Source organism: Homalodisca vitripennis, chromosome 8 (genome assembly GCF_021130785.1).
Source record: "Homalodisca vitripennis isolate AUS2020 chromosome 8, UT_GWSS_2.1, whole genome shotgun sequence".
NCBI lineage: Eukaryota > Metazoa > Arthropoda > Insecta > Hemiptera > Cicadellidae > Homalodisca > Homalodisca vitripennis.
Window position 1 is genome coordinate 72,572,174 of NC_060214.1, and position 60,948 is coordinate 72,633,121.

Genomic DNA, 60,948 nt, shown 5'->3' on the forward strand with positions numbered 1-60,948 from the left:
TCAATATTACAGTGCTAAATGAATTTAAATGAAAAATTATTTAACATAACGGATGTTTTCAATATTTTTTTTATAATATAATCATTTATATATATATATATATATATATATATATATATATATATATATATATATATATATATTTAATAACTCTTTAAAATAAAACAAAAAGGTTTTCCCGTATTAAAATTTGAGTAAATTTTATTTTATAAAACTGAATGTATTTTGATCCATATATATAATATGTAGGCGATATCATGCAGAAAGGGGCATAGCACTATGGAATGTGGCCTAGAGTTAGCGTAAAATTGGTGATGGTAGCGAGAAAATCACAAAACCAAAACGCAAAAAACACGACAAACAATCGTATGGTAAGGAAAGTTATTATGTGACTTAGTAACACGTGCAGCCAAACTATGGGAACAAAATAAGCTATAACTTAATTATACATGCAGTCCTCACTAAAGCCGACACGTAGTGTGCTTCAATAATAACTTCTATACCTGAAAACTGGGACTATTGTGATATCGTAGATTTGGAGCTCTCAACTATTTTAGTTCCATTACACACAAAACTAGTTCAGCCTATGAATGTATAAACATTTTACCTCTGAATTTATTTAATCGTAAAGTAATCATATATTGTACTAACAATAGTTATTACTTTATTATATGTATTTGTGGAAACTGGACCTATTTAATTTATTGTACCGTTGTACAGTGTTAGTAATACAGACCTTTAAGCTCTGAATTAACATAAAGCATAACAATAGCAAACGGCCAAAATCATGTTTTATCTATATTTTGAATTTATTAACTTTCAATAAAGATTTCCCAAATAATACTAAATGTACGAAACATCAACTACTTAATTTATACCATCAAAATTACCATCAAGTGTCGGAATTGCCTAGGTTTCTTAGTCATTATTTAATAAAGGTGTACACCTATGCTATAAAAATGAAAACCACTAAATGTATCATTTAAAATAGTATAGGGGAAAATTGTAAACTGTCTGCTGTGATAGGGACACACACAGGCCTGGTCCTATCAGGTAGACGTAGTTTCAACGACGCTCCTCAGTTTAATTAATTTTTAATAGTTTTACAACAACTATATGATAACAGTGTTTTGACTCCGAATTCGTGTATTTGACGTACATTTATGTGAACTTAAAGTGATTAGAACTGCTTATCTTATCTGTAAGTAATTGCTACATGTACAGCTAACCAGCAGACTAACAAGGTTAGACTTGTACCTACAGAGCCATACAGTCCACGTTTGACGTAACTGGAAGCGTCGTAATCTATCAATCACCTACAATCTAATCTTTCATCGGCTCGTGTGGCAATATCGGTAGCGACAGAGTCTGATTCGTATGAGGACCCTGGTTCGGTTCGCAGCACCGGAGAAATATTTTTTGCGCCTGAAAACTTTTTAATGATTTTAACTCTTTCATTTTATATTGTTATTGTTATAAGATTTTATTGTTACTGTTGTTACAATTGAAGTTTTTTATTGCATTTTATCTATTTATTTATTTATCTAACTATTTATTTATTTATTTAATCTAATATGACATTTACCGTTGAAAAAAATCAAGTCTGGAAAACCCTGCATCGTTTTCAACAACGTAAAATATAGACAGCAAAGGATTCTGAGAAATGGTGAAGTGTCTTGGCGCTGCTTGGGGAGGAATTGCGGGGCATCGATAAAAACTGATGCCGATATGACAAGAATAAATGTGTGTAACCAGAAACATAGTGGCGAACACCCAGTCACCATGCGTTCGTTCTTGTCGCCACTGACCAAGCCTCGTCCTGCGACCACCTTATCACCCTCCACCCCAACTGCATCAGCTGCAACATCTGTACCCTCCACACCTCCGGCACCCGTCTCACCGCCTGCGCCTGTCTGCTCTACGCCCGACCCTGGCCACACACTGACCGCCACTACACCTGACCTGATATTAGATTTAATAAATTCAATTATTTAATTTTAAGTTTGTACATAAAAATGGCCACTAATTGGGTTATTGAGTGTTTTTCATGGAACTCCTAGGATAAGTTAGGCGTGGCTTGTGTTGTAATTATTTGTTATGTATGTAAATTTAAAAGGGATAAATTTTCAAGTGAAATGTTATTTTGTAACACTGTTATTAGATAAGTCTTAAGTTTTCACTTCAGCGTCGGTTTCAGACCATGGCAATGATATCATAACTTGTGATTTTTACAGTTAAACCACTGTGAATGCTTAGGATGGCAATGCCTGTCAACAAATATAAAACTCTTCGATTCTGTTTAAAATGTTTACTTTTATTTTAGATAAATTTAACATTCTAATATTAGGATTAATTTGAATAAAAAAGCCATAAATTTAAAAACTGCACATTGATATTTACATCATTAGTCGCTATCCATACTTGTTTTACTATGCGAACGTAAACAGTGGGAAAATACATAAGTGTAAACAGTTTTAGTTATTTTGCTATCAAAGTAATGGTCACCGTTATAGTGATTACGTGCTTTAAATATCATTTGAGAAAATATAGTTTGAAGAAAATAACTAATATGCAAACATAACACGATAAATGTACACCGACAACATTCTGCACACTTATTTATGGTACTATTGTTTATGATATGTCAGAATTGTCAGTTTATAGTGATATAATTTTAACTCAGGGAAATGATCTCTTAGGTAGAGTCTTTAATAAAGTTATTTTGCGTGGAATAATTATGAAAGAAATAACTCTTGGCCCGGTTAAGGTTTGTAAGTTTAGTTGAAATTGTTATTATTTTATTTATTACAATTCGTTTCAAGTTTGAGACATAAATATTTTGATAAAATAGTGTTTATTATTGTTAGAAATATTTATATTTTGTAATATTAGGACAACATGGGTATAGTTTTACTGTATAAATTGAATGTTAGACAAATAGAAAAGAAGTGAATAATAAGAACAAAATATAGAGGTTAGAGAAGTTTTGAAGATAAAAGGTTATGAATACGAATAAAATTGCATAGGCAATATACAACAATACACCTGTATATAGGTGTTAGCTAGTGGGAAAGTTTAACTATATAAGAAAATATTAAATTTTAACAACATGAACATATGTTATGTCCACAGATTATATATTTCTCAATATACTTGTGGATGGTTATAATACAAAAATAATTATTTCACCAGCCAGACTATCACGTTATTGTACTCAGTTTTATACGAATTTATTTTTCTGCCATTTCCTGTGAACCATTTTTGTTATCTTTAACTGATCGTGATGCATGATTTTTATACGTTTTTTGTTGTAAACTGATTCAGTTGTAGACTTTCTTGTCAGTCATTGGAATTAAAATATCAGACTTTTTTCTTATTAACTCTATACGTATAGTTTTTTAGCATGCAATATTAGTTTCTTAAGTCGTTACAAACCGGACGCTACGCTGGTGAGTCGAGTTCTTCGCTGCGGATGGTCTCCAGCTATTGTAGTTCCTCGATCTACCGTCGCTCTAAATCCCGTTTTAAAAGAATTAAGCTATAAATAAAATACATTTAAAAGTGATACATTTTCTTTTTTATAAATCGTTGATAAGCAATAGTGCATAACTAATTATTAATAATTTGCCGTATTTAATTCTATATTACGCTCTAAAGTTGGTGGTTCTCGGGTGGCTCGCTGCGTGTAATGCTCGCCATATATACACCAACGCGACCAACCCCGGGAAGGACCGATGCATCTAAGTATCACAAATCATGACGATTGACAGAAAACATGTCAGTATACCCTATACTTCAGGTGCAATGTTTCTTCTTCTTTTTGCATTGTTAACACTCAATATAGACTATTACAATATTTTTCCAAATTTTACTCCGTTATAGTAGATCTTAGAATTTTTTATTCTAATAAAAAGAACCTCAGTAATTTTCCAACATCACTAACGTTATGACTTTGATGGCGTTTTGTGGCTTACCGCTGGACATATGGCAAAAAGTATTTTTTCCTTTTTTGTACAAAATATAATTATCCTATTTAAATTTACTGTCATATTGGAGCTACGGGATTTAGTTCACCCTCTATAGTTCTTTTAATATCATTTTACACGGAATCAACGGATCCGTTATTTTTAATTTGATTTTTTTGTTCGGAAGTGGAAAGATCTAAATTTCTGAATGTTTCCTTCGGCTACATAGGCTAGGCTACACGTTTACCGAATCTCAAGGTACTAGCAGTTCTCAATTACACATGCGGCTGCATAATCTTTAGGCCAATAAATTATCTTTGCTTAGTACACTACAATTAGAATTTCCATTTATTTCCGTTTTTATATTTCAATTAAAATATTTTTAAGACTAACGTACAAATTTTCTTTAACAAATAACCAACTTAAAAGAAGTGACATGCACCGTTATTGATTTTAATGCTGTCTATATCGAAATAATGCTTCATGAAAAGTTTGTACTATATACGTCAGTTTATTCTACTGATATCTTGTGGACAGACAGAAAATCAAGCCTTGAGTAACATAATTCACTAACGCTTATCCAATAAAATTTATTTTTTACCACTGAAAATGATGACACGTTTGCAATACCTATCTTTATTAATCCGAGGCAATTTAAAAAAATGTGTGGTAATTTTCTAGTGTTAATCAAATTAAAATCCATCTAATTTCTAAAGAATCTTTATCTATGTTGAACAACTTAAAAAGATTTAGAACTTTTATTTTTCTGCTATTTAGTTACCCGTAACCCCTACATAACCACAATATTCACTAACGTGCAGGCAAATCCCATGGAGTGACGTGTACCACCACCTAATTCGATGTTCCTCAAATAGAAATAGAGCCTCATAAACAATTTAAGCCTTTTGCTCCGTTCATTTTAAAAATATTCACGTAAAAAGTTTGACAGTTTATTATAAATCAATACAATTAATAATCACTTATATTTTGTCTTCGTTTACTGTACTTGATATTTTTGTTTAATTCATCAGTCGTCATACATATTACATATTATTAAAAGGACTATTATTTATCCATAAAACAGTGTAAATATTCTTCGTTGATATTTTAGTTTATTGGAATATATATATATATATATATATATATATATAAACTATATATATATATATATATATATATATATATATATATATATAAACTGACAGGAATATTATTATGTAGGAAAGGAGAAATACAATGGTGTTATTTGTTTGTAAAACCATGACGGTCTCTCCTAATCGTGTGGTGCATCGCTCGAATTGCATTACCCGGTACGGTAAGTTAGGACTCAAGTCGGTGAGCCGTGTGTACTTGGGCGCTTGCAGCCGGTTGAGCGTAGTCTTTAGATCCATAGTTACAGACAGTCAATCTATCTAGTCGTCCAACCATATCTTTGTGTCTATACATTATGAGCGATGTGAATTATTAGTGATGAGTGATTAGGTGACTGATGATCGTGAATGTCATGTACTTTAGCAACGAGAATTTTGACACGCGGTTTACACAGTTTGTCTGCAACGCCTGCAGTGTGTGTGTGTGGGGGGGTACACACAACCCGATGTCAAAGTTGGGGGTACACACAACCCGATGTCAAAGTTGGGGGTACACACAACCCGATGTCAAAGTTGGGGATAAACACAACCAGATGTCGACAGTCCCATACGGAGTTTACGCTTGGCGCACATTGCCGAGCCCGTGCCTAGACTCCACAGTCGCTCGGACAGATTAGCGTCCGGAGCAATGACGCGGTCGAACGCTTATCCTGTAACACTTTGTCCGCTTCCCATCGGTCCTCGGTGTTCTTGTGTTTGCTTTACCATATATCATGCTGGCGCGCAGCGTCGTCAAGCTGATTCACACCGCAATCATTACGTTTCAGTCTCTGTTGAAGCCGAGTTCCGGGTCCCAGGAAATTGTAACCGGGGGCGTGCAGTTCAAACGGTAGATTGTTTATGATATCGTTCAACAGACCGGACCCGTTTATGACATGTTCAGGCAACTCCGACAGACACCTCAAGACGTACTTGACACCGTTTGGTTTCGTCACCAATTCTTCCATGCGATCGTTGATGAACTGCACCACGGACATTTTCTCGTTTGTGAAAATTATTGTTGGCGGCCGCTTCCTGCGCTATGTACATCAGCCTGTCGATCAAATTTTTTAAACTACCAATGTACTTGTACTCGATCGGTAAGTTGGTGTAACGTTTCAGTCCCGAGCCGCTGGCTCCAAATGTCGTGGCGCGCATCTGCTCGAGTCTGTGTTCGTCCCAGATCGGTTTTTATTAAAAACTTCCACTTTGCACCGATGCTTTGACTTGGGTCGTTATGTCGTGACGTCGTTCCTCTGGTACAGCGCGACCGACACGATCAATATATCTTTGTAGTTGTCTCGATCCTCGCTGGTGTATTCGTCATCACTTACATTTCCCGGGTCGGTCAGTAGTTTTCCATAAACCAACTGTACCTCTGTATCGTTTATTTTCTTTTGTAATCAGTATATCATTCATTTTTACTGTAATAGTCGAATGACCAATTTTAAATTGACGATCACTCATGTCGTACCATATACCAATCACTTGGTCCTTAACTTGTGCCAGGTACTCGTGAGCCAGCGGTCCGAGATCTTGGTCTCTCTCTTCCACGTACTCTTGTATCGACTGGTGTATCAGGTTTTCATCATCTTCCAGTTCGGGTGGTAGTGGCGGTGTGTCAGATGCAGTTATGACATCACGACTCGGTGTGCTCATGGCCGATGGTACGAAATCTTTATGCAATCGTTTTTGAAATGTGGCAGTTTTGAGTTGTTTCAATCGTTTCTCTTTCTGTTCTGCGCTCTGTGTATCTTTTGTTTCTTTAATTGCACGCGTAATTGGTTCGTACTGTTTTTCTTTAGCTCGTGTATCCAACTGTTCTTTTCGTTCGCACACCGGCAAACTCTGCACGTAACCGATTATCCAAAGGCTTAAACTTTTTGGCCTCATTGACGGACGGTAAACACACCTCGTTCGCTGGAGGAATTTTCGGTACATCTTTCAGTTCTACATTTCCGACAATATAGTTGAGTCTGTCTTCCCTATTGCGTTGTTCCAAGACATCATGTTCGCCTTTCAAGAACGCCTCGCGAAATTTATCATCTTGTCGGGCAAAGCGTTTGGCCTCTTTTGCAGTTGGAAATTTAGCAACTGGTTCGGGTGGTATATTCGGCTCAGACTTAATTTTCTTGATCAAACACGTTTTCAATGTCAGCTTGTCTTTTGGTTCCCACCATGTTTAACTATAACAGTAGGTGTTAACATGCACGTGGTGTATATCGTATTACACGCGGTACTGTGAACGGTGATATGTCGCTTAAAAAAAATATTTGCGTATATCATCGTCAGTGGTAGAACGGTGATACATCGTTTAAAAAAATATTGGCGTATATCAGCGTTAATGAAAATCGGTGATATATCGTTTTAAAAAATAATTGCGTATATCATCGTTATTGGGGAAACGTTGATATGTCGTTTTAAAAAATAATTGCGTATATTAGCGTCGGTGGCAGAACGGTGATATGTCGTTCGATAAATTATTTGCGTATATCATAGTTATTGGGGAAACGGTTAAATAGCGTGTATCACGTCGTTAAGCATGAACTTGTATTTGCCGTTATGCGCTTTCCTCGTCATGTCTATTGAAATAAATCCATGCGGTTGAGAACAACACTTTCTGCATAAAGTTTCAAATTCACGATACGTCATATCCGATCCAAAAAGTCGTCGTATATTCGTTTGGTGTAATGTTTGTTTTGCTTAAACATGCACAGCATGTTCACATTATTACGAATCACTTGCATGTCAACTTTCCCATAACTCTGACTCAAGTACACGGACGATATCTGTTTGTGTCGGCTGCGAATAAAGTAATCTTTAATTTTTTCTTGCTGCTCCATCAGACAGTCGTCAAAACACGACAAATGCGTTCCGGTCACATTCTTCCACCGATACGAGATCCTCACAACTGCTAAAGAAGTAAGCGATTTTCGTACAAAGTTTTTTCTCGAAACACGTAAACGTCTGCAACATGTCTATGTAAGCCGTCTGGTGTATAGACCGACTGAACACGTACAGCTTTTTGAACTTGACTCCTTTCTTGTTGTACACCATATTCAACAACAGATTGGTTTTGACACATCCCGATGTGCCGACAATCAGACAGCGAAGTGGCTGCGGCATGAGATCTGCGCTATTGGCTAGCGGTTCTTTGCAATATACTTTAATGTCCATTCTTTGCAGTCTACTAAATTAATACAATACCGATTCATACCGTATATAGATTACAACACAGTTTTCTGTAATTCCTTCTCGTAAAAGGACCCTTCTATTTCTTCACCTTCAGCGTCAGTGATTCTGTACGTAACCGGTCTAGTGTCAATGACTTTGGAAACTGTAAAAATCTCTCGCGTCCAATTCCTTTTGTACTTGTTGGCAAACGCTTCTTTTTTCACAGTGATGTGCACACGGTCACCCACTTTCAGTTTAGGTTTTCTAATAGGTATCTTTGATTTCAATGTATTGAACTTTTGTAACAGCTGTTGCTCATTTGTTTCGTCGACGTCTGACGGTGTCATGCCTATTGATCTGTGCATGTCCGCCTCATTGTACTGCGCGACTAACGGTTGCAGGATGTCAAGCCACTTCAACGAGTTTCTCGCCTCAAACTCTATTTTCATTTTATTGCTGAGTGTCCGATTGAATCGTTCCACGATGGCGCTCTTTACCTCGTTTCTCCGTGTGGTACATTTTTATACTGTACTGTTTCAGCAGTTGCTTAAAGTCTTTGTTTTCAAATTCGCGGCCCTTTGTCCGTGTGCAACAAGTTGGGTGATTTGTGATCTGCATCCGCGGCTCTTTTCAGTATCGTCTCGAAAGCCCTAGTCACTTCCGCGCCACTCTTTGTCTTTAACGGTTCCTACCAAGCGTACTTGCTAAACGTGTCTATGACGTTCAACATGTACTTGAAGCCTCGGTTTGACTTTAGAGTAAGCCGTCATTATTACCAAGTCGGCAGCCCACAAGTCGTCGATGCCCAAAGTTACTATACACCGTCTCGGAAACTTTTTGATTACCGGTTTGTGCAGTTCCCTCGCCTCTACTAAAGGTGCAGGTTCCGAGATTTTTATGATTATGCTCTTTTAGAGCCACACGTTCCACACACCGACTTTGACCGCCATCTGTTATTGGAAGTTTTTAATGTTTGTTGTTGTTTGAGCGATGCCGTTTTCTTCTTACACTTGTCACATAGGTTACGCTTATCCATGTTGACCTACATTAGTGAAAACCTGACAAAAAAGCGTATATGAAATATGTCCTATGTGATGATACATAATACATATATGATATCAGAAATAGTAGCATATGCGATTTCTTACAGAAAGAGTGTTGCAGAACTACAGAATGAGTGAATTACACAAACACAAAATAAAACTGACCGAGGGTCAGAAGCGCAAGATGCGCATCGCTTGCAATAAAACGCAGATCGGCAGTGATCGGTATTGCGAAAGGTCAATTGTTGAGCAGTGGTGGTGGTGGTACAATCATGTTGACGGAACAGAACAGAGCCAAACTTAGTACGTTATGCTATACTCTAGAAGTTACCAGTGGCTTTGCAAGCAATATCTTATTGAATAATGTTTTTTACAGGTATTTCCTTTATAATAGTATAATTAAACACAGCTGAAAATTATTTACAGTCTTCCACTTTAATGTGTGGAAGAAACATTTCTAGTTGGGATTAATGATTTTATACACATATCATAGTATAATTTAGTTTGTTTTCTACCGAAACAAATAACTAAATAACGTGGACTTGGTATAAGAAACCTGCTTTGGTCAAAACATTCTACTTTCTGCCCTTGTAATCTTCCCCAATTTTTGCACCGGCAAGTAAAATTTATACATATATAGGTCTGAAAGCGTCTATTTTTGATCAGTTTAATCTATAAAGACAATAATAAGTTTGTTTAAAAAAGTTCACTCAAATACAAACCAAAACTTACCGTCATTGTAATTAGCTTCTAATCTCAGGTGTTTTTCAATCATAGTAGCGTAAACGCTGTTGCTTAAAAAAAATTTACATGTACAATAATTTAATTAAAAAATCTTAGGTCACAATGCGACTATTTCCTGGCCATTATAATTGAATTCAATTTTCAAGCTATTTCAGGTAACGATACTTTTTTACGGCAATACACACGTGCAACGATGTTAATCCTTAAAATATCAATTGGAGTTTTAAAATAAACTATATTTTCCTTGCGGTTTCAACCATATTAAAACCACCAACTAGGAATGGTTTATATCCTAGAAAGGGGTTTTATTACTTAATGCAGGTTATGATGTGAATGTGTCTCATATATCATCTTTCTCGGCATTGGGAAGTTTCAAAAACATAAAAATTATACATTATTAATAATATACAATGTATATTATTGTGGTTAAATCATTTTGAATGTTTTAATTTTTCTAGAACATCGAGCTGAAGAATTAGTCATGAGTGAGAGAGCGAGGTAGTTGCCTTATATGGTATATATATATAGATATTTAATACTTTCTATAATAAACGTAAATCAATCAATCACTACTGATCATACTGATCTAAAGTTTAAATCTAAAAACAATTGTTGCTGCTTATTTTACGGACTTCAACTGAAGGTGTCAACAGCTGTTTAGTGTAAGTAAAATTTTAATTACAAAACATTAATAATCCTTTTTAAGTTTTCACAAAAATTTTCTTCACCTTTTCAGATTTATCTCTAGATTCAAACCTTCCTCGTCTTTCAAAGGATATTTTACAAAAAGATTTGCCAAATTGGTCTAACTGTTTTTCAAGATTGCGCTTAACAGCGCATATTGTGTTTTACAGCCACAAAATATAAATCCAAACTGTGGGAAAATAACAACATTCTCTCAAATTTCAAAAATTATATAAACTTTAGGATATGAAAAACTAAAGAAAATTTGCTGTGTTGCAAGTAGAATTGTATAGTTCTAAAAGTATTTTTTAGTTCAATAAGTGTATGTCAAACTATAAATTCTTTTTATAATACATACAAGCACTTTTATTCGCTGAAAACTATCCGAAGATAACTTCAACTAAATGCATTGGAGATTCACAAATAATCTTTATTTATTTTATTGGTATTCATAAAAAAATACATTTTACCAACATCTTGGATTATAATCTGTTTATTTTCAAGTGAGGAGATTATTGATCTAAAATGTATCCCTAGATGAAAATATACATTTCGATGACCATTATGCATCTCAGGAGTACTCGGGTTTCCATTTAATCAGTAGATGTCTATGACGCACCTGTTGTACTGTTGGGAATTGCGTGCATAACCGCGGATATGTTTTTAGCTGGATAGTTATATCTCTTGGATTTGAGTTAATGTATTTATCACTTTTATAAAAACCGATAATAATGCTCAATATTCTAGTAAAATAATAAATCCTATCATTTCATTTAATTATAACAAAGTATTTAGAGTATATTTTAAACTTTTTAGACTATAAGCGTTAGTATTGATATAAATTAATTTATATTTATTAGTTTACACAATTTCGTGTAACTATACATGACAGAATAGTTAGACAAGTTCATGTGTTTTACAAATTTATAACTAAGAGTGTCTAGAAATGCATTATGTTCTATTCAAAGTTCTATTCATATATGTAGGGTAACAATAATGCTCCGAGGCAAATATTTTGGTTCGTTACGAATTTTCTGTAAATCGATCAGAGTTGTAATTATATTCCTTTAGAGTTTAGGGTAGTACATAAAATGGCTGTTTTATCTACCGGAATAAATGTTAATGTGATATATAAATCTATAAATGGCGTACTTTCATACTTAATACACGATGAACTTGGCTTATATGATCCATTAGCAGATTACAGAATATAACTCAGTTTTAATTTGTAATTTGTATAAGCTTTGTGACAATATACGGGCTTATAATCCAAAAATTTTAAAATTTAATAAAACCATGGAAAAACCGCTTTCACGGAAAGAGTACTGGAACACGAAGCGAAATTTAAAAATGAATTATTTTAAATAAAGGTATGTAAATTCGTATGGAGAGTTTATGTTTGTTAATGAAGTTAAAGCTAATGAATAATTAAAATGCGTATTCTAATGTCACATACATGGTGATGGTGCTTAACAGAAAGACTGTACCAGACTCCTCGCTCTATTTACAGTTGTCAATGTCTGACGCAATCCTCTACATAGAGCTTGCAGTGAATACGTTATGATATTCTGTTAACAAGCTGTTGCACAAACTGTTACAGCACTGAACATTGCAGCCTCATTGAAGTGGTCTTGTAAAACCTTTATCCTACCGACGTAAACAGAGTTGTGTACTACAATAAATTACCGTAGTTTCCATTTTGAGTGATTCAGTACAAAAAAAATCGTTTTAGTATTGTTGATAATAAAATATTATTGAAAGATTAGATTCGTTTTATGTCATGATACGTAGACAATTTTGAATAATCTTATTCATGAAATCTCAGTAGATAAATTTTATTATACTGATAGATAAAAAAGAGTAATTTCTTATAGCACAATGGCTAATTAGCAAGTAAGAACTGTGACATGGTATTTTCGAAACGTTTAAAATTTTCTTGTTTCAAAAACAATATTTATGTTTAATTAATTATGTGTTTACCAATGATTTGCAGTACTTGTCACCATTATGTTTGGCATACGTTTTATTTGTTTAGAAATAATTCCTTTAAAAAATCTTGATACATTTTCAGACTATTGGAGCAATTTGAAAGAATTTACATAGTAGTAAATTTTATTAAAAATACTTTTATAATAGAGTTAACTTTTTTGGACAAGTTCATTTTGTGATAATCTTACCATGAAATTATAAAATTAAGAAACGTACAGTGTATTCCAAACTCTTACAAGAAATTAAATTACCTTGAAATGTACAAACAAAGCACAAACAAATTATTGGGATATAATTACAGCCCGAAACTCGAAGAAAATTGGTCAAAGGGCCGAAGTTAGTGTCGCTTCTACTTAAGACCTATTCACGGACATTTTTCCTGACAAAGTGGTTGAAGCAGGTAATCAATAGAAGTGAGTTGATTATGTTCTAAAATGCAGTAGATTATATTAAGTAGTTCAATAAATTATTGTTATACTTCAGGTAATGATATGTCAGTTTGTATTAAATATGTCTATTGGTGTAAAATCATTATTCTGCAAATTTATTAATAAAGTCAGTAAAATAAACTTAGGTCATATTGATGAGTAAGTCATTTAATTATCTATCATTAGAAATGTATGATTCAGTAATACAGTCTATATATTGTGAAGTTTGAATATAGTTCAAAAGAATGATCACCTTTAACTTTAATCATTTTTTAATATTAAACAATAAACTATATTAGAACAGTTTTATTATTGAAAAACATTCACTACTCTTTTAAATATTCTCCAATTGTCCCAAGAGTCTTCAACTTTATCATTGTTTAGATTTCAAGATTTGGCCTAAAAAAATATTGATAAACCAAATAAAAGGTTTGCCAAGCGTGTAGCGTTTGGCACTTTATTTTTGTTGGCCGATGGACGGGCCAGCAGCAGTTTCCCTACAGCTGGTTGAGTCGTTCTGCTTTTCCAGATGGTTTACCTTCTAGACGTTTCTTTGGATTTCAGCCTGTTTATGATTTGTTCTAGTGTTCAGGCTTCTAGATTTATAGAGTTAGGTTTTTGTCGCTCTCCTTCTCTTCAGGCTTCCGCAAGGCGAGGACGTCTTCGAGTTTCAGTGGTCGGAGTCTCTAAATCAAAACTGGCTGCCCGATCCCTCGACGAACCGGCACGGTGTGTTTGATCTTAATATTCGTGCCTGCCTTCCAATCAACGTTACACGACCCCATTTAATTAATTAAGGCAAAGTCATTCCAAATTCAGTCTACAGTTCGTTACAAGCGTAATGGTGACAAGTACGGCAAAGCATTGATAAACAAATAAGTATTGTTTAAAAACATAAAAAATTTTAAATGTTAAAACATAACTTGCAAACTATACCTATAGAACTGATAATCTATATATATTGGGTGTCCCAAAAGTCCCACCCCCCCTTCTAACTTACGAACAGATACCTATACAGCTACAAATCTATCTATCTATATATTATATATAGTATGTTTATGAAAGTAATTGATGTGTACCTTCCTGTCTACCTATTTATCTGTCCGTCCGACATCTCTAGAACGAATTGAACTATTGTGTTGTGACTGTACATGGCATTGCATTTCTATTTATTCAACATCGAGCTCTTTGATGATGCATGTCATTCCATTGGATTTGTTCCAGAGTTGGCGGTATTTAAAAATTAGTATTTTGGATACTGTGATAGCAACTAACAAATTTTAATAATAAACAAGTTTTTTTTATTAGTACAATTTTCTTACATTTTGGCATCTATTATAGCAAACTCATGTAGGAATATTAAATTAGATGTTTATTTGAAATTGTGCAGGCAAAAATTAGTGTAGGCTCTTTACTTAAAAACATGGTGCTGGTTTTACTCCTACCTTGTAAAATCCTTGGTTTATGTGGCATTCTCTTTCGCATAAAGCTCCAAAACAGCTCCTAACAAATAGGATAATTCTCTTAGATGAGACCCGAATATGAATATGAAGGAGTGGGAATTTATATTTTTGGGGAGCTTAATAACAAATCACTGCCTATAAGCTTTCCGGAAATGCGTGTATCTTACATATTATACAGCTTACATATTATCTTTTAGTAGTAAATTACAAATATTAGCTGTATCATGGATTAAAGATCAAATTTATTTCTAACAAATCTGAATTTTTTAAACTATTATTACTGAATATTACAGGCATTATACATCAGGAACTCTCTCAGAAGATAGATATGTTAAATTGATGTAATCCTAAAATCATCAATTACATTTTGTTCGAAAATCTTAGATTTTGTTCATATGTTTTAAATATTTGGACCTAAATGTGAAGCCTTGATAGAATTAGTAACATTCCAATTTTTTTACTGGTTTTTATATTCCATAGTTAATAAAAGGTGGATCCAAATAACACTTATTCTTTGGAATTATACTATGCTAAAATAAACAACTAAGTCACCCAGCAACTAAGAATAAAACATTCGTTTTAGAAAATTGAATTGATACTAACTAAATACACCTTGTCAGTCTTGGCTTACATAAGAATAACAAAGCAAGATGGATATATATGTATTTAAAAATACATCAATAATATAATTATTTTATACGTGTTTTATACTTTATAAATGTTTAATAATATTCCCAAAAATAGATAATAATTAAAAAGGTTTTAACGAAGGAGAGATATAACCAAGAGATAAAACAATTAAAAATGATTAATCAAGTAAGAAAATAAAACAATTCATTTGTTATTGTTCCGTAACATTTGAAGCCTGTAAATATTCGCAATTAGTTCATCTAATGGAGTTTTTGTTTCAGATACAAAATTATTTTGCTGTTTACTAAACAGATCTATTAATAACATTATCTCGAGTTACAATATGCATTGAGTGGACTGATTCAGAATTATAAAACAAGAGAAACATATTTAGACCCCACTTTATTAGTGTTCTGCAATGTTTGAAAATTTCAAATGTAACAATTTTCTTCCTACAGGAAGCGTACTGAAGTAGCGAAGTAATGAAGTTGGTTATATTTATTTTTCCCAAACCCCTTAAACTTATACGCGTAACATATACTCATTAAAACATAAATTATTGATTGAACATTATAAATCACGTTATCAATATTCGTATTTGATTCTAGCAATTTATCTGCAATTATAAATTATAATAAGATTTATGTAATTACTTGCACAATGGAATATAAAAACGTGAGTGGAGCGAAAAGCGTATACAAAATTAAGAGATATATATTTTAAAGCTCTAAAAATAACGTTAAATATTAAATACATTGTAATTTATTAAAGAGTAATTTGCCATATATTTGTATACAAATGACTACTAAATAAAAATATAGGATTTATAATGGTTTGAAGACGATTGTAATAGAAATTTTCGTTTTATATCCTTAAATATATAATTTTATATACTCCCCTCAAGTCAAAATGTAACTATATAAAATAAATGTTTCATATCAAACTTAATTGATGACCCATATTTTCCTTCCACCCATTCTAACTTTATGTTTTACATTTATAATTAAACAAATAAAATATATTAAACTAGAATAGTTACGATTATAATCGACAAAGCATTTTAAGAAGTAATGAATTTTACTTTTTCCTCTTGCAGTTCACTGTAATTAGGAAACGTATCTTAAAGGTATGTGAATGAACTTAAAAAAATTAACATACATTTAGGTACAGATTCAAATACTTCTTTAACATTACTTATTACAGCAACAAAAACACTATTTATTGAATGAAATGTTCAAATGTAAGCAATTCTAAGTCTTTAGCTATATTATTAATTAACTTGAATTCACGATAAATTTAGGTTTATCTAAATATATGACGTCTGAATAAAAACTGACATCATCCTTCTGTGAGTATAATGTTAAAACAGACATCGTTGGACTACTGTAGTAGCTAAGTGTCCTAGACAAAAGTAATACCCAACGTTGTTTCGAAGCGATCTGTTGGCGGTTACGCCCATTTCTCTTTCGAAGTGACTTGACGTTAAGCACTCACATCACTTTCAAGACGTCTGTTTCCTCATTTCTCCTCCGTGCCTGGACAAATTGTTTAGCGTATTGCTTATTTAATACATCTCCTATAGAGAAATAAATTGTTTGGCATATTAAATTTTTTATTTACATAAATTTAAAACAAACGTCGATACTATTACACAAAATTATTAATAGTTTTTCTTACCTCCGTATTTTTACCGTCACTACCATAATTTTTATGTTTTTATATTCTAACTGTATTTCCACCCCCCCCCCCCCCCACCCCCCCCCCCCCCCACCCCCCCCCCCCCCCACCCCCCCCCCCCCCCACCCCCCCCCCCCCCCACCCCCCCCCCCCCCCAACCTCCATCACAACCAGGGTCATACCCTCCACCTCAGTCTGGATACCCCTCCTCTAACACCCAGGGTTCTCCCTATCATCAGCAAGCGTACGGTGGAGCCCCTGCTCAGTCGCAGCAGGCCTATAGTAAGGTGAGACTTGTATTATGCCCCTGAGGATTTGTCTCCATGTTATAATACATTTTAGAGGCCACACTAACATCTGAGATTTATGAATAGACACATTTTTATTGGTAATGTAGTTTGTGAAATTATAAAGGCTTGGGTGTTTACCTTGTGGGAGTGTATCAGAGTGATATTTTGTTGTAGTTGCTTTTATTGGTGTTGTAAATTATGTAGTGTATACATTATGTACACTTGTTGTTTTCTTTGGTGTGTTTTCAATTGAGTGTGCTCGACTTACGAGAACGCTCAAGTATTATGTTATCTTGTAGTGTATATTTATAACACTTTCACCGTAATAACGTAAGTTTTGTGTGTGTGAAGAATTAGAAAGTTTACTGAAGGCAAAAATACTTTTTTTTGGTTATTTTCTTCGAACTCTTTATCATTACCTAAATTGATTAGAACATAGGCAAGTTATAATTGTACAAATTGTAAGTTTAACGTCAACACCAGCAAAAAAAATTGTTGAAGTTCAAGATCAGTTATGTGTCAGTTGATGTTCATAGCACAATGATTGTGGCAAATTTAATCTTATTTCTCTAATTTCACAATAATGCAATTTTGTTAAACCACTGAATTGCAAATAAAAATGAAAAATGTATAAACACAGTTTAACTTTCAATAAGATTATTTAAGGAAAAAATATTTAATAGTACTGGCATGAATAGAATAATTTAGCAGCAATTACAGTTTAAAGGCATTAAATAAAATTTGTATTATTAATGCGACATTCAAATACAAAAAAAACCACAATACCGATACTTGAAAGGAATTAATAGATAATTAAGTAATGTAAATGTTTCTCGAGGCCATCATTTGTGTATAATTCATTGTCAACTTCAAAAAATAAATTCATTAATAATTTCTTTTTTTAAACTTATTAAATAATTTTCTTTAGTGGTGTCAGAAATAAGTTATTTCTTCTTTACAAAATTTGTAATCTACACTTTCTTCTGAAGGGTAATTTTCTGAAGTTGCACAATCAAGAAATTTGTCACATTTTTCAATAAACTGGATTCAAATGTTATTATTTCCTTCCAAGGTATACATCAAACAAGTATTTGAATTATAATGAGTAAATGGTTCACAATTTAAGTCTACTAAGTCTAGTCTTTACAAGCTAGATATAATATTTAGGTCAGTCTTATCAATGATGAAATTCTTGTTTTTCAAGATCTGTTACAACAGATTAATGTATAAGTATTAAGTTATACATGAAAGATACTTGATATCATGTTAATACTGTTGGTCACTGCACACTGATGGCACCAGATTTAGTAAAATGTAATTTGTCTTCGTCAGCTATTCTCAGATAGTGTTCAGTTTTCAGTTTGCAGAAAAGTTTGCTGTACTGCACGTAAATAACTTGGCTCTGGTCATTAAAAAAACTAGCAATCACTGTACTTTTATTTATCAAAACTTATTACAAAGAAGTAATGATGCATTTTTTATTGTCGATTGTAATGGCTGTTAAAATGAAATTGGATTTTACTGAAGATATCTTTTAAACATTGGCTAACTGTAAAAAAATACAAATATTTTGTTATGTGTTTTAAGATATTTCTAACAGCAGGCTTGTGTTGAAACAAACATTAAAAGTTATTTAAATCAATTAAAGAGTTGTATTAATCTCTTGATGATTTTCAAAGATTTTTCTAATGTTGATCGGAAATAAGCAACTACCTATAGCTTAGTTTCGTAACTAATTTTCATGAGTCAGGTACGCATACCACTGTTGAATAAGAATTTTCTAGAACACATTTAGTACTAATTTTAACTGATAAAATAGTAGAAGAAGCTGCCAGGCTGCCTAAACGACAAGCCACACCCATTGCATGTCCAGTGTGTTATCAGTTACCACTTATAAATATTTGAAACACTAACGTGTCATTCATGCATGGCTTGGAATGTTTTTCTGCTGCTGCTTTGAGTATTCTTGTCTGCTTTGCTTTTGGTAGAGAACTATTTGAACAATAACATGTAATTGTACATCTGATGTAATTGTTTTTCCTCAACAGTTTACTGCCCACTTATTACACATTACAACGTTTCTGGTGGGCATATGTGTATGTGTTTATTGTACCTGACTATATTGTGCATTGTTTTTTTGTGTGTACATTGTAAATATTATAACTTTTAGGTGTTTTAAAAAACATCACCATAGTGTCAAAATGTTATTGCTAAGTTTTGTGTTTTCTTTGTTGGTGTGGCTAAACTATAGATAGATTTACTATCAAAACACGGAGGAAGCCGTTTTGTTGTTATAAATAGGATTTGAATTCGTAGTATTCAATATAAGTAAGGTATGTGATTTGATCTGCGAGAGTTGCCATTCATTTCTGAACTCTGAAGTGTTTCAGTATCACATTTCTAATGACATTCATATCGTATTGAGTTTCTCTGCAATGTGTTTTTTAATCAGACATCAACTTATTCTTGGTATGTGCATTACAACACCTATCATGGCTACTAAAGGACTTTCTAAGGTTTCCTTATAATTTGATATGGCAGGAACTGAAAAAGTCTTTATTTTGAGAGTGGATTAGGGCTATTTTAGTTGTCTCTTTTACTCAACTTCGAGATATAGTGCAACCTCGTATAAACAATACTAATAAATTTATGAACTACAGAACTTCCTGACAAATGGGAAATTACAGTTAACTATATGCTATTTAAGAGCCAACATTAATATAAAGTGAAAACTTACATATATAATTATATTTATTGAGAGTTCATTTGGCCGAACGGTCTAAGATGTTGTACTTTGAGTCTTTAGTTAGACATAGCGCAGGTTCAAATCCTGTCTGTGACCGTTTTAACTTTTTATTAGTACTGTTGACCTTGTACTGTAACGACTTTCCCGCATATTCTGTTTGATAAGATCCTCGAATAGGCGAGTGGCCCATAAGGACAGGCAGAATGAGGCCTAAAAGATGATTGGACTCTCCTTCTTTTAGCCTGTCTCTACCTAATTGAGTTACTAATTAAATTACATTATGAAATATGGATTGTTTTATTTTAAAGTAGTATCTTGGTAAAGTTACAACATATGATGTCCATGACAGAAAACACATGGTTTTCTGTTCTTTTTTTTCACTTTCAGTCTTCACGTTCTGACTTTTCAAGTCAAAATAAAGCATGTTGTTTGAGTATAAAGACCTACCATGCTTAGTTTAGATACAGGGTCATCAAAAAATCAGTGGCCATCTCTGTAATTTGTAGACGATTCAATCATTTAGGAATTCAGGAATCTTTGTAGGGGGGGATCTACTTTTTGGTGTATCAAAAAATGTTGGAGGGTTAGCCCCCTGGGAATGGCTCACCTCAAATCAAAATTTTCAAATGGCAACCCTCACATGTGACTGACCCATCATTGGAAAGGGAATAAACAACATTTTTTGGCACAAACAGGAAGTTGTTATCTATCACCATTTCAAGCAATAAATGGGGATTTCAGCTGTTTACAAACAGATTTCCAATTTTTTTCTCTTATTTGTGAAATTATTGCAAACAAACAAATTTAAGACAGAATTTAAGAACAGGCCATAGTTCATGCAGCAAAATAATTAAATAGAATCATTTCCTAAAAACTAAGCAGGTTAGAAAGAAGAAGCTGTTTATGGTAGGTAATGCAAGCTAATTTAAGCTTGCCTTTAATAGCAAAAGTTTTAAGCTGTAAGAAATATCATTAATTTTCAAAGTGACTTTTCTATAATTTTTATTATTTGTTTAGCATTGTATTTGTAATATCTTCTGACTTTTACGGTTGTAAATTTTGCCTTTTACATTCGTTGCATTTTATTATGCATTACATACACAGTTCTTCAATTAAAGTCAAATCAGTAAAATGTGATTGACTGTTCTTTAGTCTCAAAATTCATGTACTTGACAAAGTTTCATCTCCAGTTACAATTCTGTTCAGAAATTATTCTCCTTCTTGGTTATAGCACATATAAAGTCCAGAGCTTAGGTTATTCGTTAGATTTTATGATGTTCTGAAAAATATTTGAAACTTATTGAGCACATATAATTTGAGATTTCTATTTACTATTCAGATTGGGTTAACATCTCCTTTATTTTTAAGCATGGCAGGTAGCTAATAACTACCATATGAGGATATATCAAACACATGAGGTTTTCTGTTGTACTTGTTGAATCTTGTACTCCAAGGCAATAGAGTGTTCTGGACGAGACTAAGAGTGAGTCAGGAAATGTGATAGAGTTTGACACAAGCCACCAGAGTGTGACACAGCCCAAAAATAGGTGATTTCTGCCAAGCGACCTCATCTCAGAAGGGAGTACCAGAATGAACTATTAGTTTTGAAACTTACTCAAGAATTAAAGTGACGTAGGAAACAATTTCTTAGCCTGAGCTTGATGGCAGATGGACGTAAACAATTGAGGGAATGTTTGGTTGAAAGAAAATGGATTGAAAGAAATAAAAATTGCATGGAGAATGTTGGGTCTTTCCATTGTTTGAGAATGAGTCAGGCTGTTAAGCTAGGATGAGGACAAATGTCAGGGATTGGTGTATTTTTAGGGTAATCACATACACAATTGATGTATTAACTCATTAACTGCAGTGGACATTGACTTCTTTAAGTCTACACTAAGTCTTAAAGTTCGTACATGACTCATGTGTCACAATAAAGATGTTAAGCAAAGTGTATTATCAGTATGTAAATCATGTAATCTATTTAACTTTTTTGTTATTAACCCTTTGACAAATAATAACAACATATTTGGGAGCGCACTACGAGTCGTGTGCAGTAATCCCGATAGCCATGTGATAAGCACTATGGTGCTAAACAGTTTTCTGAATCATGTTTCATGATGAATAATCTCTTGCCTGAATATGTATGAGATTTAGCGAAATGGATAAGAAACACTTTGAAGTAGTTTCCTAGATCGCAGTTACTCTTTTGTTTACCTTTTTTTCAATTCTAGTTTACTGCCGTATAATGGTGTTCAGTCAAATGTTGTAATCAGCAAGTAATCAGCTGATTCTATTTCTGTTTGTGTACAGTTCTGTTGTTATATCTGATATATATTGCAATCTCATTTTTACGTTATTGGTTGACCTTAGTATGTTTTTAAGTAAATATTTTATTCTATATTCATATTTTGTAAATACAACAAATTTTGTGCATAATTATGATAGTTTTTGTAAAAATACACAAAAATACTTATAAAATCTTAAATTCAGTCTTTTTATAATATTTATCCTGCAGTAAACACAAAAACACGTACAAATCAAAACATTTTTCATACTTTATTACAATAAACAATGAGTAAATACAAATCCCATAATCGAAAACAAATTGTAACAGTCTCTTGTTGTTATTTCTACCTAGTTTACTTACTTCTGGAACCAAAAGGGAGATGCACATGCTGAATTAAACAAGTCCTTTTGCCTCATCAGCAACAAGATTAGTTCATACAAAAAAAAAAAAAAAAAAAAAAAAAAAAAACCTGGGCATAAGGGTGGCAAATAAGCCTGGTCAAAATAGTTTCACCAATAATGAGTTGGAAGGAGATGCACAAGTCATCTACCACAGAGTGTTGAGCTTTAATATTTCACAAATTTTACTACTATAAATTATTACAGTATACTAATATTACGTACAATTCAAAAATGTTTAATTACTTTTGTTAATAAAAAATAATAAGTTTGTTGTATTTTAAAAGTTTTGTGGAAACAACAAGGAAGAATTTTGTAGTTTAATGATTTTTGTTCTGGGCTATATCAACATATCTATATTAAAATTAGGTAAACACATTCAGTTCTTTTTTTCATTAACCAATAAATTATAAACATCATATAAAGATAAAAATTATCATCACTATATTATTATTTTCAGTTTAAATTTATGGTCCCAGCATTTCATTTAAATAATCCATTACTTTTATAATTATTTAAATTTGAAATTACAGATTGCATCTTCTTTTTAATTGGCAAATTTAAGTCAGAAAGTAAATTACTGCTAGAGGACTTAATGGCTAGCTTGATAACAATTTAATAGATGAACAAACACTGGGCAAGTCATGCCGCAGAATGGCTCACACATGGTGATAGCTTACTTATGACCGCATTTTCAGCCACACTACACAGTTTATAAAGAAATGAAGGACACATTTCTTTATTCAGGTCTTTTTCAACAGCTTCCCCACTGATAAAAACCGCTTGACCAAATAAACAAAAATGCTCTCACAAAAAGGACTTTTTAATGTTTTGTAGTTAGGAAAAGTTTTGTTTCTCATGTTTTAAATTTATTCTTATAAGTATAAAAAGTAAACTAGACTTTCTGAAATGCTTATCGTCATGCCAATAACTTCTGCTCACAAGTACAAATTGTCATAATTACTATGGCTTTTACTATTCCTTACAACATTATTATTGAACCATGGTGTATTAAAATTGAGTACCAGTTTCTGACTGGTTCAATGTTATCACCTATAAAGTGGTGTGGTTTGGCTTCAACTTCTGTAGTGCCCTTTAAAATATGAGAATGCTCATTCTATTTCTTTCTCTGGTTGTTGAATTAACCTTTTTATCAACAGGCACTTTGGGGATTGTTAAACTTTCAAGAAATAGAATGGGAAATTTCAATATCTAATTTAAAAAGTTGTGACTTATTAAGTTTTATTAAAAAAAACTTGTTGTTTTTAGCAAAAAAGAAAAATACTTGCTTGGATGACTAGATATAATTAGGGTTGTTCAAATTTCCTATCTCTTTTTGGATACAGAATAATCAGCCATAATATAATACAGTTACAAAATGTAACATGTAGTAGAATTTTACCTAACAAAACTATTTGCAAAAAATTCCTCCTATCAAAAGATAATAAGAGAGGATATAGAAATAATCAAGAAAGAAAATTGGCACTAAATAAAATAGTGTTAGATTATAGAAAAGTTGTCAGCCTATGATAAATAAGCCATAATAATCACAGTTTTATCATATTTTGTAGATGATTAAAGTTAGCCTGTGATAAAAAAGCCATAATAATCATAGTTTGATCATATGTTGTAGATTAATTAAGTTATAGCCATCTCCACCGCCTTCAATTAAGCTGTATAACCAGATATGTGTTATTGGCAGTTTTAGTTTAACATCTGTTGATTGAAGGTGGCTCTCCACAGTGAGGCCGAAATTTAGCCCGGTCAATTTAGACATTGACCCTTGCATAAATTCCCAGAAAGCTGAAAATTTGCATAGATGTTAGGGACACCATTGTTATGAAATTGCGAAAAGTCCCCATCGATCCCATGTCTGCAAAATTTTTTATTCAAGGTCAAATTTCACAAAAATAGGTTTTTTGAATTTTTCAGCGAAACGGTTAGTTTTATAAAAAATGTTTCAAACAAAAACGTAGATCATGCAATTATCTACAAAAATGCTCCTTATACTTTTTTTCACACCACTAACCATTTTTGAGAAAAAACAATTACCGGTACAAAATTTTTTTATGCTGTATTGTCTATAATATGGACACGTTTCCACGCCCCCTATGAGGTAGTGTACCTAGCGCGATTTTTTTAATGTGGTTTCCCCGGTAGGCCTATTCCACAGTCTATTCCAGTAAAATTTAATGAATGTTTGGTTATTCTTCTTCTTTTCAGTCGTTGCACTCTTGTTAGTGTGGTCGTTGTCGATCAGGTACAGCTCGAGTGACAAGTCCCGTTATACTTGATTGTAAACATATTTTATTCATCATCATCGTCACTAATTATTTCCTCTTCTTCCCCTCCATCTTTTTCTCTCTCTCTATTTTCTTCTTCCTCCTCATCTTCTTGAATAGATGTAAATTGTCCTAACAGCGATACATCAGTTGTTTCGTTGCTCATGTAAAAACCTTCTTCTGTTGGAGATTCTACATTTGAACACGATTGGCCTTGACAAGTGGTGCACGCTAGTGAACAAAATAATTCTACTTTTTTGCAGCTGCATCTTAAGTTACACCCCTTTTTGCAGTTGCAGAAACAGAATTAAGGAGGTTTTCTGGTGCAGGTGGAAGAAGCGTGTGGGTTGGTTCCAATGCATTATTGACATGCTTCCAACCCCATTGTTCTGGGTCTAGTTGATTACCAAGCCACACCTGAACCTAGTAATATACACGATAAAACTTTTGGTGAGCGGCAGCTGCGATTGGAGGAAGGCAAGCTAATTGCACACGTTTTTTATTACGTGTTTGTTTTGCAAAAGATAAGTAACGAAATTTGTCTATCGAAGTAATATTTTGGAACTCCATATATAGACAGAAGAAAGCGAATTTCTGTGAAGAGTTGATATCTTGGAAAGCTTGTGCACAAGTAATAAAATTTTCTTTTCAAACAATTAAAAAATTGTTGTTTTTACCCCTTTGAAACATTGCTGATGTTTTTATCATAGCCAGTCATAGCATGTTAAAACTGTATATGATTGAACCGATTGATCATATTCCCGAATAATTGCTGCCACAGTTGATAGGACCTTCACCTTCAATTGCTCTTCTTTGCCTTTAGGTTTTTTCACTCTAAGCTTGATTGATAATAAGATAATTAACAAGAAAACATGCAATGTTAATTGTCCTAGTTTCTGAGTAATAATGACTCTATTACTATAATTTAACTTCAATCGTAATTTAATTTTTCTGTTATCAACACTTACGTTTTTACAAATATTTTCTAATTCTTCTAACGTAAACTGCCAGTCATCACTACTTTCAATATTTGAAAATTTTCCTCCATGGCGAGATACAATGCTTCATCTTGAGGACGGCTGACTTAGCCTCCGGTGGTCAGCTTTAAAAATCATACTAAGCAATCATTATGGTACTTAGCTTCAGCAGTAACTAAATCGTGTTCAAACCCGATGTGAGCAACAATAGTTTTTGCGGTGTCACGAGACTGAGCTGCTTTCATAAATGAGTCTTTAAATGAAAGAGTTCTAACGTTACAAAATTTTTGACGAGATTTCTATGCTTGTTTCTTTTTGTATTCTTTACTCAATTCGTCGCCGCAAAATAAACAACAATTTTTAAAAGAAAAATATGACTCACTTACATGTGCTCTAGTACGAGGAGGAGTTTTTGAGAGGTGCTAGCTGATTCCTCATGTTGCCGTTTTGCTGCTGCAAATGTACTCTTTCTATTGTATTGTTTGTGACACTGCACATGATTTGTCGCTGAATCTACATTCTTCAAGTAATCAGTAAATTGATTCCCCCCTTGAATACTCGTGTTAAGTAACGTCTTCATACCGTGATCAACAATAACACATTTATCATGGAAAATACAGCGTAAGAAAATTTTGTAATTGTTTTTTTCTCAAAAATGGTTAGTGTTATAAAAAAAATCATAAGGAGCATTTTTGTAGATAATTGCATGATCTACAATTTATGTTTGAAATATTTTTTCATAAAACTAACCGTTTCGCAGAAAAATTAAAAAAACCTATTTTTGTGAAATTTGACCTTGAATAAAAAATTTTGCAGACATGGGATCGATGGGGACTTTTCACAATTTCATAACAATGGTGTCCCTAACATCTATGCAAATTTTCAGCTTTCTGGGAATTAATGCAAAGTTACCCCTATTTTTTGGCTAAATTGACCGGACTAATAATAATTGTTCTAGAATTAAATGGTGTTGCTAATTTTTCAATGCAGTGTAGAACGGTAACCTTAGATGTTGATTCCAGATGTGTTTAAATTATTTTCTCATGAAGTTAGAATGTCCTGTATTCTTTTACGTAGTTTCATGGCAGTTGTGCTCATATAACTAATTTGTAAAAGTTTTGTAGATATTAGATAAATTGGACGTCATTAGTATATGAGAAACTTTGGACGTCTGTTATATTGGACATTGGCAGCGAAGGGGTTGAATAAATGTACAAGGTGCACACGAGAGATCGTACAGATGCTCTCTCATTTACCCGAGGCGTGTCTGGTGATAATAAAGCTCAAGCACAAACAAGACTTTATTGCATCAGTCTTGAGACCCACTTCTGTGATGAAATTAGGCTTTCTCTCACCCCCTTTCTGTACTGTCGCTTTCACCCGCTAAGTTGTTTTGTTGTTAATTTGCTCCTTCTATCTACCAACATCATCTTCTTACTCCAATCTTCTACTTAAAAATCTGTTGAAAAAAGACTTTAATTTTATTCGTTTAGGTTAACAAAAAATTTGTACACATACATTTTTTTTAAATTTTCGATCCTTTTATATATCTTGATTTCTTTACATAATCTTTATTGGAGAAAGTTTATTCCTGAATGGATTTGATGTAAGCACTTATCATTCCATCTACTGGATTGGATCTTATGATTGAAAAGACAAAAAGTAAATTGTTGGAATGTTTTACTGCAGTGGGTCTCGTCACTTATTTGACTCATCCGATTAAATTTTCTCTCTGGTTTTGCTCAGCGTTTAATTAAATGTGTATAATGCTAGTTCAAACAAATAATCAATTGTTAACTATTTCTGTAACTTATTACTACTTGAATGTGCTTTTAATTAGTAGCGTATTTTATTTACACAAACTATATTGTCATTCAAAAGATTTGAATACTTTTGTTTTGATAAGTATTTCTTGTGCTTCTTAGTATAAATCTTTTGATTTGTATATAATTTTTGTTAAATTGAAGTGTGTTTGTTCAAATTGGTATTTATTAATTTAAAATTAAGTTTTTTTACTGTTGCATAGTTTAAGCAGTTAGCACAAAATAAGTTGAAATATATATGGAACTATGCTAATCTGTAAGATTATCTTTTTTAGTACTAGATTAAATGTGAAAAAGACTTATATTCTGCTTGGGTTAAACATAGAATTACTTATATCGTAGTCCCATATTGGTATTATAACAAGTAATATTCCTATTTAATAGGAAGACCTTGTTTTTCCTTAATTCTTTTAAGTCACTTTCTGGTTCTCGTGTCATTCGTAACATTTTTTGTAAATGGTGAAAATTAACTTAAGAATCATTACTTTTCAGGGCACTCCCACTGTTAGACCGGCTCATCCCTTTGATCCGAAGTCGGATGCGGAGATTCTCCGCAAGGCTATGAAAGGGTTCGGGACAGATGAGAAAGCTATCATCCAGGTGTTGACAAACCGAACCAATGCTCAGCGACAGGAGATTGCACACCAGTTCAAGACTATGTACGGCAAAGTAGGTTGACACAACATGATCCACCTTATTTACAATTCAATCCACAGCATTTTCACTGTTTTTTTATTCCAGTTTGTTTCATTGTCGGGGTTGTATCCCCTCTACGAAGCATTCAATTGATCTCTATTACCAGTTGATTGGAATGAGTGGAGCATGTGGATGCAATGTACAATGTTGTTCTTTGCTATGATGATCATCACTCCACTAATTAATTGTGAAATATAATTAACTATTAGATTTTTATAATGTTACAAAATTAGTTGTGTTGGATTTTTAAGTATCGTGATTTTATTAAAGTTTGGTTTAAGTGAATGAATAAAAATGAATTTAAGCATCGGTGCACTATTATTAGTTATTTGGTACTTAGCCAGTCTATTATATTTTTGTTTTGTAATTTTTTTATCGGTGTACAATAATATCTTTTTTTAGTTTTGTAAACATTTACTTTGTATTTTAATATTTTTTATTTAAAAAAATGTATAAGCCATCTTTATGCTAATTGATATTCCACAGAGGGTACAGTATTATAATTCAGCAATAGGCGCAATTCATTTTCATGTAAAGGATTATGGACAATTCTGGAGGTTTTTAATTTATATATATTTTGCATTCTGGATTGACGCTTGGCTATAAATAATAGTCATCATTACCAGTTGAAAAAATTGCATTTGTATTTGCATTTTAAACCCTTAAAGCGCCGTAAGCGCATATGCGCGCGAGGATCGACTTTGCTCTGAACGCCGTAAGCGCGTAGACGCGCAATATACTTGTTTTTACTATTTTGCACTGTTAGTTCAGAGTTTGTCCGCTAGACTGTGAGGGGTGTATGTTACAGTAGTGTAGCGGGGCTGTGCCACATCACGTGACAATCTTTGTGTTTAACGATCGATACTGAACCGGTTTTTTGTTGAACAGCTGGCAGTTTGGTAGTATTGCTCAACGCCGCAAGCGCATTTATGCGTACGTCACTGCCTCGCCGCGCGCCGGGCAGCTCTTGTGTTCTTCTTCATATCCTGTTGAAGCAGTGCGAATAGTTGATCGGTAAACTACTGTGTAGTTTTATGTGTTATATGATCATCTTTTTATGAAAGTTATATATTTATAAACTTTTGAAATAAACAGTTTCTTGAATGGCGATAAAAGTCTTTTTCCTCGTAGAAATATTTTTTACTCCTTATATTTATAATTATGTACTTTAGCTCTTGTTCCGAAATTCTACATTTATGTTTATTTTTTTTTATTTAGGCTTGTCTTTACTCCAATAAGTGTTACAATATTTTATTTACTTCTATAAACATCTGAAAACCATTTTGTAATTATTATAAAAATAACACCCGTTAGAGGACTAAGAATTTGGAAAATATTTGGTTTTAAAATTTTTGGCACGTAAATTTAATTTTTTTTATTATAACTTTGTATTAAATATGTAATATACTTATTTTCTAGTTCTATTCTAGTACATATAAGCACGCAATGTCATCATTGATATACATAATAATAAAAGGAAACAGTAAGCATTGGGTAAAATTTATAAAGGAGCTGGAACGCTACATAGTAAATCATGTGTATTTTGGGCAATAAATATGATAAAAGATATTTTTTTGCAGTTTCTGTTTTATTTTGTTACCTAAAAAAAGAAATTAAAATTAGCGTTGAGAAAATCTAATTTTAATTTTTTTGTGATAAATGAGCGCTAATCCAGAGTTTAGCTGAAACTGTTTGGCGCTTTAAGGGTTAAGTTACACCTTATTGTGAGTAATTTGTTTGATGAAACCGTGGACACAAAACATGATTTATGAAATATGCAATTATGATCACAGTGGAGTTGATTAATAAAATTTGTTCAATACAGAATTGATATTTTAATCATTCTTCAGGGTTTATCACAGCTGTCAGTAAGTTGTATGCTGTTTATCTTTTTTGTAAAGTTCTTTTAAAGTATTTAAGAACGTTCAGAAGTTATGCACCAGTTAAGATAAGAATTTCGTAGTTATGAATGTTAGTACTTTGTTTTTCTTATGGTAGACATTGGTGTTTTTCAGAGTGGGCAGGCTCATTTGCAAGGAAGCTCATCAGTATCAGATTCTGTGTGTAACTGCTAAGTTTTTCAAATGTAGATAATTATTTTTGTAGATTTGTTCTCTGTAATATTTAAATTTGTATTTATGTAATAGAAAGTGCAATTTTATACCTGGAGCAAAATTAACAATTTTAGTATTCGAGAAGTTACACGGTAAAAAAATATATTACTTGTGGAAAATGATTATTTTGGTTTGATTAAAATATTTGCAAAATAGATTGAAAGAATAATATTTAATGACAGATTGTAAAAGTAATCTTGTAAGAGACTTTATGGAATAACAAATAGTGGTTTAAATAATTATTAGAAAAAGTACATACAACTGAAATAATTTTAGAACTCTATCAAACTGTCATGACTTGTGTGCCCACCCTGTTATCAGTGAACCCTCATACATTTTTAGTATGCAGTAGTTAAGTCTCATTTGTGTTAATGTTGTGGCCATCATGGAAGCGACAATTTTCATGGCCGTTATGGCTTGTTACTCATTTATGACCTTTGTTAATAAAAAAGCACTCGTATTTGAATAAAAAACAGCCAAAACATGTACCTACTGTTTGAAAAATAGCATTGAGAAAATTTTCTATAATAAAAAAAAAATTATATTACTAACAATTATTTCTCTTAGTGTAATTACTTTTGTACTAATGTGCAATAGTGGTGTGGATTTGCAAAATATTAATGCTAAGAAAGCATTTTAAAAAGTTGATCAAGTTCATGACTTTTAAACAAGAAAGTGTTAAAGCTGTTTTATTTACTATGAAATTGTATTTATTATACAAAATAATTTTTGCAAAAACCTGTAGATTGTTTTAGTGTATAAAACTTTCTATATTGGGAATAATTTGTTTCACTTGAAAAACCTAAGTTTTTTGAAATAATTTGGAGTTTTATATTAACTATTAGAGCACCCCTGACAAAGAATGATAATATATAAAAAAATAAAAATCCAAGATCGATTTGTGTTTACAGTACAAGTGTTTCTAACCTATACATAAGAGTAAATCATAACATGTTCTATAAAATAAAAATATGTTTATTATAATTAATTGAAATTAACTAAAATAATAACATAGCTCACTACCCTAAATATCTAGGTTTACTAATTATTCAATTTCATAATTAGTTTGTCATAAAATCAACGAGTTTTGAATAAATGGCTATCAATTGAGTAATATAGAAATGCAAAATAAAGCATTGATAATAATGTAAAACACATATTAAACAAATATTATCTTTACATTTGTAACAAAATAACTCCACTATGTATTTAAATCAATTTCGACCACCTACATATGATATTTATTATTTTTTAAATATGTTTCTGTTGCCATTATAACTATACAACATATACCATTGAAATATACAACTCTCTCTGATTTCAGTGGTATATGAATCGTGACAACTGCATTATTACAAGTTTGCAGACTGGTGAATCTTACATTGACTGAAATCAATTGCTGTGCAATTATGAGAAACACTTAGATATCAGGCGGTGGTCACTTCAGAGGTGGAATCAATTATGACTGCTTTATGTAGTCATTGGTTTAATGTTTCATCTTCTTTTCAGTTCTTTAAGTATATATGTGGAAATTGCAGATGTAATAATTAAGTTTGTTTAACCATTGCCAGGATCTTATCTCGAATCTGAAGAGCGAGCTGAGTGGAAATTTCGAGGACTTGATCTTGGCACTGATGACACCAATTCCTGAGTACCAGGCCAAGGAGCTGCATCACGCCCTCAGCGGTATCGGCACCAACGAGAACACTCTGGTGGAGTTGATGTGTGCTGCCACCAACCATGAGATACATGCCATGCGCGGAGCTTACGAGAGATGTAAGTATCTTACAACTGCTCTTGCGCGTGGGTGAGTCCCATTTCAGAGGCATTGGCAATTTTGGAATAAACCAATACAACAGAATATCAAAGGACCCAACAGAACTCAATGAAAGAGTTATCACATGTATGTACAGATAGACAGACTGCCCTTTTATCCTTTGACTCCAAAATCAATAGTTCTTCTTTGGACCAAGAGAAACTATTTACCAAGTTGCAGGTGTCTAGGACCTTTCTGTCAAAATTTATCACACAGATGGACAGACTGCTCTTTGATCTTTTGACCCTAAAATCAGAACAGTTCTTCCTTGGACCAAAAGGATTTTATCAAGTAGAACTTTTCTATCAAACGTTATCGCACTGATGGACAGACAGACAGACTCTTCAAACTTTTGACCCAAAATCAGTAGGATTCCTCCTTAGACCAAGAGAAACCCATGTACAAGTTTCAAGTCTTAGAACCTTTCTCTCAGGAGTTAACACACAGATGGACAGACAACACAACAATACAATCGTAAGAAAATCCTGTTATGTCCTTATTAACATAAAAAATCTCATATTTTTCATACTTCAAATAAAATTTAGTCCTGTCTATGCTGTGTGTTACTTAAGGAATCCATATATGAAGTCCAGTGGAATCGTAAATTAAGTGTGTGAACCTAATAATATTACTATAAAAGCTATTTCCTTAAATTTGGGATGTTTACAGGAGTTTGTACATATGGGCATTATAATAAACACAGCAAAAAACGGGTATAAATTAGTATAAATAAATAAACTGGTTAGCAAATGTTCGTTTGATATAGGATTTGTTAAATTTTGCTATACAATTTCTCTTTTAGTATACATTGTATTGTATTTTGGGACTCCGATGTGAATCTTCATGGGGATGGGATGTAGTTCTATTCTTCTATTCTTTTCTATACCTCTAAAATTTAAAATGTAAATCAAACACCTTTTGTAAATCAATCTAAAATATACATATTATTAAAAAGAAATACGAATTTTACCCATGCTATGAAGCATTCATTTAGAAGCAACAAATTATCAACAAGAATTTGATGTACAATAATTGAGTCTTTGATGTTCATAAAAGTGCAACTAGAGTAATATGGTCTATCAATCAAGATAGTAATCAGTTATTTCCGTTTTGTGTACTCATCTCCCTCTCAGCCTTTCAACAGTCTATAATCTTCTCCCACTTAATGTAATATCAGTGTAAAAATATGCATATATGAATAAATCTGTATTTTTTTTTTTTATTACTGTCCTGTCTTGCACTCTACATTGCCTTGTTCATTGATTGGAGATAGTAACGTGACTCTAGGAGGCTTTCGGCTTTAATTATGGTTTGAGGTTGCAGTGTATTGAAATTGGTCTTCTTGCGTCAGTTGAAGTCTATTAGAACTGTCCAAATTTCTGGAAGATGGTGACTGAAAACTAGATTTGAACAGCCCACCAGATCAAGACTGGAATTCCTGCATTGTGTTTTTTATTGATGGGGAAAATTCTAATGCATCGTCAACGGAATTCACTGGTTAGTGAGATTTATACCCACTAAAACCCCACCAGGGTTTGAGACTGCTTTCTGCATTACTTCAAGAGGGTGCCTACTTAAGCAAACAAAGAGCACCCACAGTGTTAGCACATCGATTGGGCAATATTGGGACTGTATAACCTTTCTTCTTCTAATTTCTTGGTTTTCAGCTCCCCCTTTACATAAGCAGAACAGTGTTCCAAGTCTGTCTGTCAAGAATCCATTTTCTGAACAATGTTATCCGGCGAGAATTGACCTATGGCAATCTCAAATGCCCTTCTTTCGTTTTCCCACCGTCTGCAGAAGAAGAACATGTGGTTGGCGCCGCTCCGCATCCCCATAGGGACATTCCGAGCTTTCTAACTTACCCATTTTAAACAAGTACGCTTGGCAGTTGCCATGACCGGTGAAGAACTCTGTCAGGTAGACATTTACCTCCCCATGTTGCTCCACCCATCCTCTCAGGTCTGTAATCTGCCTGGCCGTTCAACGTCTGCTCTCCAGCAACCATCGTGTCTGCCAGTTCCTCATGCTGTGTTCTTGAGCCTTGGTGTGAGTTACCACACCGTTCCCTTTGTGTACCCACTTCCTTTCAAAAGTGGAATTCCTGTGGTGTAGAAACCACAGGAAACCAAGTTGTTGTGGTTTACCAGTAGTTGATCGCCTATTTATTAATGGTTAATGAATGCAATCCATTCTTTGATCATTATTAAGGAAAGAAACTAATAGAAGCCTTCACACTGAATAAACTTATTTCCAAAACAAATTACATGTATAGGCAGTATGTGTTAACATCACAACATTCATATACACTCCCTTTTCCTAAGAAATCTTTTAAAAACATTTAGATGATAGTTTGAATTTTAAAACTTTTTAAGGTTTCTAAATATAGAGACTGTTTACTATCCCAGATGCAGAACCCCTCTGGTCATGAATGCGTTAGTTGCCCTTCCTACAAAATCAAAGCTGAATTTTATTGCTGTACAGTTAAGTTTGCATCTCTGGTAATGTAATCAATGTAGTTTACTGAAATATTATCATGATTGATGAATAACAGCTCGGTAGCAACTGGTCATTAGGTTTACATGAATGACTGACGTTGTTGACGGAGTAAATAAAAACTTACACACAAGTATTTTTACTTAAAACCATTTATTCAAATAAATTATGATTTTTCTGCAAAAAATAAAGTAATTTTCAAATGCAAAGAAACATTTTAATAAACAAACAATGTTGAGTTAATAAGTATGTATAATAAAGTAACAGCGTACTTTCTTTTTGTAAAAATAAAGGTTTTTCTAAACACTGAGTAGACAATTAGGAGTACTACAACATTTCCCCATATTACTATGTTGTAAATTGAATGAAAACAAATATTGCGTTAAATGCCAAACTTAGAGTCTGCTTATTGAAGAAACCATAGTTTTTAAATTGTAAAAGTACCTTTATAATATTTTATATACAATACATTTTGAAACGTCCATTCCTCTTTCAAAGTTTTATTCACCATCAGTATGACAACTCAGTGCTGGTAAATTATGAATTACAATATTTATTTCTTATTTGAAGAGAAATTAATTACTATTAAATGTTGATGTGAACTGAATTCAAATACTTCAATTGAAAGGATGTTTATTAAAATAATGATAAATATTGTTTGTTTCTTTATACATCAGTGATTTATAAATATTACAGTTAATTGTATGTGCAAATTAAAGAAAAGATGTATGTATTTCACCTTATCATGTACAGACCTATTTAATGTTGACAAAACAAACCTATTTCCTCATATCTTTTCCCTGTGGTGCAAACTTCACCACACTGATTTGTAGTAAAATGTTTTGTCCTGAACATTAAAAAATACAACTGAATGTGTGCCACTTAAAGGAAAATTATTCAGCTGAACTCAATTTTTGAATTTTTGAGATATGACAATGTAAGGAAGATGCTGAAATGTTGATACGTGTGTCAGTGTCATATGAGACATTGGTTGGTTCTATTTAAAAATAGTTTTACCACAATATGTTTGCAATACAGTTTTTAAAAGTTTAAAAAATTAGAAATGAAAATTGTATTTAATTAAAATTGTATGGAGTAATTTTGAGTTACATATACCATGCAGAAAGTAAGTTCTCTAATAGACAATGACATATAATAACTAATAATAAACAATATAACGTCTTTATAACTATTAAGTTTAATATGAACAGGTCCAGGGTTTTTATGCAATAATACTGAAATGCCTGTCAAAGTATTTTGCCATCTGGAATTTATGTAGGTTGCCTTGAGTGGTATTTATTTTTAGACTGTGATCAGTTTACAGTGAGCTGTTTAACTGATAAATATTTGAACAGTTTTATTTATAAATGCAATAACATCAAAGTTCCTCATTCACTCCTACTGAATAATATTAGGATAATCAATCTGTTTTATAAATATTTACATATTTCTTGTTTTCTGATTTTGCTCTCTATAAAAATCAGTAGTGTTATTTGCTAGTCAGTTAGTTTCTCTTCATTTTCCACAAAATTAGCACAGCATAAGGTTAGAGAAAATATTTTCTTATTGAATAGAATAGATTCTGTTAGAAACAACGACACAAGAAGTTCCTCTAATCAGTTAAATCTCACGAATACCAGTATCTAACCAGCCCTGTCAAGTACAGTATCAAGGTTTTATCTGTAACTTAATCAACTTGCTTGTCTCCTCACAGTGTTATCTAAACTACAATGGATTAATTTTATCTCGTAAGGTAGCAATAATAACTAATGTAAGATGCTTTATGGAGAAAATTAAGTTGATTACAATGTCTGTAACCTGTTGCCCGCAATACAGTGTTGATTAAGTGGGCATGAGTGCACTTCTTATTATTTTTTTTCACCTATTACAATCCCTTTTATTTTCATTCTTGTTGATTGCAATATCAAATTATCCTATTCAGGAACATTTTGATTGTATTTTAATAAAAAGTATTGATTATTGTCAACTGTTCAAAAATGTACAGTGTGGTTAAGAATTAATTAAGGATAATTTACCATTGATTTGGAATATTAAAATATATATTTACATAAAACAAAGTCGGATTAATTACACCATTTACAATTCAAGAATGGCTGTATCGATGATAATAATCTCTGATTTGTTGGATTTGTCTCCGCCCCAAATAGCGGAATAGCTATTCAAATTTTGAAAAAATTCATGGAAAAAATCAGGTAAATAGAAAAAGATATATGAATTTAAAAACATTATAGATTGAAAGAGCCTGTTACATGTAATCAGCTGTTCTGTGTAAACATCGTTTTATGACATCAAACAGTTTCATTTATTTAACAACTATTTTCAATTCACTATTATTATTTCACTTTCACTAACAACCAATGCACAATCAAACAAACAATCAAATAATAATTACTGCAGAGGCAAAGTACTGGGTCTGTTTCCCAAGATAGCGATGACAATAATAACAGACTTGTCTAAAAAGGAATTAAATTTAAATTTATATAAATATTTGTTTGTACTCTATTTCAGTTAATATTTATTTAATTTATTGTAATGTTTCTGTTATGTCCTCACTGTTGTTATTCTTGTTGAGTTATTGTCATTGTTTTGCTTAGATCTATTTATTGTTAGTTATATTGTTGACAATATGTCAGTCATTCTTTTGTTGCGGTAGTTATCTTTACTAGCCACTATTTTAATTGTTATATTAAGCCCATCCAGTGCCATAGACTTTAAATAGGGACAATAAATAAAATAATAATAAAATAATTTAAATACATACAAACTTATTTAGACTTTTTACATTATGTATTGGACTCTGCTGATAAGTTGTATAACTTAGCAGAACCAGTAATGTATAAATTATGTATAAATAATGTATAAATAAACTCGCAATTTGTTTAAATTTTTATTCCTGAAAGCAGAGAGTAAGCTTGATAGTACCAACAGTCTTGTTTCAACCTTTTCTGCAACCTTTGTTGAGTACAGAGTAAAAACATTAACAGTTTTACTAAACATGCACTTTTAACTGTATATTTTAGCAAATTTAATAATAAGTATGAGGTACACTTTTTGATGTATTTTATTGATCGGAGTAACAAGGAAAAATCAACTATGGTATAAAAAATACTGAGATCAGAATAGATTACAATGGCCATAAATATATACTTTTTGACATATTTTCTTGATTGTGGTAACAAAACGTACTAAACATTTCCATCGAAAATATAATTCACTCAAACCAGAAGTGCTAATACACATGCAAAACTTACGTAATTGTGTGCGAAGCCACGTAACTGCTAGCGTATGTTATAATGTGAAATGTATTATATTAAAAACAAAGTGAAACCTTTTTTACAAGATCAATTTGAGTTATTGTATTAAAAGACATTCATGCATTTCACATGTGAATGATGCCTGAATCCATTTTTAAAACATAATTACTAGCATATCACCATAACATATTTTTATTAAAACAATTCTAGAGTGAGTTGTCTGGGTGTTGTAGGATATGGGTTTCTTGGAGGTCAAAGCAAAGAGGCAGGATATTTAGGAAATTTTTGCCCAATCAATTCCTAGCCTGTAAAAGTGTTATTCAGGTATCTGTACATGCTTGAGCAAAATGGGATGGATCTTGCAGAAAATTTGTCAGCAAGTAAAAGAACTTTCTCATGTTTTGTAAGACTTGAGTTTTCTGCTTTGTATTCTTGGTGGAAGTGAGTAGGTTTTAATGGAAAAGACATTTTTTTATACTTCCACACTAAATTTAATATAAGACTTGAGTTGATGTATTGGCTTGTCAGGTCATCCTGCAAGGTTCTTCTTAGCTCAGGAGGGTGTACTTACCTTCAAGTTGAACCTACAGTGCATACAACAAAACCAATGTGTCACTTATATCTGGGCTGGATTGGTACTAACTGAAAATATCTTGGATTTATATCTGTGCCCACATCTCTCTTAACTTTGTATGAACTTATTAAACTGCTCTTGTGGTTTGGTGAAGTGAAAGTGTAAGTTTTTAAAATCTTTTGACCTCATCAGGAATCAAACTCATGGGTGTTGAATGATAAGTGTCAATCTAGTTTTACTTGAACCCGACAAATATTGTAACCGTTGTCAGTGGTACTAGTTTTAGCAGGTGATAATTATTAATGTGGTCTGTAAGTATATGCATGGGAAATGGGAAATGTCTACCTTAAAACCTAAACCATTTTATTAATTTGCTTTCAGTGTACCACACCAGTCTTGAGAATGATTTGACAGGTGATACATCCGGCTCCTTCCGCAGACTCTTGGTGTCTCTCTGCCAGGTAAATTTTTTAAATTCGTTATAAGTTAAGAATACACCCCAAGTTATTGACCATAAGATTTGAAAATATTATGACTTAAAATATTAACTCGTCTAATTTCATAGGTTTACAAATTAGAAAATTTCAAATGGAGCTAATCATAACAATTGAACTATTTGGGGTTTGGTGCTACTTAACTGGAACAAGCTTAAGTAAGTTTTTGAGACACACTTTTCCAGTTAGTTTTACCCAGATAAGTCTTGGTGAGTTATTTTCACAAGAAGTAAGAATATTACTTGAAAAGAACAATGAATGGCTTGAAACCAAAGATAGTGCCTTTACCGACTACTTGTAGAGCTTTAGAGTTATCAAGTGAAGTTACATTCTGAACAAAACAGTGTGAATTATTTGAATATTACAACTGACAGTAAATAGAGCCCAATCGTCATAGCATCTGGAGTTTAGTTAAGTAAAAACATTAGCAAATTGTGAATTAGTTTATTTTTTGCAAACATTTTTTTATAAAAACCATATTTACAGAAAATAAACATTTTGTAGTAAAGGTGAAACTTCCAAGATAATTAAAGAGTTTCAAAGTGTTGTCTTGTTTTAGAGTATGTAAATATTTAGTTTGTAAAAAAATTTCATATTTCCATATTCAAAAATAAAAATAGTGCGTTAATGAATCATTTTGTTGCCATAGGTAGATTTTTGCAAACAATTCATAACGATGCAAAAACATAAACTTTTTCAAAATACTTTTCTGACATATTAAGGACTTATTTGAAGGTGAAAGACTGCTATTTTTACTAAATAATAATACTACTACACATTAATTATTATGATGTCTCTGATTAAAATATGGATAAAGCGCAATAGTCATAATACATCAGCCTATGCATAATTTGCAAATACTTTTCCAAAATCACTCCCAGAAACTACACATGTTATAAATTCTTATTATTATGTTGTACAATAGCATTTATAGCAATAAACCGCTTTCTTAAACTAGGAATGTAGCGAAACATTGTTTCATTTCCATTAACAAATGTGTCCCAACAATTAACGATCACGTGATACTCTGCATTAGAAAAATTACTGGAAACGGCAACTCTTTGTGAATGTACTGGCGTATGACTCGTGTTGTTTTCATTGGTTTATGTACTATAATAAATGGGAAACCAATAAATGAAAATCATAAATGTGAATGTACATACACTGAAAATCAAGCGATGTCACAACAGAAACTAAAGATTCTTTCCTGTATTAAAAAAATACATACTAAAAACATAGGTAAATAAAGTAATTAGGCTTATCAGTCTACATATTAAAATCTATAGTTAATAGACGATCTTAATTTGGTCAAGAGCATCAGTTGATACAGGGTGGAGCGCGGTAATTTGCTGATTTGGAAATTAAATAAAAAAATTATGAACCTTAGAAAAAATTATTTTTTATTTTAATTATATTGAACAGTAAGGGAATTTTTAAATTACATGGTTTGAAATAATGTATCTGGCAAATGTCGACCTTCAGCATCCACACACTGCTGCATACGTTTTCTGAAGTTTTCATTAACTCTAACAAGCATGTTGACTGGTATTCTGCCAATTTCAACCTCAATATTGTTCCTTAGGTCTTCCAAGGTGTTGGGACGGTTGATATACACCTTCGACTTCAGGTAACCCGAAAGGAAAAAATCACACGGGGCTAAGTCTGGTGAGCGTCCGGCCAGTTCACATCACCCCTCAAAGAGATAAGCCGTCCAGGAAACATTTGCCTCAAACAATTCATGGTAACCCTCGCTGTGTGTGCAGTGGCACCATCCTGTTGGAACCATGTATCCTCTAATTGCATTGCCTCAAGAGCCGGCTGAAAAAAATCCTGTATCATAGTCAAGTACCGTTCGGAGTTCACAGTTATGGCACGACGGTTATCTTGAAAAAAGTAAGGGCCAATGATGCCTACTCGTGATATGGCGCACCACACAGAGACGCGGTCCGAATGCAGAGGTCTCTGGGGTTTGTTTTTACTTCAGTAGCGCATGTTTTGCTTGTTGACACACCCACTGAGGTGAAAATGTGCCTCATCAGAAAATAACACAATTGCGTCACGCGGTATAGTTTGAAGCATGTCTTCACAAGAAGTACGCCGTGTCAAATAGTCCCGTGCTGACAATTGATGGACCACACACATTTTATTCGGGTGAAATCTCAGTTCATCATGAAGCATCAGGTGGAGAGAACGTCTTGAAATGCCAAGAGGAAGTGATTGCTTCCGAGCAGAGCATTTTAGAGATTGCAGTACTGCTGCTCTAACTCTATCGATTTTTTCCGGTGTTGTAATCCTTCTCTGAGGTCCCCTTCGTACACACGACACATTCCTTGCTGTTCTGAATGCAGTTACCCAATTTACAATTGATTGCCGACCAGGAACACGTCCGCGTGGGGGAACAGCGAATCGTAAACGAAAAGCACGCTGCACTGCAATGATCGAATGGGCATTTGAAAAATACGCTTCATCACAAAACGACCTCTCCTCTCGTGTCCACTGCATGATGGCAACTGGTACGCGGAGGAATACAAATCTCCCGTCGGCCACTATAAGCCACACCCACTCTCCCCTCTCTTCGACCAACAGTGCCGCCACAGCCTGCAGTGCAAAAAAGCAAATTACCGCGCTCCACCCTGTATAAGCACGATTTATCAAGATTCTACTGTATTATCTATTGTATGTATTACAAAATCATTAGATTCGAAATTCTAGCTTTCTAATTGAAGCTGATTCATTATGTGCAGGGGCGTCGCAGTGAGAACTACATGGTTGACCATCATTCTGCTGTCATGGACGCTCAGGCCTTGCTGAACGCAGGTAATTCAGTTGCCATTTTAATATTTAATTTAATTAGTTTGTTAAAAATAACAGCAGGGCTGGTGGAGGCTGGCAGTTTTATATCTACTCCTACTGTTACACCACTTGTTTATCAGTTAAATTTATGCGTGTGATTCAGTTGGCCATTCAATTTTGCGTTTGGAAATTTAAACTAGCAAGGAATTCATGCTCATTTGTAGAGTTGCACTGTATGCTTATATTGCATGAGTACAATGCAGGTTTGTGTGTAAAATTGTTAGTTACACAAGTAGATGCAAAAGGAAGTTTCACCAAGTGGAGGAGTGAAGATTATAAATGACTTTTGTTACATTGCTGTTACCTGATAATTACGAACAATTTTAATAATGAAGTATAATGTAGTATTGCCTGTTTCTTGCTATGTCTATTCATAGCTCTAGCTGATTCTTATCTAAATTCTGCTGTAGGTTATGTAGCTCTTCGGAGAACCATATCTTTTTTAACCATAAGTTTTAAGTATTGTACTTATAACTTGATTCCAGAAATATGTAATGGCAGGCTAAACAATAATAAGTAAGTACATTCAATTTTAAATGATTTTGGTTAAGATCAACAGCAATCTCAGTTTAGAATTGACAATCAATTGATAAAGTTTAGTAGAATTCTGTATCGATTTTGTCACTACTCACCAACTTTTAGCATTCTTATACTATTTAGAATTAGGAGATTTATGTGATTTGCTTTCGTGTTAGGAAATTGATATTTTATACAGTATACATTGTAAATAATATTCCTTATACAAGAAAACATAGCATAGTGTAAAATGGACATTAGTGAACCTTCACTAATGTCCACCTGTCACACCTGTAATCTCTATGAAAGGTTTTTTTTACACATTGTACCAACAGAAAAAACACTATTTAAGAAGGAGGAACAAAATTAATAGTTAGCTTTTTCATCAGTAGTAAATCAGTATGGTGATACAGTAAAATAATCACAGATAATCTTTTCGTACGAAAAATAGCCTGCTCAAAGTATGATAATCTATTGTATTGTTACAGGAGAGCTGCAACTAGGAACAGACGAATCAACGTTCAACAGCATCCTGTGTACTCGAAGCTATCCACAGCTCATTCAGATTTTCATGGAGTACCAGCGGCTGGCGGGCCACGGCATCGAGAAAGCTATCAAGAGCGAGTTCTCAGGTGACATCGAGTCTGGCCTCTTGGCCATCAGTGAGTACATTCATTCACAATCACTAAATAATGAGTGTGTGATTAGTTATCTGTTTTGCTCTGGTGAGTGCTCTTGGTTAAGTTTGTTGTTTGAGTTTTAACCCAAAATAATGTTAATTCAATCACTACTTACACAGGCAACAAAATTCTAAATTAGATGGAAATCTGCTTATGATAGTTACCACAATTTTTACTTTTGTTTACAGTCAAGTCTGTGAAGGACAAGGCTGCGTTCTTCGCCGAGCAGCTGCATGACAGCATGGCCGGAGCCGGCACCAAGGACCGAGCTCTGATACGTATGGTAGCCATCCGGTCTGAGATAGACATGGAGGACATCAAACGGGCCTTCCACCACAAATATAGCAAGACTCTGGCTGACTTCATCAGGGTGAGCTCATGGCTTTCTACCATGTTAACTAGAAACTTAAGTAACTTTTTAGAATATTCAACAACATTTAACAGCTACTAGGTAGTGATGTGAAGTCATTGTAGTTGTGGAGCTGTTGCAAACAAGTTGACAACACTTGTTTAGTAGTTTAATCTTTTTAACAGTTTGATTATATTAAATCATGACTCAATGGTTTATCAAGAATTTCAAGACTTTTAATCGCTTACGCTTGTGAAGTCTATTGGGATCATGGTAATGATTTTTTCAGTGTAGAGGTCTCATTTCACTGTAATTCAACCATGGTGCACAGATCACCTTATCTCAGCACATTATCTAAATAGAACTGTCGTATCTTGTCATCATAGTAATTTTTACACCATTTAAATTGAGGTGCAAGGTAGTTGGAGATACATACAAAAACCCAAAAATACAAAGACAAGTGAAATATTATACCATAAGGTTTTATCGGTGGAGTTTACCAGTAGCGGCTTGTGTTTGCATTTTATTTTACAAATTAACAAATTCTCTGCTGAAAATGAGGCAAAATGTAATCATAAAATGCAAAAATATATAAATGGTTTTAATCACCCAAAAATAACGTATAGGATATCCGAAAAGTTTATTGATCATGTCCAGGAACCCTTGTTGACTGGAATTGATGATGTCATTTCTGGGCTGTACACTGTTGGCGGTCCTCGTCCAATCCGTATTCAATACTCTGATAGTTTTTCAGCCGATTTTTTTTCCACTGGCACCCACAAATCAGTTAGTGTTTATTTTTTTTAAAGTTTACACCCTTTCTCCAACAACAACTATATCCACTCTCACAAATGTCATTATAAAAACTTTCTGAACTTGAATTAAACTCTTCTCCATCATAAAACAAGTGTTCGTAACTTCAATATCTTCGTCCTTGGATGAAAGCTATACACAATCACGATAACACAACACGCAACAGAGAAAATAAACCAAAATGGCAATCCGAGAACGGTTTGTGCGAAAAGAAACAGTGGAACCGGCACTACACGCAGTAAGCAGCACAGCCCTTCTCACCCATTACTGGGTTTAACGTTTCATCTAGATTTACAGTATTGTTTGTTAGTCACTCAAACAATAGCAGCTTGTTTTGGATTACTTGTTATGAAATGAAAAGTGACATGGACTAGCAGAGACAAACATTGGGAGAAGTTGGTACAGTTCTCAAAAAATCATAGATAAAGTAGCCTGAATTGTTTTATTTTTGGATTTAAATAAAGGAAGAGGATATATGGGAGTCACTCCAAAAGTTGTAAGATGCAGGCAAACTCTGCATTCTGTGATAATCTTATCAACCTTATCTGATTGTCTCAGGACCAGTTAGTACACAATATTTGTAGAGGCTGATCGGTTTAAATCTGTATCATCTAAAGCAAAGTTCAGTCATCAAGTCCCAGATTTATCAACAGAGTATTTTTGGGATATGATTTTCAACGATTTTAAAGTTGTTTATCCCAAGATTTGTTGAATGCTGCTTATCTAGCAGTTTAATGCTGCACAGCGACAATGCCTTATCTCAAATTGCTGTAAAAACCCATTTTTAAGGAAAAATTGAAAATTTGCATTATAAAATTATAGAAAATTTACTTTATTTGCCTGATTTTGCTATTTAGATTTATAGTCTAAAAAAATGAAATATGTGTCCAATTGTTGCTCAATAAGTTGATTCGATTATAGAATATTTTGATTTTATAAAAAAATATGGTGTTTAGGGGTATTCAATACATAAAAGACGATGATGCTGGAGGGTATTACTTTGAACTTGTGTAAATTTCTGCAATTTTGTCACTTATATCACAAAACTTTCAGGGTAACCCTTGTTATGGACTTGTTCTCCTGACCAAAAAATGGGAGCTTCTACTCTACTCAATGTTTACTGAGTTTTTGTTGTGTCAGATTGCAATTTGTTTCATAACTCTTATCATCTGCTCTCATTATCTAAATGTTGTAATCAGATGTACTGCACAATAAGGCATCCTTCTCATTACATTACCTTTACTTGCTTTTGTGGGTTTGCTTTCCTGCTTTCACGCTTATCAGTTGGTGGTTGCACAAGACGTTCTTTACGCTGCTTGGCACAGGTGTCTCTTTAATGGGCTTTACTAACCAACTGTCAAATTATTTAGTTTGCTGCTTTACTAGCTTGCAAGCCTCAAATTTGTATACAATTGGAGATAACCTGTAAAAATAATACAGTGTGTGTTTATTTTCTCGTCTGTAACAAAAAATTAGCATGTTTGTGTACGGTACCATGGATAAAACGTATATAAATATACTTGTATATCTGCAGGTGTATCTCAAAACATATAGAGAACAAAGAAGCAGTTTCAACTCTTGCCAATACTCATTTTTATCTTCCTTAATTACTCAAGACAAATTCTGTTCCCTCTCAAAATTTAATAGGTTTCTGTTATTTTAGTATTTGTACCTTTAGTGTATTTAGCTTCATCTTAAAGCTCCACAGCTAAAATCCCCGAAGTATTGAATAATGCAGTGCAGTATGCATATTTTCCATGTTTGTTCTAATGTTGAACATATGAGACAATGTACACATGTATAGAAAATTTAATGTAATGCTTAATAGTCATTTGTATATTAACGTTTCACCATTAATTCAACAGAAATAATTTGTATTTTATTTTAGACTGCAAATAAAACATTATCTAAATTATCGTCAAACTGGATATATTTTTAGAAAATCTTTGTTAAAAACATTTTATGTTAAAACTTAAATTTAGTGAAACAGAAACTAAACAACGTAATGAAAAAAGTTCATGTTCATGCTTTATTAATAATTTAACCAGTACATCATTGAAGCGTGTTCAGGAGTCTTTATTAAGGTTTGGTATCAGTATTTTAATTATAAATTATTTAAATTAAGGTGTGTTATGTTTCTAATTAACCTCTACATTAAATCATTTGCAGTTGCACCTCTATAACTTGACTTACTGGCTTGAAATTTAAGTGTTTATATGACAGTTCTCTTCTCCCTCTGTTCATCTCTTTTTCCTAATCTTTTAAGAACCTTAGTAACTTGAACTATTCCCCGGATCTGAACTAGTGGGGTACATTTCTACAGGGCATTCTACAACTCTTAAGTTTCATGACAAACCACCTGTCATAAAATGATGGTGTAATGCGATTCTTATGAATAAATAAATGTCGGTTATTTCAGACAATGGGACAAGGAGTGACTTTTAAAAAAAATTTATGACCTAAAGAAATTATATTTTTAAATTCAATAAGTTTGAAGAAAAGTAATGGTTTTGTAGTGTATTTAGTGTGAGAAGTACTAAGTTGGTAGGTATCCATAGTGATATTTAATGTCTGCACCAGTGATGTTGGCAGTATGTATTGTCAGGCGATGTAACATACGATGTGGTCTAAAAGAATAAAGAATGCTCATAGGCTGCTCTCCTGTGACGTCACATCACGCCACTACCCTACAACCAACGGTCCAAGCTGGCCAGCCAGCAGTCCACCCGGAGTCCACCACCAGACACCGTCATGTAACCTCCGCGTCCCGTCCGTTCCTTTACGAGCGGTCCTAGAGCAATGTTACTCTAAATGTGTAGTTTAATTATTCTTCCCGACCCATAGAGAGTACAGTGTCGACCCGCATACATTACAGTGGCGACGAGGAAAACAACTGCAACAGTGGAACGTCGCTTACAGTGGCGATGAGGAAAACAACTGCAACAGTGGAACGTCGCTTACAGTGGCGACGAGGAAAACAACTGCAACAGTGAATTACAGTGATTTAGTGCGGAAGGGCAACAAGCGTAATGAACACGTGCAAATAACCGCGAATGTGCAAGGACATTCCGGACATTCCAACGGTCGGGAGTAGTAAGGTACGCCGATCGATATAAACTATTCTTGGTGTAAGCAGCGCACAAGCTGATTTTAATCGTTGCAATTAATGCCGTTAGACGATTATTTTTACCGGGGACATTTTAAAACAGTTATTACGGAGTGTACAAGAAAACAAAATGGCAACTATCGGGTCTATGGGTTATTTTGATAGTGCGGAAGAATCGTGGCAGTCTTATATAGAGAGATTTGAGTTTTTTATTGATTGTAATGATATCGATAATTCAAAGAAACTAAGCACTTTGTTGACAGTTATGGGTGTAAGGACCTATACGTTACTGAAAGACTTAATTACACCAGACAAACCGTCTGACAAGTCGTACAAGGAAATTGTGGACACTATAGCGAATCATCTGCATCCCAAGCCTTCTTTTATCACGGAAAGATTTAAATTTAGTAGGCGGAATCAATTGGATCATGAAACGGTTAGCGACTATATTGTGCATTTAAAACAGTTATCTAAGTATTGTGAATTTGGTGATAAATTGCCAGACTACTTAAGGGACAGATTAGTCGCGGGTCTGCGAGACCAACAGATACAGAAAAGACTTCTCGGGGAGGAGAACCTCACTTATGAAAAAGCCGTGCAACTAGCTACTGCAATGGAATTTGCTGAGAAGGGGGCGGCCCAGATGACAACTGCAGGAGGACGTATTCACCGGATGCAGAGCAGCGGGTCGATACCGAAAAGGACACAGGCGGCGAGCATCGCAGCGAGACGGTCATCGGACGGCGGGAAGGCGCTGGGAGACATCACCTGCTATTGTTGCGGCAAGCGAGGATCACACACAGCATCGCAATGTCGGTTTCGTGAGTACACGTGTAATCATTGTAAAAAGAAGGGACACCTTGAAAGAGTTTGTAGATCGAAAAATTATGTTAACAAACCTAATGAGAACAAACCAAATGTTTTTACAAATAGGTCTAAGGAGCTTTCAGCTAAAGGGAAACAGTTTTACAGCAATAAAAAGCAATATGTTTATAAAGGTAGGCAGCACTATGTAGAGGAAAGTAAAGAATCAGCAGAGTCCGGTTCAGATAATCACGGGAAACATAAAGACAATGACGATGTGTATGACATTTCCAATCTATTTACGGTTAAAGAAATAGAAACTAAGATTAATAAAATTGAGCCAATAACGGTACAGTTATTAGTGGAAAGTAAGGAAATTGTATTTGAAGTCGATAGTGGAGCTTGTGTTTCAGTTATGTCAGAAAAAGATTGTAAGACTAAGTTAGGAAATATAAACATGTATCCAACTAGCTTAGTATTAAGTTCATATACACATGAAAAGATCAGGCCTTTAGGTAAGGTTATGGTCAATGTACAACATAAAGGTAAAGAGAAACAATTAGCTTTATACATCGTAGCTAATGGGGCTAATCCCTTGTTAGGGCGTGATTGGATGCAAGCATTAGATTTAACAGTTAGAGTGCCTAGTAATGTAAACAATGTACAGTCAGCTGATCGCACGAGCATGGTGGGGGTTGTGCCAACTGCAGGCGGCAGCGCGGCAGACGCATGCACGCCTGTCAGTGGAAGCCACAACACACCTGTAGAGGTAAACAAACAAACATCTGTCAATCCGTCTGTTGTCAACAACAACAAACAAGTAGAATTACTGTACAATGAGTTTCCAAATGTATTTACGGATAAGTTGGGATGTTTCAAGGGTGCACCAGTTAAATTAAAGTTAAAAGAAAATGTAGTACCAAAATACTTTAAACCTAGGACGTTACCTTTTACACTTAAAGAAAAAGTAGAAGCCGAGCTGACTAGACTAGAACAAGAGAACGTTATTTCACCAGTAGATACCAGTGAATGGGGGACTCCCATTGTACCAATTATTAAGGCTAATGGGAAAATAAGAATTTGTGGGGATTATAAAATAACTGTAAATCCTTTCTTGGAGGTAGACCGACACCCGTTACCGAAAATTGAAGAAATATTTGCCAGCCTACAAAACGGAGAAAAATTCTCTAAAGTAGATTTATCTTCAGCTTATCAGCAGCTTAAACTAGATGTAGATAGTCAAACATATTGTACAATTAGCACACACAAAGGATTGTATGCTTACAATCGCCTATGTTTTGGTATCAGTTCAGCACCGGGAATATTCCAAAGAATAATAGAACAAACATTACAAGGTATCCCGGGGGTAACTGTATTTTTAGATGACATTCTAGTAACAGGTAAAAACAATGAGGAACACATGCATAGACTTAGACTAGTGTGTCAAAGACTTGAAGACAATGGGTTCACAGTGAGCAAGAACAAATGTAAATTTTTCTGTGACAGTTTAGAATATTTAGGTTTTGTTATCAGTAAACAAGGGTTGCATACCGCACCTAGTAAGGTTGAAGCAATTGTCAAGGCACCTGAACCTCAAAATGTGACACAGCTTAAAGCCTTCCTTGGTCTTGTTAATTACTATTCACGTTTCATTCCTAGGATATCCACTATTTTAACCCCAATGTATCAGTTGTTAAGAAAGGATACCGATTTTGTATTTAATTTAGCATGTAAGAAGGCACTACAAGAGATTAAGCAAAAGTTAATCTCTGCTGAAGTTTTAGCGCATTATGATCCTGCATTACCACTAGTGGTAGCCAGTGATGCTAGTCCATATGGCATTGCATCAGTTTTGAGTCAGATTCAATACGACGGTACAGAAAGACCTATATCATTCGCAAGTAGAGTGTTAAATAGCGCTGAGAAAAACTATTCACAAATAGATAAGGAAGCATTAAGCATTGTATTTGGTGTTAAGAAATTTAGTCAATATTTATATGGTACACAGTTTTTGTTAAAGACTGATCATAAGCCTTTAGTGGCTATTTTTGGACCAAAGAAAGGGTTACCTGCTTTCGCAGCCAGTAGGTTACAACGATACGCTTTGTTTTTAAGTGGTTTCCAATATGAGATTGTGTATGTTAAGTCCCAAAACCATGGCAATGCCGATGGTTTATCTAGATTACCTGTAAATAGTGAGATTAAAGATGAAATCTCGGATGATGACCTTAATATTAATGTCATAGGTACCTATTTGCAGTGTTTAGCTGAAAATGACATACCATTAAGCTATGTAGACATAAAAAGAGAATCAATGGTAGATAGTGAAATCAAAAAGGTAATATCCTATGTAGAATTAGGTTGGCCTATTGTAACTGAACCAGATCTAAAGCCATTTGAAATTAGACAGTCGGAATTAACCTTGGAGCAAGGAATCCTAATATGGGGGTACAGGGTGGTAATACCTAAAAGGTTCAGAATAAACATTCTGAACGAATTGCATACTTCACACATAGGTATTGTTCGCATGAAGGCATTAGCCCGGGCATATGTATGGTGGCCTAATATCGACCGGGACATAGAACAACTAGCTAACAGCTGTGCAGCCTGTTTGGAGGAACGAGCAAAACCGCCCAAGGCTTTCCTGCATCATTGGAATGTTCCGGAACGAGTTTGGTCTCGAATTCATATTGATTTTTTTGGACCTTTTCAGTCCAAGTTATTTTTGGTGGTAAAAGATGCGTACTCTAAATAGCCAGATTTGTTGCCCGTTGCTTCAACGGCAGCTGTTCACACGATTGTGAAATTAAGGGAATTATTTAGTAGGTATGGTATTGTAGACCACATAGTGTCCGACAACGGACCACCTTTTACCAGTCAAGAGTTTAAAGAATTTTTGATGTCAAATGGTATCAAACACACGTTTTCACCACCATACCACCCAGAAACCAATGGTTTGGCAGAACGGTCAGTCAGAACTATTAAAAATAAATTGAAAACAGCTCTTCATAATTCCAAGGATTTAGAATTAGCTTTGAGTAACTTCCTGTTCACTTATAGAAATACAGTGCATTCTACTACCAATCTATCGCCAGCTCAATTAATGTTGGGCAGATCGCTAAAGTCTAGGTTAGATTTAATTCGCCCAAATGTTAAAGCAATAATGTCAGATAATCAAGAAAAACAACGATTGTACTATAGGGGTAGTAAAACTAGACAGTTAGCTATTGGACAACCAATCATAGCCAGAGATTACAGAGGTAGAAATAAGTGGATACCAGGTGTGGTAGTTTCACGATTAGGACCAGTCACGTATTTAGTTGAACTGAATACGGGCATGAGGTGGAAACGACATATCGACCAGTTGGTAGGTTTACAGTGTAGTCCGGAAATGTCTGAGTTGACAACAATGCCTAGACTCCCAGACGCAAGCGTGGCAACAGAGCACACGCAGGAAACGATCGATATACAGTCGCGGGACAGAGCGAGCGCAAGGTCGCCAGTACTTTTAGCAACGACCTTGCCCCCCTCTCCGCAAAACCATAACAATAACAGAAACGCTCAGGGGCAAAGCCCCAGCCCACGTACAAATGTAAACAATAACAGTTCCAGCGTTTCACCCAAACAAATGACACCTGTTAGACGATACCCACTAAGGGATCGTAAACCTTTAGTCAAAATGGACTTGTAAATACAACCCAATTGTGACTTGTATATAATTAATATTGTTTAAGCATTATTATTATCGATTTGTTAATTGTGTTCATTCAATGTGTTATTAATTGCTATATTCTGATTTATTGGTTTTGATTGAAGTGTTTGTGATTTGTGTTAAATGATTATATTGAGTTTGTGTTTTGTTCTCTATAATCTATACTTACAAAAATAAAAGAGTATAATGTCAATTTTCTTATTCATTGTAATTGATTTAAAATTGGAGAATTGTAAGACAAATTGTAATTGATAAATTTCTAAAATTGTAGGGGACTTATGTATTTAAGGGGGAGGATTGTAGTGTATTTAGTGTGAGAAGTACTAAGTTGGTAGGTATCCATAGTGATATTTAATGTCTGCACCAGTGATGTTGGCAGTATGTATTGTCAGGCGATGTAACATACGATGTGGTCTAAAAGAATAAAGAATGCTCATAGGCTGCTCTCCTGTGACGTCACATCACGCCACTACCCTACAACCAACGGTCCAAGCTGGCCAGCCAGCAGTCCACCCGGAGTCCACCACCAGACACCGTCATGTAACCTCCGCGTCCCGTCCGTTCCTTTACGAGCGGTCCTAGAGCAATGTTACTCTAAATGTGTAGTTTAATTATTCTTCCCGACCCATAGAGAGTACAGTGTCGACCCGCATACATTACAGGTTTTATAACATTTTTTATAAATAAAAACATTGTCACTCTCTAAAGCTCATGCATGTACTGTACAAATTTCACATTTTTATCTTTAGTAGTTTTTGGGTGTGTTTTAAAAATCGCCCAAATTTCTTTCTTTAAATATCTGCAATTTCTTGTGGAGGGATAAACAAAATTGTCCACTATTTCTGTATTCAGGGAAATTATCTCATTATTAACATAAAACAGGAATTTAACATAAAATTATTTTCCAAACACAAAATTTTTTACTTTAAATATCTGCAATTTCTTGTGCAGGGATAAACAAAATTGTTGTCCACTATTTCTGTATTCAGGGAAATTATCTCATTATTAACATAAAACAGGAATTTAACATAAAATTATTTTCCAAACACAAAATTTATTACTTTAAACAGTGTGTAAGTTGGGAACAGTTAAATAAAAAATGTAGACAAATATCAATATTAGATACATATTATATATAATGACAATCTGCTTTTAGGGTTTTCCAAGAAGAAGCTGTAAAGTGTGCTAAAAATGTCTGTTAACCTAATTTTGCTCCAATAATTTCTTTAAATAAAGAACATTATTATCAATCAAATGTCCTAATTGTCCATTTTGGCTCATAATTTGTTTTAGATTTTGAATGTGTCTAAAAGAAGAAATTAGCTTCTGAAATATTCTAAATATTACCTTCTTTTGAAATCTGTTTTGAATTTTGAGTTCTTTCAAAGACTTTTTTTACTTGCAAATGTTCAGAGGTTGAGAGAAGGTAGATATTTAGGAATACCTTGTACACCAGAAGAACACACTTACAAATTTTAATATTCAAATTAGAACTAAAATCTGTATAGTCAGAATCATATTAGGGTTTTCAAAGTGTTCTGTCTCCTTTACCTATAATGGGACTTACAATTTTAAAATAGAACCCCCACTTTGTGTCCTTATATCAACAGGAGAACATGGTAGTGCTCAAAAATCATTTCAAATTCTCCTCATATAAATAGTAACTTGCCATTTGCAATTCAAGTTATTGAGGTTGCCTGCTATACACGATCATCATCATCATTTGTGTGTTGATTGATGAACGCTGTTTGCTTGCAGGAGGATTGCTCTGGGGAAATGGAGAAGGCTCTCCTTAATCTGATCGATTAAACGAGCGCGAGTGGCGCCCAGTTTATCACAACTTAGCTTATATCTTGCGGCTTCTGTTACAGGACGACACCTCTGGTGATTACAAGAAATGTCTGCTTGCCATTATCGACTAATTATCGCGTTCTACGCCTCTAATCTAAATCTCTGGGTAATCTCTCCATGTATCTAATTGGCCGTTTACGACCATATGTGTTGTTTTTCAAATTAAATCTTTTAATTGACGGAAATGTTTTGTTACCATTGTAAACAAACTTTTTTATCTTAATCTGTAGATTAGGTGTTTATTTGGTTAAGGACTTATTTAGTTTTGTTTTTAACAAAGTACAGTCTCTGTTATACAAGTTGAAATTGATGCAGTTTGTAGTCACTAATCTCTCAATTTTATGTAGATAAAGGATAATTAAAATAAAGAATGTGGATTGGCCAAACATGAGCATTTAAGCTAATCGTGGATTCTTTAAATTATCGTTTGTTATTCTCGGATAGAGTCTAAAAACTGAAGACAGTAGTATTGTTTTGAATCAATTTCAGCAGAGCACAGTTTGGGTGACAGATTCATAAATTATTGAAAATCTGTGTAATTAAAAATAGAATTACTTCGTAATACAATTATATTTAATGCAATATTAACAATGGATGTACTAATTTGGAGCAGTGTTCAAATTAAAAAATTCATCTGTAATAATATTAAGCATGACCAAATCGGGCTGAATATTGTTATAAGTAACATAAGTTTGAGATATTGCATGCCTCCATATAAATCTTAAAATGAAACATAATGTGAAAGCTAAGTTTATGATAAAAGTTTATGTGTAACCAGTTTAATATGATATTATTTGCCCCGATTTATTTTTAAACTCTGCATTGGATAATTGAGACTGTAAACTTACTGTTAGTAGTTGAGTAGTAGTAGTAGTTGTAGTGTAAAATACCATCTTGATCAAATTGATGTTCATTAAATATATAATACATAATATTAACTTTTAATTGTTTAGAAGCGGAATGGCATTTTTATAAAGGTATTGAGCTGTCGTTGTTGTTATTAAACGAGGTGAAGGTAGTTTGAGCTTGAGATTATATACACTTATGTCTCTATGGTTATCTTTAAAATTTTATAGTAATTTATCGGATATTTGTGTACCTTGTATCAAAATATATTAGTAGTAAAATAGCATTTATTGGTACGCTTAAAATTTGTTTGAAGCGTACGTTTATTTTAACTTGTTATGTTCTGTTGTTATTTTTAATATTATTAAGGTATTACATTTTTTCCATTCATTACCTAAAAAGTTAGTAGTTTCAATTGTGTAACTTTATTAACCAAACCAAACCACATAATGTCTCAAAGTCAAATCAATATTACTTTATGAATTATCTGATTACGTAATTAAAAATATTTTATTTTCTGCTAACTAGTCATATTTTATGGGTGTAGAGTATATGCGTTCTTGGCAGTTTTATCGTCTTAATGTGCTTCCTACTGTTTAGTGACATTCTATGTTTGATTTTTTTTATAAATTATAAAAATATCATTTGCATCCTTCTTAATACTAAAATGATTTTCATATTCGTATTGTTCAATCTACTAAACATAACAATATTCTCCTAACATAGTTTTACATTTTCTCGTCAGTGTGGAATTAATCTAATTATAATATTTTAAGTATATTTACTACTGAAATGATATGTATACTATTAACAGAAACTTTGATGCCAAAATCATTTTAAGATCTTACAGGTTTTTATAATCAAATGTTTAGCATATTTAGAAAACTAGAAACTTTGTAGGAGCTGTACTAGAATGATATTGTACCATATGACTATTCTATGCATTGAGAATGGACTGACTGTAGAAAAATTCATTCCGATTTTGATTTCAATATTTCTATCTTAATTCTGAATTTGATCCTGATTTTTTCCATAAGTATATAGGTTGCATGTTCGGGCTGCTCCCAGTCATTTATAAGCACCAAAATCCCGTTTGTTTATTGACAGTCCATTGTCAACTGTATTCTATTTTTGGTATCATCTTGCAGTTTGACTAATGGCTATGGTATCTGTTATTACTACAATATTGTAAAAAATACTTCTTTCAGTAGTTGTATTGATACTTGATACAGCGATCTGTATCAGAAAATTTCATTTTGGTGGCATTGTAATTTAGAACTAAAGAGTTGTAAGTTTGGCTCATCAGCAAAAAGCCATATCCAATTATTGGTTTTATCAAATCAAAACTTCTCCAGTTCTCAGTCCTACATAACTGGTGGTAACAAGTGAAACCAAAAGGGAAGGATTGCTTCATATTTTACCAGAACATTTTTAAAACTATATTTTTGTTTTAGAGTTAAATAGAGAGTCGAAGAATCATCTATTTGTCAGTACCATTAAGAATTGAGGGATTCCGTAATTGAGTAATTTTATCAGTCCATCTTTAGTACATCAGTGCATCATAAATAATTACATCATACACTTTAAACTGTTCTATAGTTCAGTGGTACATCATTTAGTAAGAACAGACTTCCCATGTTAAGATTTTTTAATTTATTGATAAAAATTATTATTACTATGTAAAAATTCCATTATAAATGCAGTGAATTAACCTGATGTTTTCAGTAATGTTTTGTAATTAAGGTATGATGTATGCACAATGCTGGTGTTAACGGAGAGAGCTGTTACTTAATTTAATTTTACTGTATTTTAGTGCCTTTGTATGGATAGCTTAGGGGGTGTTTGTGTCGTGCACTACATTGTACTGTCAACCCAATCACACTGTTTGCGTGGCTTCCAATTTAAAAGCGTAATGTGCCTTTCGATGCCAAAGTGAAAATAAGCAGGTTACATCACAAGTTGCCAAAAATATTGTACACAGTGGGTGCTATTTGCCTTTCATTAATTTGAAAATTGTGGTTAAATAATGATTTTTGAAAAATTGTAGAACGCTTAAAAATTATTTGTTTTCTTTCCATTTACAGCAGTTCTAGCTTAAATATATTTTTTATAATTTTTCAGTTGAATGTAGAAGATAATGAATGAAAAACCTTCTTCTTGAATGGAGAATTATTTATATTATAACTATAAAATACTTTTACTGAAGTTCCGCATGTTATTGTAGGGTTTTGGTCAATTACAAATACATAAAAACTATACCACGTAACTTTATATGTTAGTACTCTACTAGAATATATAATGTTATTTGACTATTCATGTTCTAAATGTTAAACATTTCATGTTTTATGTATATTTTGAAATAAATAAAACGTTAAAATGTTACTAGTTTGGTATTTTTAGTGATTAGCTTAGTTGCCACATACATGTTACAGGTGCAGCCGATAATTTATTTTAAGTTTTGTCTCAAGTTGGCTGTCATTATTAGCTAGTCATCTTCCATTTGTAGACTTCAAAAATATGTCTGTAGTAATATTTTTATTTAGCATTATAATGAGTTGAAAGCTATGTAAAGTCTGTATATTTTTCTGTCAACAATGAGTAATGCTATAGTACACTATACAACATGTTTCATAACAGGATTCACTGTATAAATAGCATTTGAACATTTGGGACATGATAATTTTGATTTTTTTTAATTTTGGGCTTAACCAGCTAGAATATTTTGAGAAAATTACACTTTGGCTTGGCCTGGAGTGAGCAGGTGTTTAGTCAACCATTAAATCGTGTTTGTTTTTATTTGATATACTATCTTTTTTTCTCTAGTTAATGTAGTCAGATAACTAATCTTTCCAATTTTGCAACTATGGTACAAGCATTTTAATAAATTAAGTTCAGAATTCAAATTAAAATATTTTCCGTATATATTATTAATAATGAATCTAGAACTTAAAAAAAACCCTCATAAGAAATATTAGCCAAACAAAATAAGCTTGATGAACATAATCCAAGACCAATTATTATTAAATAAAAACCAATTAATCCAAATTTTGTTATTGATAATATACCTATAAAACATAGTACCAACAAATGTGGTAAATGTGGTAATTACACATTATCATAGTAGTATTTTTTTAGTTTGAACTGTTTAGCCTCAAATTCTTTCTTTCTTAGTGCCAGGTGACGTTTCATCTCATTGCTGGAAGACGCATTTCTAATGGCTTTAAACATATTTATCAAAGTTCTCCTATTCTTGAGCAACTCATTGTTCATGCAGTTATTTTTATATTCTCTTCTTTAGATTTGGAAAACAGAGGTCAAAATAATAAAAGAAAGAATATATAACATTTTCCGCTAATATCTGAACAGTAGACTGGCATCCAATTTTCATTTGCTAAGAATTTATTGAACGATTCCATGTTTGATTTGGATAAAGTTCTGCTTTTCTTTGTTATAGATTTATTCATTGTGTTATTTTTACTATTCATAAAAAATATACATTTACTGTGCACTTTACCCGCAGGTTCTGTAACTAAGCTGATTGTTCAACATTTATTTTTGGGTAAATTTGTTAAAATATCATCAATAGCACTGTTTTTAGATTTTGAGTACCTGGTTGGAAATGCAATTGTAAGATTTAAGGATACTTACTAAGCGAGTTTTAGCATTACAGTTCTTAATGTTTATGTCACCAGCAACAGCAATCCCATCATACTTTGAACACAACATTTGCAATAATGAATCCACCCGTTCAAAAATAGGTCCTCATTAAATTTGTTTGGGGGGGGAAGAGATCTATAGATGGCTGGAAGTCCAAAAGTGAGACATTTTAATTATAACAGAACACAACATTTTTTACCAGAAATTGAAACACTTGACAGTTAAATTTAAACTCTGCATTAGAATATTAAAAAAAACTTGTCTTAGGCTAATTTTTGAATGGAAGGATTTGTAATGCTTTTTATATTTAGGACCTGTCTAGCAACAATCATTACTATTCCGTCTTTAATGGTATTTCGTTCATAAAATGGAATGAAATTATATCTAAAAATGTTGTTCAATTTCTGGTAAAAAATGTGTGTTTTGTTATAACTAAAATGTCTGGGCTTATTTCTTCCAGTGTTAAGTTCAAAAGGTCAATCCTTGATGGCAGGTGCTGAATATTTTGGTGCATTACCACCAGAGATTCACCCTTACCATCAACAATGGAATGGCTGCTGCTGACCCCATCAAACTGTGAATGACTTACAGAACTTTTACATACACTTCTACATCTATCTAGTCCATCTTTAAAAAAGGATCAGATTTAAGCCTACAGACACATGTTTATCACTCATTATATCACCCTTACTTGCAACATTGTCTTATCACTTACTTCACTGTTTGTCTTCAATGGAGGAAACTCTTGCTTTGGATACTGGTGGAGGGCAATTTATTCCTTGGTAACCATCCGCGTTTTGAACAGATTTATTAATCTTCCCACTGTTGTGGCCCAATGAGTGGCTCTCTCTATTTGTATGAGTTCACGAATTCTTGTGAAAAAATAATTAAAATGGTAGTCTATTTTTCAAAAACCCATGTGTCTGATCGTTAAATGCAATGATTTTAGCAGATGCTCTTGTTCTTCTTTGAAATTTCACTGTATTGGCTGCAAAATGTGATAAAAATGTGCAAAATATATAGGGCAATGTTATCTCTTATACAGCCCATTGAAGAGCAGTTTAAATGTCTGAAACCTATCTTTTTAAAGTTCTGTGTAAGCTCTTTAAAGGTTTGATCTTCTTTGATACAGCTTCATGATTTTTTTCCCTGGTATGCCAAGTGCTTGTCAATGCAGTCTGAGACAGAGGGTTTTCCAAAATGGTTCTTAAAATATTACCGCCACCCCCGCACTCATGTGTTTATCACTATCAAAATCTTGTGAGTTGCGGTTGGCTTTCTCATTGCAACGCTCATTTTCACCATTCTGATGTTTTCCATCTGTGAGAGATATGCTCTATTCATTGGCAAGCTTAAGATTTTGAGCAATACTGCTATTGTTCTGATTGGAGACTTAATATTTTCCTTTACACACAGTGAGGCTATTTTGCTCATTATTCAAAGCAAGATATAAGTAAGTGCCTTTGCGATTTAAGTGTAATCCATCCTTGGACAGACATGAGCTATTAATGTGCTTGTTCAGGTCAATTCCCAGGTTCTTAATATACCCATCTAATATTTTGGCTTGCTTGCTGAATAATTTTGATGGTGTATGTCCCTTCTTTTGCTTATGGCTTCGACAAATATTTGGGATTTTGAAAATAGATTTCTGATCTGTATTAACAAGTTTGTCATAAGACCCATAACCTCATCTAGACAAAATTATTACCCAAATCATTGGTTCCAACATGAATGACAACTGAATGAGTCTCTAAAATTTACCTCATCTTTTAGTTTGTGGCTTAAACCGGTTGATTGTTGTCCCCCCAAAAACGTTTACCACCAGTCAAAGAAACATTTTTCATGATAGAATCCCCAAAAACAACAGTGGCCTTTTGGGAAAAATCATTTCTTTGTTTTAAATCAGTATTTTCCCAATAAAATTTAGAGTTATTTTGGATTTGGGTTTTGGTCAAAAGTTTCTTCACCTTTTGCCACTAGTTGGCTTAGGTTTCTTTTTATTCTTTGTAAGTTCTGTTGATGGATTATTTATTTCTTTGTTGTTTTAATTCTCAGGACAAGTGAGACTGATGTACCTGTTAACATGTTAAGGATAACATCTTTAGTCACATTAGCTGTCTTTTCTGGTTTTTTACGAGTGCTGGTTTTCTTGGTACTCTTTGCCAATCATACTGCTTACTTACATTTTTACTACTACTACTTTTGGGTTATTGTAATTACCCAAAACTGTAATAAAACTATTCTTTTATTACAGAAAAAGGTAGTTCGTAATATTGCAGGAGTTGGTTCACTAGATCACTGTAAGCCACTTTTCATTGAACTTAAGATTCCCACAGTTATCAATTTGTATATTTTTCAAGTACTATTATACACTAAATCAAACCTACAGAATTTTCCAATTAGGAATAATATTCATCATTATAACACTAGAGGGGGGAATAAACTCAATATACTTCCTCATAGACTGGCTAAAACTGGCACCTCTTTCAAGCTAAATTGTATTAATTTTTTTCAATAGGCTGCCTGATGGTGCAGAGTCTGTTAGTTTTAGACCTTTTAAACATAA

The 60,948-nt window shown here is 33.2% G+C and overlaps 2 protein-coding genes across 2 annotated transcripts; one reads left to right on the forward strand and one right to left on the reverse strand.

Moving 5' to 3' along the window:
• Window positions 1–8,322: 8,322 nt before the first annotated feature.
• On the reverse strand, window positions 8,323–8,718 carry LOC124368225. Its single transcript, XM_046825501.1, has one exon. The coding sequence runs from the start codon at window positions 8,716–8,718 to the stop codon at window positions 8,323–8,325; it is 396 nt and encodes a 131-aa protein (XP_046681457.1).
• An 8,364-nt stretch (window positions 8,719–17,082) lies between these two features.
• Window positions 17,083–54,064, forward strand: LOC124368226 (annexin B9-like; the record flags this gene model as incomplete). The annotated part of the gene is made up of 8 exons (XM_046825502.1): window positions 17,083–17,214; window positions 28,223–28,399; window positions 32,112–32,316; window positions 39,083–39,162; window positions 41,940–42,012; window positions 43,053–43,226; window positions 43,433–43,614; window positions 53,787–54,064. Coding segments are annotated over 8 exons (1,074 nt in total), but the record flags the coding sequence as incomplete, so codon positions are not given.
• Between the last annotated feature and the right edge of the window lie 6,884 nt (window positions 54,065–60,948).

What these genes read in the sequence shown, in the direction of transcription:
- LOC124368225 (XM_046825501.1), bottom strand. Translation starts at nt 8,718, where the DNA reads ATGAAAATAGAGTTTGAGGCGAGAAACTCGTTGAAGTGGCTTGACATC.